The sequence below is a fragment of the Mangifera indica genome, chromosome 12, assembly GCF_011075055.1.
Source record: "Mangifera indica cultivar Alphonso chromosome 12, CATAS_Mindica_2.1, whole genome shotgun sequence".
NCBI lineage: Eukaryota > Viridiplantae > Streptophyta > Magnoliopsida > Sapindales > Anacardiaceae > Mangifera > Mangifera indica.
In genome coordinates, this window is record NC_058148.1 from 6,838,218 (window position 1) to 6,910,306 (window position 72,089).

Here is a 72,089-nt window from a genome sequence, read left to right on the forward strand (position 1 = left end):
TATAATTATTCTAAAATATTTTTTATATTATTTGTTATATTAATTAAAAATAAAAGTATTTTTTCTCAAAAAATTAAAAAGTAAAGATATAATTGTAATAAAATAAAGATTACTTTAATTTTTTAATAGCTCAGCTAGAAATGATAATAAAATTACCTCTTATCCTCTTATATTATCTATTATATTATTATTATTAATAAAACGAAATTTAAGTAATAAAATATAAATTATCGAAATTATGTTTTTCAATTGTTAACCAAACACAATCTTAATGTTTAATCACAATAAATATTTGGGTACCAATTTTTAAATACTTAATTAGATATTTAAATAAGCCCAAAGGATTATTTCCCACCTAAGTTTAGTTATGTTCTTAAAGTCACACTTACAGTATTTGAAAAACCTAAAGTTTCACTCATTGACAAATTAAGGTTAAAATTTTCTGTTAGAAATGGGAGTAAAATCGTTATTTTACTAATAATATTAAAAAAATATAAAACTTATTATATTTTCTGTTATAAGTTTTAAAAACTAACAACTTTACCCCTATCTAAAGTTTTCTAATTTTGAAAAATCATATTTTTCTCCCAAACTTCAGGTTTTTTTCTTCTCTCCTCTGACCACCATCTCCAATGCTGACGAACTCTTCTCTCTACCTTAAAACATAGGTTGATGCTTCCCATCTCTAGATCTCTTCGTCTCTGACAAAAAGATCTAGAGATCTTTTCATCTCTAACAAAGAGATCAGTATTTTCATCTCTTTGTTTAGACAAAAAGATCTCCTCCAAGAGGTCGTTATGTTGCATCGTGTGTCGACCGATGTTTTAGGGTAGAAAAAGGAGGTTATTGGCGTCAGAGATGGTACCCCGAGGGGTGAAAAAAAAAACTTTAAGTTTGGGGTGGGAAGGGTGGGAAGGGGGGGAGAGAATCTTACTTTTCAAAGTTAGAAAACTTTTGATAAGGATGAAATTAGTTTTTAAAACCTGGGGAGAAAAATATAATCAGTTTTATATTTTTTTAAATATTATTAATAAAATAATAATTTTACCTTTATCATTTCTAACGGTAGTTAGTATATAGGTGAGATTTTAAGTTTTTCAAACTTCATAGGTGTGACTTTAAAAATGCAATTAAACTTGGGGGAAAGGGGGTAATAGTCCTTTGGCCTTTAGATAATATATTATTGTATGATTAGACCATTTTTAATTAATAAATTAATATTCAATTATATAATAACATATCATTTGAATATTTGATTAAATATTTAAAACTGGATACATGTAACATTATTTATTTAAAGATGATATTTTTTCTAATTTTGGTTAAAAGTCAAACATTTATTTTAAAAATCAAAGAGTATTTTTAATTATTTTATAAAATATATAAATATTATAAAATTAATTTCACTTACACTTAAATACAAATAAATTAATCTTCCCTTACCAATTTTAAAATTTATCACTTAGACCCCTATATTCAAGTGAAAAAGATCAATCCTAACCCTAATCAGTCCCAAATTAGTAATCACAACAATTACAATTAAAATTAGAGTTAGAACATGGAAATCATATCAAAATGATATAATTCTATCAAAAATACATTATATTAATGAGATTTTCAACTAAATTCGCATAATTTTAATGTAATTCTAATCATTGTTGGTGATTGTTTAAAAGTTTGAGTAGCACTATACACACAAATTTGTGCACAAATGATGATATATTATCATATGATTAAATATTATTTTATCTCTAATTTAAAATCACTCAATTACATAATAACACTAATCATTCGTGCATATATTTAAATATATTATTTGTACATATAATTTTATTGTTTAAGTTTTATAATTTATTTATTTTTAAATAATAAAAGTGAATCAGTATTTTTTTAATGTATATTAAAAAGTTATGAAATGATATTTTTACCATTTTAATATGTGTATTATACAAATTAATTAATTTCACTAAAACAAAACAAAATGTTCTCCTAATTATCCCTAACTCTACCCACTTCAAAATTAAAAAAAAAAAAATCAAAATTTATCATTTTAGTATAATTGGGGATAAAAAATAGTTAGTCTCCCATAATAAATTTGTTGAAATTCTAGTAATTAACATCCATACCAATTAGAATTGAAAACTGGGATTCATACAATATTGAGCACTAGCAAGAATTTGTACAGAGGCAGCAGTGGGTCGAGTCAGGATAGCATTGGCATAGGCCATTGAAATGCTATATACATAGAGCCAAACCAAGTCTTACAGTAATGGACCAGGCCCACCAACCAACCCATTAATTTTTTTAATTTAATTTTTTTCACATCATCTATAATAACTTCCCTGATACCTAGGCGACTTGACTCATCTGCTACAGTAACAGATCGGGCCTTTCATGCCGGGCCGCAATGCCACTACTTGTGTCGCATAAGAATAGTCCAAAATCACTACCAAGTCCAAAAACTATATCAATTTCACAACATAATTACTAAAAACTCCACCATTTCTCATTCCAGCTGATTGTTCTTTCAAAACAACCAACAGTTCCAACCTTTAATCTAAAATGAAAATGCATGCACATTTAATTTCACAAAGCAAATAGCTGAAGCACTGTTTTACGCATGATTCAGTGGATATGGTGATACAATATGAACCCTCTTTTCTGGAGAGAAAAAAGTTGAAAGATAACAAGTCTTTTTCAAGTTCAAAGATGAGGAAGAAAACAACAAATACATAAACAGGCTCACAAGGCATAAAAAACAAATTTAAAAGCAGTGAGGGAATTTAAAAAAATGAGTCACAAAACTGTACTCATGCAGACATGATTCCCCCATAACAGCTAATGAGCCTAAAACACAACATCTTCCCCATTAGGAAAAATTAATTTGACAAATGATTTAGTAAGAGACATAGCATGTGTGTGCCTTCTCAATTTTAGGCGTTTCTTCGCACGAAAATTATGTCAACACTAGGAAGAAGCTGGTAAACACAACTGTTCATAATTGGTTTTGGGTTCTTCTCCGACCCTGGCTGCAGCCTTATCTGTTACACATTGATTTAAACAGAGAATAATTACATTTCAAAATAAGACTACACCAAACAAGTATATAATCCCAAAAATTTTCAAAGCTGAAATCACATCGCAGAAGTTTAGAACTTCCCAGTCTATGCAACACATGCCAACCATGTCTTATTTGAATAAACTTCTTAAAATATCACTTCAGACTCATACATCTTTTTTTTTTTTTTTCTTTTGGCTTGTTAAACCTTTATGTCACAAAATCACTGCAATGCTCTAATAAAGGCATGGCCCAATTGATTTAACTTTGCTAATGACCATTGCAGTGGTGCTCTCCAATTGGCATAAGTCCACTGAACATTATCTCAATAAGCAAAAATGTTTAATAAATCACTACTCTTATGTATTTACAAAGGAAGTGATTGCAGCGTTCCATACCAAGAATGGCGCCCTAAAAATTACGGAGTAAAGAGAAACTGAACCTTTAAGAAAGCCGACGGTCAAACACCAGTACCCAAACAGCTACTAAGTTTCAAATGGGAGCAATAAATTTCATTGGAGCCATATTATCAAACACTAACATTTGTACGATAACCTGTGAGGCTAAGCACTGAGAGTGTAGTGTAATGAAGCAGCTAAGATTTGAAAATATACACATGTATGTAAGAATATATTTTGTCAAAGAAACTAACAAAGAATTAGCACAAACCTCATAGCTTTCGAGCAGTGATGCAAATAAAGTAGCAACTCCATGAATAACAAATTTCTGGCCAACACAGGCACGACTGCCAGAACCAAAGGGAAGAAATGCTGCATTGTCATTCGGATCCTTCAAAATGAATGAGGTATTTCTTAGATCCATGTCCTCCTTTGCAGCACCTGTGAACAAGATAAATACTACAAATGTTCAACCCATCATCATATGGACTAAATGGTTGGAGTAACTGAAATGCAAACCTGGAATGATCTCTGCAATCGGAAACATCTGTTCGTATATGATACAGAATAATTTACATGTGACAAACTATATTACCACAATATAACACTCATGATTTTTAAAACAAAGCACATTTACATCATACAAGTGCGATTATGTCATGCTACCACATAACAGGCCATTTCCTGGCAGACACAGAACCATAGCCATCTAAAATAGTCAAGACCATGTGATTGGCATATATTAAGTAGAAAGAAACTTTTACAATAGAAATGGGTAAGAGTAAAACCTGTCAATGATGTATTGCACAATTTATCAGGTTGCTTTCCAATCTCCGACAAAAAACGATATGGATTAAATTGGCTAGAATCACTTCCCCAACTACGCTTGTCTGTTTGTACCAACTGTACAGGTACAACCAGCATGGCTCCAGTTGGAATAGTCACACCATTTTTAAGAGTCAAATCTTTGAGTCAAGAGAAGGGAGTGGAAAAAGAAACAGTCAGCTACACATTTTATAAATGTAAAGACATTAGCATTACCAACAATGAAGCAAAACAGTAATACAGTCACATATCTAGAGTAGGACAAAAATTCAAAGCAGGTGATTCAGACAGATGCCAAGAGATTTAGGCAAAATAAAGAAAAAATGAGAAAACAATGAATCAGATCTTGGCTGTAAGAATGTATAAAATTGTTCGAGATGCTAGCTAAAAATGATTAAAAATAGATCAGATAACCTGCAAAGTGATAAAAATATAATTTTTATCATACTAAGCTTATGCGGTGAGAAGCTAATCTCTTATGTTACTGTCAGATAGAGAGACAAGCTCTTTGCCACTTGAAGATACAAAACATGGAGGGCAAAGTTCTAGCAGATGACTCGAATCCACAAAAAAGAGTTCTTGATGAGAATATAGCTTTTACAAATTATAAAAATATATAACCTAAAACATATACCTAAATATGTGCGATAACAAACCCATTTATAGCAAACTAACTAGAAAATCAAATTATACAATGATAATGAATATCTTTAAGTAAAAAAAAATCCTGGAAACTCCACAAAGGAAAAACAAGTTAGCGAAATAACATTTCTAAATCTTCTATTCTACATTGCAATTAAAGACTATCATTAACCTCTTTTTCTCATAAAGTTCAACATGTGCAACCTTCAGAGATTTCAATCAACACAACATTTAACACCCCTTGCAAAATGGATAGTGAAAAAAGCAAAGGTCTTGTCACAGTTTGGTCCAAAAAAAGCTCATAGAAAATCAGGCAGATAAGCTGCAACAGTGGATAAAAAATTAATCCTTTTTCTCTTCACGGTCATTGAGCACTGAAGTTTTGATATCATCTTCTTAAGACAGATTGAAATAGAATTTTGTATTTCCCTGTTCCTAGAGGTTTCGTGTGCATTTGATGGAACATGAAGACTCGAATACTACTGAGATATTGAGTGATGGCACTCTTTTGCATAATTGGACAATTGGGACACCAATTTACATATAGAAAATTACTGCAGAGACACTTTGCCTACACCCAATGAATAATTTGGGTCACTAGCCAAATAGGATGAAAAGCAACAAGCTTGCAGGAAGTAACAGCTCATTCTACTTACTTTCAGCCTAAATTGTAAACTTTTTTTTGTAGGAGTCAAGTTTTTCTATCCTATATTGAAAAAGCAAATTGATGAATTTATGTCTTGTGTGGTGAAACAGATGGTAATCATTTGCAAATTAAATATCCATGTTGACATCTATGCATTCCACTGCAGAAAAAGTGACTCAAAATATGAGAAGGTCTTCAGCATAAAGTTTCAAATAAAGCAATCACCAAAGAAGAATGCAATGGCTCACCATGTTTCAGAGAGCATCTCTGTAACAAAGCTCCTGCAGGCAGAAGCCGAGCAGATTCATAAACGGTTGCTAATAATAGGAGCATCTTACCAACACATTGTTGTTCTTGCTTCACAGACCCCTTTCGTGCCATAATTATCTCCTCAAATATCTGCAAAAGTATCATTTAAACAATAAATATAAGAAACAATCCAAGAACCCAATATGTAGGATTCCAATATAGCAATCAAATACTGATTTAGACCAACATGTAAATACAATATGTTACATGGCAAAAACCTCTGCAAACATACACAAGAATAAGACAACTAGCCACAAATTTATATATACTTCAGGCAGAGAATTTGTCATGCTTATTTTGAAGATTCAGAAGCATTTATATGCATGTGAGATTCTTAATAAGCAATTCAGTCCAAATACTTCAAGCACCAAGCTTAGCAGGTACCTCATCAGCTGGGTTCCAATCATTAAAAAATGTGTGGTCTACACTTTACTATTGCTTTCTTATGTTTCATATGTGATCTTTTTTCTTGTTTTGTATAAGAAACAGAAAAGGCTATACTCACAGAATAAAGATTTACAAAAGGGAGAATACCACCTCCCAGTCCTCTAGATTAGTGTCTGACCTTTAAGAAGATCAACACATAACCAAAAGCTGAGATTTCAGTGCTGCACAATAAAAAATAATAGCTGCTTTTCTCTCTCACCAAAAGCACTAAACCCACAATACACAACAAAGCACAAAATTTCCAATCACTCAATAAATTAGTAGCTGAAAAGTGTAAAATTCAATCCTTCTACGAAATAAAGTTTTTGTATCATATTTTTTTAAAGTCGTAGGACAGAAAAGAACATGTGGTCCATATTCTACTCACACTTCTACAATTCACACACCAACAAGAACAAATATATGTTTGGTCTTTGCCACTGAATAAATTAAAAGGTGTTAGTTTAGTATGAGCTATTGTCAAAGCTAGAATTTGCTGTTCCCTAGGTAACTTTACCTTCCAAATGTATGTATAAATGCACTCTAGCCGAAACATGACTTTGAGGACTACACAGAGAAAGTATGATCAAAGCAAAAGAGCAATATGTCATGTCCAAAGAACTACTCCTTACATATAAATAACATAAACACAGGGAGTCCAAAATGAAACCGAATAGAGGGAGGAAAGCTAGAATAACAATGAAAGGGAAAAGAAAGGAAACTCTATTATTGTTTACCTAAATGCATAATCACTAGACAACCACCTCCATACAAGAGATTGAATATGGAAAATTAGAGGCAAACAGCAGGAGCCATGCAACGATGTAAATCAAAAAAAGTGGACCAAGTTTGAAAAGAAAAGAATACAGCATCTAGATAGATGCTATTAGCCTATGAAAAGTTCATGAAGGATCAGTGGCACCACTAAACACATCAAGTTTTGCAAAAGGTAAGGTTCAAGAACTTAAATGTTTGAAGCTACACTCAATTGAGCCCATTATAATTTTAGATAAGACTAATTTAGTTCTGACACTATGAACACGGAGAAACATTGTATTTTAATGGAGAAATTTGATGATTACCTTATCTTGTATCTCCTGATGTATAGCAAGCCTTGCCAGGATATTAACTATCAAACCAGTCGTGGTTAAGTATCCATGAAACATCACACCCATAAGATTACCACATGGTTCTTCTCCGACATTAAGATTCCCATTAAGCTCTTGTGAGAATAAGTTATCAAGTAAAGGAATATCAGAACAAGACATTCCACCTAATGCAGTTTCCATTCTGGTATTTGAGGTTTCATTATGGGAGCTTTGATCCAAATGACAAAACAGCTTGCAGTTTTTCTGGCATTGTTGAACAATATCTTGTGTTAAGCATTTCAATCTTGAGCACAGATGCTGGTACCTCCAAAATCCACGTTTCCAGAAGGGAGTAACACTATAAGAGGCCCAAAAGCAAGCATCCTTAGCTATTGTCATAAGAAGCTCCTCATAAACAGTTGCCTTAGGCCAAGCCAAAAAGGCATCACCAAAAATTGTGGCTCCCAACATAGTAAAAGCCATGTGTTGAGAAACCATTTTACAATCAGAACTTGCTTTGCCCAAGATCCCATGTATTCTATCCATGACAGAGTCCACGACCCTAGTAGGAATTACATTTTCTCTTTCAAGAAACCTTTCATTCAACTCCAATGCTAACGATTCTCGTCTATTTTGCACCTACAGTAGTCAAACTACTCATTACTAGGGAAAAAATAAAATAATTTTAATATTAAAATGGTCAAACAAACGAGAACTTAAGAGTTCTCCTGTTAAGTAATCATTGAATACCCATCACTACATGCTCAATAAATTATATAGATCTAAAAATTTATAATAAAAGATCTGAAATTGGAAAATCGGAAACATATAGCAAAAACTATTTCATTAACCCCAGTTTTTTCAATCAGGCACTTTAGATTCACTATAAAAAAACCAAGACATCATATTTTCTATTAGGTTATTCATCAAATGATGGAAAGAATTTTTTATGATAAGTCATGTCTTGAGTATGAGAAACTATAATTTCAACAATAAAACCAACAGCTTAGCCTGCAAGCGAACAAACCAACCCCTTAACTACATCAAGAAACACATATATTCATACACTATCTACCTTATCAAACGATGAGGCGAAGAGGCTGGACTGTCCAAAGGCCAAACTGAAAGCCCTTCCAGTCAAAGGCAATTTATCCTCAGCCTTCAAAAGCATCTCTTTAATAAGCACCGGCTCTTTAACAGACACCAACAATTTAGTTGGACCCAACCAAACCTTGACAACCGATCCATACTTTTCATGCAATCGTGACAAAACCTCTGCAATAGAACAGAAACCATTAAAACCCCACTTCAAAAAATCCCAAATCACCCAAAAACACTCCCAAATCAAGAATGGGATTGTGACAAAACATCTATAACACAACAAAAACGATCCGAAAACCACTTCAAAAACACCTCAAATCATCCAAAAACATTCAAAAATCACACTCACCAGTGAAACTCCTTCCAGAAAGGAGGTGGGTATGTCCATAAAAGGAAGAACAAGGCGGACCAGGAATGGACTTAGCCTGGAACCACAGAGTGAACAATTTGAAAACTTTTTTCAACAAAAGCACAGTGATCGTGATGAGAGATATCCAAAGAAAGGCGTTGAGTTCCCACTTAGCATAATCCCTCAAGAAAATGGAAGAAGAAATCATTGTTGTTTTGAGTTGTGCATTGACTTCTTGTTTGGTTTTGATTTTGTGTAAAGAAGAGGGGTGATAGATGTACGGTGAAACGTGTGCCACGTAGGCCTGTGGGACGAGGTTTCAACGTTAAGTCGGTTCGTCGTCTTTTAATGTAGCACCAAGTCTCCGGTCACCCGTGTTATGGGGCAGCTAATAAATAGGGAGTTGGCAACTGGGGATAACATCACTCCATTTTATTAAGGCTGTGGCTGTCAATGCGGTGAAGCAAAGTCGGTAGCAGCTTGTTAGTAAATATCGAAACGAAAAAAGAAACTCCATTTTAAATGATAAAAAAAACTTTTATAAAAAAAATTGTCAAAAATTTAGATTAAAAAACAAAAAAAATGTGTAAATATAAATTTAATATAATATATTATTAATAATAAGTTTCAAAAAATATAATAATATCAAGGAAAATTATATTAAATACCTATTTTACCTTTTTATTAAGCGAAAATATTCATTTCTCCTATTCTTAGGTAAAAATGTCTTAATTTTTTTTTTGAATATCAAAATTACCTTTCATTCTCACTCTCGTTACATACACTTCTTATATTACTTAAACACTCACTTTCACTTTTATTTTTACTTAATATCAATTACTACGGGTTTATTCGGAAGGAAGAAATTTATATTTCTAAATTCAAATTAAAAAAATCAATTCGTAAAAACTACATTGAAAATAACATGTTAAGAATAAATAAATATATTGAAATACCTTATAATGTCAATAATAAAAAAATCACTTGAAAATCTGAAAAAACATATTTGAATTTCAAAAACTATGCGTTCAAATAACTTAGGAATGAGAAAACCAAAAAATTAATCTGAAATTTCGTAATTACATCGTAAAATGTGTCCAAAAAAACACAAAACTAAAGAGACAAATTTCAAATTTGAAAATTACATATCAAAAAAGTCAAACCTGGTTACAAACAAGCCCAAAATCATAAAAATCGAAAATCTGAAATTTGGTAAAACAAAAAACTGCATAATACACAATGAAATAGTTTTATTTTGGCCTCCAAATTTGGTGCAACCGGTGAAGCTAGTTGTTATAGAGCTCAAAACGAGCTTCACGTTGATATATTACAGGTCTCGTAACTTTTCTTGGATCAAAAGTTATGATCATTCAAAATCTGTCTTTTATAAGTCCTATATTTTAAAAAATTAAATTTTCACTCAACTCACAGTTTTCACGGACTGCCCCACGGTCCTATAGTTTTAATATTTATATATATATATATATATATATATATATATATATATATATATATATATATATGTAAAGAGATATTAAATGAGATGAGATAAAATGTTGACAAATTTTGGTATTTTAGTTTCTAAAATAAAAAAGAAATGAATTAAAATATAATTAAAAGATGGATGCCATTAAAAAAAGAAAATTATGTAATCCTTTGTACATACCCCATTCCATTCCAATTTTGACCTAAAATTAAAATACTCCGTTTTATCTGCAAATTAAATTCAAATTCTTAATAGAAGGATAATGATATATGAAGTTATTAAATTTTTTTTAAATTAAAAAGACTAAATTTTTTATTAAAAAAAGGCCAAACTTTCAAAATTTCATATTAAAGAAACAAAATTTTCACAATTTTTTATTGAAAATACTAAATAAATACAATTAGAATTATTATTTTGTTTTAAAAATAAGATAATTAATTTGATACCATTAATAGGAAATAATAAAAATTTGGTTTATTTAATAGAAAAATTTTAAAATTTGGTTATTTAAAAAAAATGATTAAATACTTTCAAGTTTTTGGTGCTAAATGATTGAAAAAGAAATCATGTATAAATATTTACTTTAAAATTATAGTTATTTTTTTATCAATGTTATGCATTAACGTTTGAGTAAATAACCTAGTATATAATTAATTAATGGCCAAACGACTATTTCCCACCCAAGGTTTAGCGTTTTCTCAAATGTCCCCCCTTTAACTATGGAAATACCAAACACTCACTCATGACCGGTTAGATTTAACAGAACTCTAACGCCTAAAATTTAATCTCATTTTCCCCCCTAAAAGTTTAAAAACTAATATTTTTTCCCTAAGCTAAGTTTGAAAAGATTGCATTTTCCCGGGTTTATTTCCAAACCCTTCCAATTTCCAAACCCTTTTCCGTCACTTTCTCCGGCACCATCACCGACCGTCTTCCCCTCCCAACGGTTTCTCTTCCACCGACGACCCCTCTCAACTCGATCTCAACGCATCCGATGCAAAGAGAAGCCGTCTGGGAAGAGAAATCGTCTTCCCAGATGACGAAGACGAGATCAATCGATCTCCTCTTCGTCTTCCCAGACGACGAAGACGAGATCGATCGATCTCGTCTTCGTCGTCTGGGAAGACGATTGTCTTCCTAGATGAAAACGACTCGTCTTCCCAGAGGACGACGAGTCGTCTCGTCGTCTTGTCTTCGTCTGGGAAGACATCGTCTTCCCAGATGACGACGAAGAACTTCGTCTTCCCCGACGAAGTTCTTCGTCTTCCACAGCTTCTCCGACTCCGATTGGAAGTCCAAATGGGAGGAAAGAGATCTCCAGAAGGTGAGGATGCTTCGGGAGGGAGAGACCGTCGGCAATGCTTCGGGAGGGTGAAACTACGATTTTTTAAAACTTAGGCTGGGGGGGAATTTTAGTTTTTAAAGTTTAGGCGGGTAAAATATATTATATTTTAGTTTATTTTTAATATTCTATAGAAAATGACGATTTTACCCTTATCACCGTTAGAGTTTTGTTAAATCTAACCGGTCATGGGTGGGTGTTTGGTGTTTCCATAGTTAAAGGGGGGACATTTGAGAAAACGCTAAACCTTGGATGGGAAATAGTCGTTTGGCCTTAATTAATTGAATATTATTTTGTTTTTAATTTAAAATTATCTAATCACATGATAATATATCATATATATATACACATTTAAAAATATATGTACATAATTTTATCATTATTTACTAAGTAATTTTAAGGATGACAGTGTAATTTTAACCACATAAAGTCTATTTTACCATTAAAATTAAAAAAGGGAAATTAAATAAATTAGCCTAAGCAATAGAGGCTTAAGCGAAATTTTCCCAAAAATTAAAAATTAAGCAAAAATATCATATTTAGCTACAACAATTAAAATGTCCTTATATATAAACAAAATAATTTTCATATCCCTATCCAATTTTTTCTTGAATTCGTTGTTGAAATTCAGAGCAAATCCCAAGAATTGGTTCAATGATTGTTCAACTTCTTCGGAATTTTTTTACTGCAAAAATGATAAAGAAGATTAATATATCATTTTTACTCTTGTTTGAATCATTTTATTATTAAAATTATTCTGATTTGATGAAAATTTTGAGGATTAAATAGTTAGGATTTTGGTTTTAAATAATGTATAAAATATATTGATTTTTGCTTCTTTTAGTTGAATTTTCACCCTTAAAATTACAAAAAAGGGAAATTAACAAAATGAAATATCAAATAACTAGTAAATAAATATCCAACCCAAAAAAAAAAAAAAAAAAACTTGAAAACTCAACTCCATCGCCCGCTTTCCAGACGTCGCGATATCACTCTGTCAAATCCCTTTCTGCCTTCTCCATCTCATACCCACCGCATCGTCACCGTCATAGCACAGGCTGAGCAAATAGCAACCCACATAATTGGGTACATATGAAACTATTATTTTTTCAATATTTTCTTATTTTCTTTAATTGTTTCTTAATGGTGATGGAGTTGCAATGGGGTTTGTCAGATATAGTTGTTTATTTTTTTGTTTTGATGATGAAACTCTTTGCGGCGCCACTTTTGTGGAGTTTGAATTCTGTTCAATTGAAGTGTTCCATTTTCCAGTTTATTATTTTTTTTTTTATGGCAATGAATTCCATTAGATGTTGAATTTCAGTTCTGTGGAGTTAAGGTCTTTCAATTGAAGCATTATAATATTTAAGAAAATTCAGTTCAAAGGTAAAGCCACTAATTCAGTTTCTTTTAATTTTAACAACTTGTTATTTTTTTCAGGTCTGCAGTTATAGAGAGATGCAGAAATTGGGTGATTTCAAGCTTCCAGCGTTCTTCAATTACCCACCATACTTTACGTATGCTCTTTCTCGATTGACGTTTCATAAATTTACTGGCATTTTACTATTTACTTGCTGGTTATTCAGATATTGGTAAATACAAATAGGAATTGTAATCTTTTACATTTTTTTTATTAATGTGAATTAAATTATTTATAATCTCTCTTTGAACTGCTCGCTGAACCTCTTTCTATGAGTGATCTGATTTTAGCATCTAATTTGTAAGATGCCTAACATATTAATTTGGCAAATCATTTTGAATCAATTGGTTTAACTTTAAGATGCAAGGTCTCATAATGGAATTTAAAATTTCTATCAATAAGTTTCATCCTCATCATTGATATCATGATTGATTGTGTCATAGACAAGCTTTAGCATTTGATATTTGATCAGATGTTCTCAAAACTTATCTCTTTATGAGAATTTGGTTGAACTGTTGGACCATATATAAATCCCAGTTCTGGATATAGCCATGAAGAAATAGTGCTAAGTACCTTTGCACTTTCAATTTGTAGGAAAAACAGTACTCAATTTGATAGCCAAACCAAAATTTTTTTATTTGCTTACTAAAATTAACTTTTTGTTTTAAACTATTTTTAGTTTTTCGTTATTCCTGATTCCTTTTTCCTGTCTAGGTTACCTTCTTGATTCTTATTTTGCCTTGGGATGATTCATGTTTATATTAACATGTATTTTTTTTGTTTGTTTTCAGCTTGCAACCAGTGAGAGACACTCGAGAGAAGCAGGTACAGCTTTGGAAGGAACTTATTCTTGATTACTGTAGAACTCAAAAAATATTTGTGATTGGACTGGAGGAAGAGTTTCCTCTATTCTCGAATCCTGTTATTGAAAGTAAGATTTATATTCTCACTAGGTTTAATTAGGTTGCTTAATCTTGTGATTGACTTTTTAAACACTTTGTTACACTTGTTTCAATGTCATATGGAAGATTGTAATAAGCTTTAGGAATGTTTACAAGATTAAAGTGTTTGTGTGTTTTTTCACTCTGTAAATGGAAGGTATGCTTACTTGACAGAAGGCATGCTGTTGTTAACGACTATTGAGTGAGGAGAGAAAAAAAACTGCTTATTATATAGTATTGCATTAATATTATTTAGGTATTCCAATACATCTTAAACAGAAAATATATCATGATCATTGTTACTATGAATTTGAAGTAAGCTCATCACTCATGAGCTAGTGGCCAACTGGCCGTTTTACTGTTTCATCTGCCCTGTTTTGACTTTCACCTGATGAAATGTGTATATGAATGAGACTTTTTTGGCTATTCATTTATACTTTGGAGTAGTTATGGTATGTAGAAGTTGGTGGTATATGATCTAGATATGAGGTTGTAATGTGCAAGATGGCAATCTTTTTATTTTAGACTTGAAGAGAAGAATTCTGAATGGGATTGGGTAGATCTTAAGTCACTAGAAAGAGTATGTATGGCTTACTTGTGCATCTGGAATTGCAAAGTTGCATAGGACATAAGAATTAGAAACTTCTATTGTTTGAAGAAAGTAATTCTCCTATCATAATTGTTGTGGGCTACTTTCTCTACCCTTTTCAAGGTGCCTTGTAATATCCTGATTACATTTTGCTCATAGACTTAAGTTTGGATATATTTGTCTGTTAGTGTATTTAATCTGTGCACTTGTGTTTAACATTTGTCTTCACATCATTTGTATTTCATATTTGAAGCCCTGGGATCATACAAAGAATTATCTCCAGGTGATTGTGTTTGTGATCATTTACTTAGATTGTCAACTTAATTCCCCATCTTTTTTTAAGCCAATGAGGCAATTAACATTGGTTCTAACATGACAACACTTTTCATACATCAGTTTGTTATTATGTACAACTTGATTTCTGTAATGTCAGATGGATTACCTTAGTGATTGTGTTAACTTATTAGTAGTTTGTAAAAATATTGAAAGGGTTGTTACTTTTCTTTTTCCACACTGCCATCTATGTTGTATATACGGTTGTTCAGAATTTGTTCCTTTCTTCAATAGGTTTCCTGTCTCACTTTATCTCTGCTGATCAGTTATTATACAATTTAATTGTATCCTGCAGGATCTCTTAGTAATGAGGCTAGAGAAGCATTTCTGTCAGCTTTAGTTTCAGAAGGTTTGTTCCGGTGCTGCCTGGTTTGATTTTCTTTAGTTTTTTTTTTCCTTTGCTATATTTAATGGAGACTTAAAAACAATGTTGTAACTTTTATACATTCAACACATAATTTATTAATTGCCATTCTGTTTAACAGGGCGAGCAGAATGGTTGGATAAAGGACATAGGAAATGCCTTATCCTCTGGCACCGGATTCAGGACTGGGCTGATATTATTTTACGCTTTGTGAGTTATATGTGATTTTGATAAAAACTTTGCTCTTTTATAACCAATTTCTTTGTTAGTTTTTTTCATATAGTCTTCTGTAAATTGATTAGGCAAAAGACAATGGATTAGAGGATACTGTAACGACAGTGGAAGAAATCCGAACTGGAATTGAATCTCGAGGGACAGGTAAACTAGATGCCTTTAGTATTTCATTGCTTCCTCTTTCTTTCTCTATTGCAAACATGACTCAATTGGCTTCATAATTTAACAGAAATCAGGAATTTATTTGTTTTGCATTTGTAAAGTTTCTGTCCATATTGGTTAATCAATCTCTCTGTTGCTCTTGCATCATGTACCTCAGAGCTTCAGGGGATGGATCGCACAGTTCTCATGCGAGCTCTAAAACTACTGGAACATAAGGGGAAGCTTACAATCTTCAAGGGCACTTCAGCTGATGATGAAGGCGTGAAGTTCTCTGTGTAATTGATCAACCATATCGATTCATAAAGTTTATTAACAGCATGTCACAGGCTGTCTTGCTGTCACTGTTTGATCTAAAAGTTAATGTACATAATTTTCCTTGGCATGTAATGAACTGGACCAATAATTCTAGTGGTTTTGTTTCTTTCTTCTGGCTTTTGGAAGATATAAGCTTAAAAGTAAGGTGGGCAGAAGAATTAATGAAGCCACTGTGTTTTGAGATGGCACAAATCATTCTTAAATTTTGTCCTCTCACTGATGTCCAAATAAACTGGGTATATTTTACAAACAAACAAACTGCCTTCATATTCATATTTTGATTATTAATTAAATACTTAGTCTTATTTATGTTATGAATCTAAAATGATATATCATTCAAAATTAAAAGAAAGTCACTTTTAGTAATTGGAGCCATTCGATGAAAGAAAATAAAAAGAATAATGCTATGTATATATATTTTTGATATATAATTTGGATACATAAATGATGTATGTGATTGAGTATTATTTTATCTTTAATTCAGGATCATTTAATCACATAATAATATATTATTTGTGTACTTAAATTGTGTATAAAAAATATATATACGAAATTTTATGGAAAATGAAAACGTGTTTAGTATAGTTGTGTAGTCTAAATGTTAAATTACATTTCCTCAATGAAACCATTTTTCTATGATATTAATACTACTCACTTATTGAAAATCAATTTTAAATTATTATATAGCCTAAAAGCCTTTTTACTTCTCTATCTTTTCACTTACACCCTCTCTTCTTTTGAGTCAATCAAACCGTAGTCATCGCTCTAACCTCTGGCAATTATCTTTAGTGCTAATTCGACTTGTAAACCCATTTTTGGTGTCAATATCTCTATTTTTGACTTTTTTTTAATGATTTTATTGATTTCTCTCGATAAAACCTCCAATTACTCAAAATAAATAACAAACAATGATCTCCCTTTATAGCACTATTCAATCTTTCTCTGGTTTTTGTTACATGAACTTCGCTTTTCTTGGTAGTCTTCACATTGTGGCTTAATTGCCAACAACAGTGATGATGAGATTTAGTGGTAATTAGGGTATTAGAATTGTAAATACAAGCTTTTAAACTTATTAAAGGACTAAATTGTCATATTTAAAACTTTTTAGTTATATGTGTAAAAGATTTATTTTTTAATTTATTTCAAATTTTATAGATGGCGTAATTATTTTTCCCCTTTACACCATCAGTTTTTTCAAAAAGAGTATGATTTTGACTAAATAATGCTTCTTATGCCATCAAGGTGGGTAAAGTGTTCATGGGCCAAACCTTGGGTGGTAACCTGTGACTTACTCTTGTCTAAAATCATATCACGCAACACAAGTTTGAAAACAGCCAAAGGACTTATTCACCCCCCACCCCCTCTTTTAAAAGTTTGTTGTTTTCTCAAGTTTTTTTTATTAATTTTAAAAATTTTATTTATCCATCTATAAATGATTAAAATTAATTGAGTTTATTAGTGATATTATTTTCCCCCTCTAAACCCTAAAAATTAACAATTTCTTCCATAACTCAAATTTTTAAAAACAACATTTTCCCGTTAGGGTTTTCAAATTCAATTTTTTGGCAATGAAGAGTCTTCTCCTGTGATCTCTAAACAATGTCTCTTTCTCTCTGGTGCATCCTCCTTTTGACATTATACGACATCGTCATCAATGAAGACTAATCATCTTTGTCCAGAGACGAAGACGTCGTCTTGTCAAATTGTCTTCGTTGACGATGACGTTGTACAACATCAGAGAGAAGACAACTAGAAGGAGAACTTGCCAGAAAGGAAGAGACATTGTCTGGAGATTATCAGAGAAGCCTCTTAATCACTAAAAAATTAAATCTGAAAACCTTAGGGGGAAAATATTATTTTTGAAAACTTGAGTTAGAAGAAAATTATTAGTTTTTAGAGTTTAAGGAGGGAAATGAAATCAAATTTAAATTTATTTTTAATATTAAATAATACTCTTAACTGTCTATGAGTAGATAAATATGATTCTTAAAATTAATAAAAAAAACTTAAAAAAACAACATACTTTGAATGAAAATAAGTCTTTTCACCTTTGAAAACACATAAAAGGAATGACAAATAAGAAATTAATCATCTTCCTAATGTGACGGGCGATTGATTTTTGTATGCAATTTTATAATTAAAATATGTATTTAAAATAATAATTTTTTCTTTAAGACAGAAAAAATAAAAAATATTATAAGAATAGATAACTTTTTATGTAAAATATTAATTTTTAGTATCAAACGAAAGGGTCTCTGGCTTTTTTTTTTTTTAACTTTTTATTCCCCGTTTGATTAATTTTTTTTAACTGGAAATGAACGTAAATATGACAAAAAATTTTAATAAAATGATTTAAGTTTTAACATATTGAGCAATGAAATAAAAACGGCCAAAGTACTATTTCACATCTTAAGTTTTAATATGAAAGTAAATATACGAGATTTGAAAAATCTAAATATTTATTTATGATTTAATTTTTATAAAAAATTTAATTAAGGTGAAAAGATAAAATTGTCATTTTCAATAATAATAATAATAATAAATATATAATTTATTATATTTTCTCTTAGTTTTAAAAATTAACGATTTTATTTTTATCAGAAGTTTAATAACTTTAAAAAATTACATTCCCCTCACTAAACCTAGGGTTTTTATCTTTTTTTCATTTCGACTGTCTCTAAACTTTTGAAAACTTTATTTAACCCTCTATTCAGTTTCATATTATTCAAAAATCTAGTGACCACTCTCTTTGTTGACCAAGTTGATATCGATCATTGTTTCTCTCTAGCGTTTGAGCTACTTTTTGAAGATGATGCGACCCTGTTTCTCCTTCATTGTGTGATGCCCCAAAGATCTTTTCCTCGCATCGTACCCAGTGTGTAGGTGTGTATGGGTAAATGTTTGAGTTTTTCCTTTTACTATAATTGGAAATTTTAATGAAAATTGACTTTGGGTGGTTGTTTGGAGTTTTTAAACCTCATGGATATGTATTGTCTTTGTATTAAAAATTGGGTGGGAAATAGTCATATGGCCAATAAAAAATAAGTAATTGCATTTTTTTTGAATAAATTTGAAATTCATTGATTTGGGCGCCAAAAGATCCCAAAGTTTGTAACGCTCCCATTTCAAGAGGGATTCTGTTCTGTGAATGTCCGGTCTCCCTCATTCAATCATTTATTCATATCTTCGGGATCTCCATTTTCCAAATTTAATCACTAATCTATTTCCTTCTTTCATCTTCTTCTTCCAACAAATTTTAGGATTTCGATTGGCAAGTTTCAGCTGTTTATTCTTTCTCCAGCCTTAAAATTACAACTATGCCCCCCTCGCACACGCAGTCAACCACCACTTGCGGTTCTCTCCTCCAAGAATTACAGGTTCTTTCTTCTCTCATTCTTACCTCTGTAGATGCAGGGTTTTCTTTTGTCAACTATGGAAGAAGCGCTTTTAAAGGACGCAGTGGAAGTGCTTTTTTGATATTAAATAGCACTTTATTTAACATAGCTTTTCAACTATGTCAAAAGCGCCCTCAAGTAACTATGAACTGCTTCTGAATGTTGATTGCCATTTCAATTTCAAGTTCTTTATGTAATTAGTTATTATCACTTGCCTCTTCTGAGAGTTTTTTTTTTTTTTTGTTCAATTACGAGAAGAATTCTTTTAATTTCATTTAAAATTTTTGTAGAAGGAGAAATGAATAAATGAATTTTTTTTTTAATTTTTAGTTTTTAGCTTAACTTAACCTGGGGTATCTGAATATTGTTCTATGATGGAAAATTTAGTGATTTTTTAATACTGAAATTAAATTTTGGAGTGTGTTTTTTGCCTCTTATTGCATTTGGTTTGAAATTTCAGTTTGGTAGAGTTACATTCCCTTTTTACTTGTTTATGCGTGTGTATTATTTAATTTCGTGTTCTATCTGTAGACTGTAGTTTTGTGTGCTAATGTTTTAATCTTTGATATTAGATTATATGGGATGAAATTGGGGAGAGTGATAGTGATAGGGACAAGACGCTTTTAGAACTTGAGCAAGAATGCCTTGATATATATCGTAGAAAGGTTGAGCGAACCAGAAACTACAAGGCTGATTTGCATCAAAAACTGGCCGAGGCTGAAGCTGAAATTGCAAACCTTATTGTTCCCTTGGGTGAACACACTTCCTTTTCACGGGTTTGGTCCATCTTGCCTTATCATTTTTCTTGTTTATAAATGTGACCCGTATTTGCTGTTGTGAGTGAACTTATGAAATTGTTCAGAAACTTTTTCGTTTTATTTGGCAGAGGAAAATTGTAATTATTGTATACTGAAAGTTATGCATCAATTGATTAATTTTTGGCCATATGTATAGGGAAATGGCCCTCTTAGGCAGCAAATGTCTGCCATAAGACCTGTATTGGAAGACTTGAGGTCAAAGAAGGAAAAGAGAATTAAAGAATTTTCAGAGACCCAGTCTCAGGTTGTCTGGATTTGTTCTGAAATAGCAGGAAATGGGCAGTCTGTTCATGTTTCTGATCCACAAATTGATGAATCCAACTTGACTTTGGAGAAATTAGGGGACCTTAAGGCATATTTGCATGAACTACAAAACGAGAAGGTTCCTTCTATGATCATCACTTGGAATTTTGTGTGCTAATATAAATGCAACAAATTTTCATTAAACTTATGTTGGCTTCTTTGTTTGGCTTAATTTGCAGAATCTTCGGTTGCATAAAGTTAGGAACAATATCAATACCATTCATGAGCTGTCACTTGTGATGTCAATTGATTTCCTTGAGATTGTAAATGAAATTCATCCGAGCTTGACTGATCCAACAAATAGTCAGTCAAAGTGCATCAGCAATGACAGTCTTGCTAGATTGACTGGTGCAATCCATTCCCTAAAGCAAGAAAAACTACAAAGGCTTCAGAAGGTGATTTTTCTGGTTGATCTCCGAGTTGTGTGTGCACATGTATGTGTGTGAGTGTTTATATGTATGTTTGTATAAACAAACACTCAACTACTAAACAATGTAAATCCAAGTAACATAAACATAAATGAACAAAACAATAGATGCTTATATTGATTGATTGTAATATTTACAGAAACAGTGGCTTCTGATTACACCATTTACACCCTAAAGGCAACCAAAAATAACACCACAATCCCACTGACTGTTGAGAGGCTAACACTCTCCTTTCCCATGTGTTTTCTCTCAATTTTTACTTCTCTCCGAGTTGTATGTGATTGTTTAACACTATAGTGGACATTTTCCATGTTGTAATGGGTATTTATTTTGGTTTGTTGTAGAAAATATGAATAATTTTTGTTCAATTGATGACACATAAATTTTTCACTGCCTTTTCTGTCCAGCTAGTGTATTTCTGTGCCTTCAAGCCCGCGTTCAAGGGTGAATTTGAATAATCTGTTGCAATAACAAATTATCAGATGACACTATAAACCTTTCCCTTATTTGGATGTTTTTGTTTTGTATAGCTTCAAGGTCTGGCTAGTGCATTGATAAAGCTGTGGAACCTCTTGGAGACACCTGTCATTGAGCAAAGAAAATTTGACGATGTTACTAGTTTGGCTTCTTCCTCGAGTGATGAAGTTGTGCGACAAGGATGCCTTGCTCTAGATGTTATTGAGCAGGTGATTATTATTGTCTTTTACTAGTGTTTGAAATTTGTTGTTTGTAGGGAATGTTGTTTGTTTGTTTGTTTCATTGTAGTATTTTTTACCACTGCTTTCCGTATTGTTGCTAGGCAGAAGTTGAGGTAGAAAGATTAAATAATCTGAAAGCCAGCAAGATGAAAGAGTTGGTATTCAAGAGGCAAAATGAGCTTGAAGAAATCTACAGAGGGGTTCATATGGATGTAGATAGTGATGCAGCACGACAGATTCTCATGAGCTTGATAGATTCAGGTCTTAATCCTATATTGGAGTTGATTAGATCCAACCTGAATTAATTGAAGTATCTAGTTTTTGTTTACACCCTTAATATAGAGCTTTCACTCTTTTCTGTTTTGGATGAAATCAAATTGCATTTGACTACTATTTAGACTATCTATGGTTGTTACACTGTTTCCCTTTGGTGATACATAATGGATGTTTCAAAAATTTATGCAGTTTGCACAACCCTGGTACATTGCACTTTGTTCATTTGATTTTAAATAATTTAAAAAAAAAATTCTGAACTAGACTTTAATTTTGTATATTTGAAAATGGCTATTACTACACTGTTCAATCAGAACTAGCCTGGAATTGCTTTATGATTATTTTTCTAAAACCTGTCTCCACAGGTAATGTTGATTTGTCCGATCTTCTTTCAAGCATGGATGATCAGATAGCAAAAGCCAAAGAAGAAGCTTTAAGCAGGAAGGATATCTTGGACAAGGTAGAGAAGTGGAAGCATGCATCTGAGGAAGAAAAGTGGCTTGATGAATATGAAAAGGTATATAGCATTAGTAAACTATTTATATTATGTGCCAGCGCAATGTGGTTGGTCTATTAGTTCACGGATTTGATCTTTAAACTACTAATGCCGAATTTATATTGACATGCAGGTTTATTTGAATGTTTTAGTATCCTAGAAAATTAATTATAAGTTAAATGATATCTGGTGATGCATCAAATTGGAACATTTAGTATTATTCTAGAATTAGTGCAGTTTAGAGGATGAACTTGATAAATTACTCCTCAGACAGAGTTGAACCATTTGTACTCTTCTCTTTTTGAAAACATTCGAACTCTTATTTTACAGAAATATTTGTTGTAGTACTTACATCTTTGAAGTACTAAACTGCTACTCTGTTCATTTCATTCTTTTCTTTCTCCTTTCTACTATCCATAGGATGAAAATCGATATAGTGCTGGCAGAGGAGCACACAAGAATCTGAAACGGGCAGAGAAAGCTCGAATTCTTGTCAGCAAAATAACATGTGAGCATACAATTATCTTTTATAGAAGTACTTGTTGGACACTTAACATCATTTGTTTGATTCTGATTGGGAAACTTCATGGACTCCAGCCTATTGTTTCATACACTAAGATCGAGCCCTGTGATTTCAAAACTCTCTCCTTAAGTTTCCATCATCTTTGTGGCCAGTTAACCAATTTATGTTGCTATGGTATTTAGGCAATCTAAGGGATGCTTGGTCGGTAAAGACAAACAGTTTTAGCATATGCTACGAGTTTGTCAGACAGAAGCTATTAAAATTGATGTAGATCTTGACTGTAATCTGGAAACGCCTCCAAGAATTTTGGTTTTGAAATTTTTCCTTAGCTGAAAATGTGGTCTACATTTATGAGTACTGAAAAAAAATTTACTAGGAATCTTTACTCGAGTCTTAAACAAATGGCACAGGATTTTAAATAAGTTATATCTATGAATTTAGAATTTGGAGCTTCTTCTACCCTAGAATAAACGAGACTTTGCAAATTTCATTTGCAGTATCAATCTGTACAAACAGGAGTAATCAAGATAGTTCTGATCTGTGATAATAGTTTTTAAATGAATAGCATTGCATAGATTGAAATGTGTATAAAATTTTGGATTTAAAGATGAATTTCTTGCAGGAAAGAAGATTTTGTTCCGAGACTTTTGTCTCTAGTGAAAGATCAAATTTCTTCATTGTGTGGTTTCTTTAATTTTTAATTTAAATTATTTTTTATCTTTAGAGAAATTAACAACCGTAATATAATTCTTAATTCTCTTCTTGATCAGCTTTAGTCGAAAATTTGACTGCAAAAACAAAAGCTTGGGAAATGGAGAAAGGGATTCCCTTTTTGTATGACAAGGTGATTGACAAATCTTGGGTGCTTTATGGTTCATTGTTTACCTAATTTCTTAGTTTTCAGTCTCTAAAATGTTTTCAACTTCCAGGCACCCCTCTTACATATAGTGGAAGAATATACAATGCAACGCCAACTAAGAGAGGACGAAAAGCGTAGATCTCGAGTATGTTTTTTGATGCAACTCCCAGCTATCCGTTTTCTTTGCCTCATACATGGCAATTTAAGTATATTATATACATATTCTTTTAATTGACATTCTTGCAGTCTTGGCTCATTCAATGATTAAACCAGCTTAAACATTGACCCTCTGGATGATTACAGGAACAGAAACGGCTGCAAGAGCAACTAGCTGCAGAACAAGAGGCTATATATGGTTCAAAGCCCGCAATAAGAAAGCCTTTGGGTCAGTCCAACAGCGTGGTTGGAACCCCAATGAGCCGTCGTGCAATGACACCATCGAGCCGCCATGGAATGTCAGGAGGGAAGGATAATAGAGAGAGTGGCAGGGTCACACATGCAATTCCTTTGAACTACGTAGCCCTTCCAAAAGATGACTCAGTCTCTCGAGGTGTTTAGACCGCTGGCTGGTGTAGGTTGTAACTACAAATGATGCACCAAGGTAAGAATGATTTTTACTCATACATGCTATTTTTGATGAAAGACGTTAAAATTTTCATTTTATGAGAAAAGCAACCTTGGATTAAATACCTTAATCAATGTCTCCAATCATAAAGAAACAATAAATGTGGCGAAATGCCTTGTGATGTACGTAAAATAAAATCATGCAAATTAATAAATTGAAAATTCCCCAAAAAAAAAAAAATGAGATCACTAAATTTTTTTCAGATAATTAAAATTATTTCCAGCAACGATCCATTTATTTTGACTAGTGGGTTAGGTCAGATGCCACTTTTCTTTTCTTTTCCTTTTTTTTTTTTTTAATTAAAGGCAAATCAATTCTCTATAAAACAAAATTAAATGCTTTGTTTCTTACGTATCATGTATTGCTTTGGAATCCTTGACACAATTGATGACGTGTGCTAGTATAATTTGTTGTATGACATCATATGATAATTGTAGTGGCATAATATCTTCATCCCATGGAGCATCTAGTTGTAGTATAGTTTTAATTAGATTGCCATTTTGTAATTGAATGTTTAAATTTGTAAAGGGAGATTCCATTCTACGTATTCCACAAAATGGAGTGGAAGAATTAAGAATAACTCAAAGGTTGAAGGTGCAAATGGAGTCATGCACCAACACTAATATTTTATTCAATCATGGTGTGGACATGAGATTGAATGAGTAATTGTCCATCTCATTAATATATGAAAATCACAATTATAGACGAAGAATCATAATTAGAATTGAAGTGATAGTTGCGTTGAAGAATCTTGTACCCATTAGTGTAACAATGGAATCCTACTTCATCTTAATTAATTGTTTACAAGGCTGAAAGGCTTGTTCTTACCCAAGGTTAAGTGTAATTTCAAACTCTTGTTATACAATTTTTAAAAACTTAAAGTCTCATTCATAAATAAAATTTTATTAAAATTCTTAGTTAAAGTTAAAAATAAAATGTTTATTTAATAAAATAATTTTTAAAACTAAAGTTTTATTAGTTTTCTCTTTCTTATTTTGAAAAATAACAATTTTATCTATAGGATTTTGAAACTATCACCGAAGATTATGAAGTTCGTCCTCTTTGGTCGTGTTCGTCCTCACATCACAACTATCTCTTTTTGTTGATTTGTTCTTATCCACTGATTAAAGTGATTAACTTAGACAAAGACGATTTTGCTTTTATTGAAAGATATCACTATTGTCGCGGGGGGGGCGTGGTTTTGACGGGGACAAGTCAATAGGAGGAGATAAGTTAGAAGGGAAAGTCATGCGGCCTGAGATGGTAAATTTTGTCATTTTCAGCAATGGTTTCAAAACCCTAAGGGTGAAATTGCTACTTTTTAAACTTTGGGTGAGGGAAAATCGTTGGATTTCAAACTGAGGAGGGAAAATGCAATAAAACTTTAGTTTTGTTTTTATTTTTTTCGTTAAATGAGATTTTGCCTTTAAAATTAATTGATTTTTTTAATAGAATTTTGTTCATAAGTAAGAGTTTGAGTTTTTAAAAGTTGAAAGGTATGAGTTTGAGATTACACTTAACTTTGGGTGGAAACAAGTCTTTTGGCCTTGTTTACAATCAAACTATATGTACAATTTTATGTACAAACAATGATATATCATTATATAATTGAGTGTTATTTTATCTCTAATTTAAAACTATTTAATCATATAATGACATATCATTGTTTATATATAAAGTTGTACATATTCTTTGTATATGTAGCATTACCCAAGTGTTTAACTGGTCTTATACTTTCTTCATAGAGCATTTATGCTCATGATTATCAGTTTTTGAAAATTAAATGTCATTAAAGACAGTGGAACTTTAATTCAAACATTAATAAATTATAATAAAATTATGCCCACAAAAAATAATATATCATCATGTAATTAGATGTTATTTTATTTTTAATTATTTAATCACATCATAACATATTATTATTTATATATAAAATTATGTGCATAATATTATTCAATAAATTATATATAAAATAGGATTAAGAAACAAAGGAAGCTCTATTGTTCCCTTTGAATCAATTCTATTAACACGTTGGTCACGTTTTCATACTCTTATTCATTAAATCAATGTAACCATGCAGTATATATTTTTTTGTATATAATTTAGGTATATAAATGATGTATTTTTATTTGATTGAATAATTTTTAATTAAAAATAAAATAAAATCCAATTACATAAAATAACAATAATTTATATATTCAAATTATGTACTAAAAATATATATACATAATATTATTTTTCTTTTTGTTAATAATATGCAAAATTTGTAAGCAAATATGAATTTTTCTTAAATAAAAGCAAAGAAGAGAACATTAAACATGATGTTCAATGAAGTTAGAAATTAATGTATTCTTTTTGCTTTCAAGAATGCCTTGTTATAATACTTATATTATATGAAAGGAATATTTTTGGGCGGTCGAGTAAAGGAATGTGATTCTTCAATATTGTTTAGACTTAAGATTTTATTTAAGGTGATTTGTGCTTCTAGATTAAGCTTTAACTGTATTAGATTTTGTGGGGGGGGGGGGGGGGGGGGGGTTTTGACGGGGACAAGTCAATAGGAGGAGATAAGTTAGAAGGGAAAGTCATGCGGCCTGAGATGGTAAATTTTGTCATTTTCAGCAATGGTTTCAAAACCCTAAAGGTGAAATTGCTACTTTTTAAACTTTGGGTGAGGGAAAATCGTTGGATTTCAAACTGAGGAGGGAAAATGCAATAAAACTTTAGTTTTGTTTTTATTTTTTTCGTTAAATGAGATTTTGCCTTTAAAATTAATTGATTTTTTTAATAGAATTTTGTTCATAAGTAAGAGTTTGAGTTTTTAAAAGTTGAAAGGTATGAGTTTGAGATTACACTTAACTTTGGGTGGAAACAAGTCTTTTGGCCTTGTTTACAATCAAACTATATGTACAATTTTATGTACAAACAATGATATATCATTATATAATTGAGTGTTATTTTATCTCTAATTTAAAACTATTTAATCATATAATGACATATCATTGTTTATATATAAAGTTGTACATATTCTTTGTATATGTAGCATTACCCAAGTGTTTAACTGGTCTTATACTTTCTTCATAGAGCATTTATGCTCATGATTATCAGTTTTTGAAAATTAAATGTCATTAAAGACAGTGGAACTTTAATTCAAACATTAATAAATTATAATAAAATTATGCCCACAAAAAATAATATATCATCATGTAATTAGATGTTATTTTATTTTTAATTATTTAATCACATCATAACATATTATTATTTATATATAAAATTATGTGCATAATATTATTCAATAAATTATATATAAAATAGGATTAAGAAACAAAGGAAGCTCTATTGTTCCCTTTGAATCAATTCTATTAACACGTTGGTCACGTTTTCATACTCTTATTCATTAAATCAATGTAACCATGCAGTATATATTTTTTTGTATATAATTTAGGTATATAAATGATGTATTTTTATTTGATTGAATAATTTTTAATTAAAAATAAAATAAAATCCAATTACATAAAATAACAATAATTTATATATTCAAATTATGTACTAAAAATATATATACATAATATTATTTTTCTTTTTGTTAATAATATGCAAAATTTGTAAGCAAATATGAATTTTTCTTAAATAAAAGCAAAGAAGAGAACATTAAACATGATGTTCAATGAAGTTAGAAATTAATGTATTCTTTTTGCTTTCAAGAATGCCTTGTTATAATATTTATATTATATGAAAGGAATATTTTTGGGCGGTCGAGTAGAGGAATGTGATTCTTCAATATTGTTTAGACTTAAGATTTTATTTAAGGTGACTTGTGCTTCTAGATTAAGCTTTAACTGTATTAGATTTTGTGGGAAAATTGGTATGATCCTTGCTCAGGGATTCAATTTCATATTCTTTGCACACAACTTGGCCACTGAAAATGTGCTGCATGAATATAACCCACCTACATGAATCAGAAAAATTAATTTGCTGATGTATAGATAAGTACACAGACCTTTTACAGTGCTTATGGAATATCAAATATGAATATGAATATTACTTTATTAAAAGATCAAATGAATATTTCTTACCAAAAGTTTGGTGTAAACTTAACTTTTCATTCATTAATTATCAAAAATTTAATTACTTATCATTATGTTAAATTTTACTAGTATTATCAGGAATAAAATTATTATTTAATAAAAATAATCAAAAAAATTATAAATTCATCACATTTTTTTCCCTAAGTTTAAAAACTAACAATTCCCTCTCCCCCCAACCTTTCCCTCACTTTAAGTTTGGAAAATCAATATTTTCCTCTTTAGGGTTTGCATTTTCCACTTGCTACTACTCTAGTGACTAGAGCTAGCCGATCTTTATTCTCCCATCTCCCAAACGAGGATGAATGGTCGGTTGATAGGAGGTTGATTGATAATTCATTAGCGAGACACACTATTTGTGCATCACATGGATCCGTGCCTCACCAATGAATCATCGACCGACAATTTGTCCTTGTTCGAGAGATGGGAGGGTGGAGGTTGGCTGACTCTAGTCGCTGGAGAAGTGAGAAGGGAAAAATGCAAACCCTACGGGAAAATAGTGATTTTCTAAACTTGGGGGGGGGGGGGGGGGGGGGAGATTGGGGGAAATAGTGATTTTTATTAAATAACGTTTTTATCTCAAATAGTAACAGTAAAATTTAATAGAAGAGTGAGTATTTAAATTTTTAATAATTAAGAGGTGAGAAGTTGAGTTTACACCAAACGTTAGATGGGAAATAGTCGTTTGGCGTTATTAAAATTATTATATTAAGTATATACACATTACTAATGGTAATAATCAATATTATGAAGATGAAGAAGTAATGCTTCTTATATATAAAATTAAAGTTAGGCCTTAGGGATTAATTTTCAATGGGAAAATTAAAAATTACAGTAGTAACATATGTTTTGATTACAGGGGTAGTTTATTAAAACTAAGTAAATAAATAAAAGAAAAGGAAAAAGAGACCTTCAAGTTGAGGAGGCATGTGAAATGAGAAGATGAGGCTGAAGATAAAAGCAACAATGATTTTGGAAAAGTCAGCTGAGTTTGTGGAGATGCTCATGCTCATATGTTACATCAAAAGATGTTTACAGACAAAATCTTACAACTTTTTATGTGAAAAATATTGTTCCTTTCAAATATACCAGTGATAACACAAGGACAAAGTCAGCTCTCTTTAGTTTAGAGGTGGCAATTTCAATCTTGAATTTAAAATCTTTGATTTTTTCTTTCCCAAATAGAAAGGAGGTTCTCTGATAAAAATAAAAAGAACAAAACAAAAACGGGTATAAAAATTATCCTTGTAATCGGGGATGGGGAGGAGGCAACTTCGTCTTGAATTTGTATCAACAACACTGATAATAATGGACATGGTTTTCCTTTTAATGTATATTTACACAATTATTACTTTTTAATTTCTGATTTCATTTCTGGATAAAATAAATTATTAATTAGCATAGTAAAGAATTGAAATCCAGACATCCCCATTAAAGGAGCAAGAATATTATATGTAAGTTATAATATTATTTGTTAGGGGTTAAGAATGAAGCTGCAGCAGCATGTGGGGAGTCAATTAGTGCAAATGCTTGCCATGCTAATTGCAACAAGCATAAAAAAGTACATATAAAGAATGCCTCTATGTCATATGATAGTTTGAGTGATAAAAGAAAAGATTTCATATATAAGAGAGTATAAGTTTAAATCTGTTCTGACGATATATCAAAATCAAACTCTTGATTTATCTAATTTAATAGTTATAGGATCGGTTACTGGATCCAAAATTTATCTTATTTGATATGATTGATTAAATTCTGAAAGTGATAATCTGATTTGAATGAGGTTATTGTTACCAAAAAAAAAAAAAAAAGATACCTCTATAATCTAAGTTCAGTTCTAAAGGTGACAATCCTTATCTCTGTGTCCCAAGATTATATACATCCAAATTTTTTGATATTTATATAATATATTATTAAATAATTTAATATTTTTAAATTGATAATAAAGTAATACTGAATAATATATTATTTAAGTATTGAATTTAGTGTCCAAAACCGGATGAACATAACATTGCTCTAATGGAATGATTGGACAGTGATTTTACCTGATAGACCAACCATATATAAACACACATACCCAAGTACTTGGAAACCACCAAACAATCAATGTGAAGGAAAATTAAAAAGATAAAGGTTGCTGACAAATAACTTATCCTCCAATAGTGTACCAATTGGATCTCACTAAGGATTTATGGTTCATATTGAGATCAATTGATGCGCGCAGCATCAGATTCATTTTGAAATGGATTCCAACAACACACTCAACTCCTAGTGGAATCTGCATCACTTGTCATTCCTGATGAAGACATCATTAATTTACCATAACAAATTCCAGTGGAAAATTTTACATCTTTACTGCAAAATCCTTGGAATGTTTTTACCTTACATGAACAAAAACACAAGAAAAACAAAAAACCATTCTCTTCCATTGTGATTAATTCTACTATTTAATTATTTCTCTTGCTGGGTTTTGGCGGCTGGCATGCTAATGGCAACTGCTGAAGTGAGCTTTTGATTATCATTAGCTTCTTCCTTTTGTAAACCCACTTCACTAGCTTCAATATCTTCAATTACTGAAGCGGAATGCCCATTCCCATTCCCATTCCCAGTAAGTTGTCCACCCTTTACAGGATCCAGAATCTCCACATCCACTAGTTCTTCTTTCCTTTCTTTATGCTTTCCCCACAGCACTGAGTAGAGCCCTATTACTATCAGCACTGCACCAATCACACTGCACCCAAAACAAATATATTTACCTTTTATTAAGAGATATGTAATTAATGGTTAAGCAAAAAAAATTTACATTTAATCAAAATTAGTTAATTACCTTCCGAGGTAAATGTTCTCCGAGAGGATGAAAGAGCCCATGATGGCGACGATGATCATCATCAACGGGCTGAATGCAGTGGCGAAAACCGGCCCTCTTTTCTTTATCACAAGCCCTTGAACATAATATGAAATGCTTGATGTCACAATGCCCTGTTGAATTAATTCATCGTTATAAATTGTGCTTCGACGATGAGATATATAATTAGATAGCGAAAGAATGAATGAAGGATTACAGCGTAGGCTGCGGCGAGGAGGTTCATGTCCCAGCCGATCTGCCACACTGACGTCTTGTGCTCCATCACAAACGTCACTGCGATCGCTTGTAGAGTGCCCACGAAGCACACCAGTGTTGTGAGTGAAAGCTGATGGTTCTTGTACGTCTCCAATGCTTTCGTCTGTAGAACGAACAGAGAGGCCCAGGCGAGCGTGGCGATGATCAGAAGAATTGAGCCGATGAACCACTCTCTGTCGGAGCTTCCCGTCGAAGAATTGTTTGCGTAAGATTTATGGGGGTGAATATTTTTGGTCCAAAATAGTTCAACAATTGGCCCTTTGTATAAGGTCATCAACATTGCTCCGGCTACCGTCACCAAAGTCCCCACAATCTTCGCCTGAGTTCTTATTTTCTTCATATCCAGCTTCTCCATTCTACAGTAAATTCATCAAAAACAAAATTATGATAAGAAAAACCAAATTGTTTGATGAAGATGGTTTCAGTTAATTTCATATACATTATGTAATCTTACCGGAATATGACTGCCATCACAAAAGTCATAGCAGGAAGCATGTTGCTCATGGCACATGAAAAAGTCGGAGAAGTAAACTTCAAACCCGCATAGTAGAAATTCTGGTCGATCACCGGCCTGTACTTTCCGGTGAACTTTGAGTCAAAATTTATACCAAGTAATACAATTTTTTATAAGTTCAAATCTAAGAGCATACTCTAAAAAAATACTGATATTAGCAAAAAAGATAACATGTAGATAAATATCTAATTGTTAATAAGAAAAAGTTATCATAACAAGTGAAAATATAATTTTTTTTTTATTGTTAAAACTTTTTAACCATAAAAGTAAATTTTTAACAACTATTTTTTTACGTTAACCGAATTAATAGCAATTATAACGAACTTGATAATGTCAATTTTTTTTTTTTTAATAAACATACCCAAGAAGGGCAAGGGCAAAAATCTGCATAAAAACTGGAAATGTTATCTTCGGCTGCGCCTTTCTGCAATTAAAAAACAACCAGAAATGAATCAAACTTTTGCTAGAATTACATCGAGGAGGTTAAAAGTGTACAAATTAAAAATTGGTTAAAGTGGAACCTCTCGAGAAATATGGCGAAAGGAGCAATGACTGCAGTGGCAAAGGCATGCCGGTAAACTACAAGAACGTAGTGAGACATGCCGCGGTTTAATGAAACTTTAGTGATGATGTTCATGCCGGCGTAGCCGAATTGCAAAGAGATCATGGCGAAGTAGGGTTTGGAGTTCTCCAGAAAACTGCTGCAACATCTTAACTTTTCCATTTTTGTGAAGAAGAAGAAGAAGAAGAGGAATTTGCAGTGATGTGAAGAGAAGAAATTGAAGGAAGAGGAAGAAACAGCTGAAGATTGCCGTGGTTGCTTCCTAAGCAAAATGGTATTACTTGACACCTATTTATATTAATTTTCAGAGGCATGCCCAATCTTACGTATTCATAAAAAATTACTGAGTCAGATTGAGTTTTAATTATTAAAGTAATTATGAAAAATAGTTGGTAAATTGATGGGATTAATTGGATTTTTGGTAATTTTGCTCCGGTTGGGTGAGAATATTTGCGAGTAAATTTTGAGAGGGAAATTTATTTAGGGAAATTGAATTTTTTACTTTTATTGTAATCTGTGTATATATAAATGTCACTCACTCTAAAACTTAAATAAATATACCACAACAGTAATATATTTTTCTAAAATACCCCTCATTCTATTTTTATGCAAAAGTTTTCTCTTCTTCTCTGTAATTTTTTCTCTTTTTTTCTATAATTTTTTTCTCTTTTTCTTCATCTTTCAAGTTATAAAAGAATCATGTAAAAAAATAGAATAAGTACTTTAAAAACAAAAGAAAAAAACAAAAAACTGAAAAAAGAAATGAATTTCAGATTAAAAATTCTTAACTGAAAAAAAAAAAAGTTTAAAAGTTGGCGGGTTAATGTTATATTATATTTTAATTATAATATAATATAATTAAAATATAATATTATATAAAATATATTATATTATATTATATAATATAATATAATTATATTATAATATAATATAATTATATTATATAAAAAAGGGTCGGCGCGTCACGCCAACCCTCAGGCTGTTTTGGAACAAAATTATTGAAGAGGGTTATTATAAATATAATATAATATAATATTATATTAGTATATATATAATATTATATAATTAATTAAAATAAAAAACTGAAAAAAAAAAAAGTAAAAAAGGGTTGGCTTCAATTAAAAATAGGGTTGGCGTACGGTAAATCTGTACAAAATAATCTGCCAACCCTTTTTACGCCAACTGACGCCAACCTTTTTTTATTTTCCCCGACCATTTTTTTTTTCCGTTAATCCATTTTTTTTATGGCAAACCCCTTTCCAAATCTTTTCGGTCAAAATCAGTTTTTTATCAATTTTTTTATTTTTAATATATTACACTAACAATTTTCTATAATTCAATTTATTCCTTATAAAATTCTTCTACAATAAAAATTATTCTTTCATATTTCTGTAAATTTTTTCCTGTAAGATTTTACAATTTATTTTTGTTTTGATTCTTCAGATATATATATATATATATAGATGTATTCTTTACATATTATACAAAGTACACATAAATATAAATTTTATTTCAAATATTTATATATTTTCTCTCTCTACAGTACATTAAAAGTAAGTAATGTTGAAAACTTAGTTTTAGTTTTTCAAGGTTAAAGATAAGGGTAGTTTAGGTATCTTCTCCTATAAAGTGGTAAAAATGTTTAAAGTGTAAAAAATATGGTATAAATATATACGTAGGCCAAATGAGAGTAAAAATTTTAATTTTCTATTTATTTATGGGGAACACGTGGCAGATAGTGGTGGGGTAACATTCTGAGTCAGAGCCACTGAAGGGCGTGAGATGATTAGGACATGATTGAGTCATTTCAGCATAAATTTCCATGACGTGGTCACTTTGATTTGGTGCATCAGGGCCGTTGGATTTTCCACTTACGTATCTTGTAATAACTTTGATCATCATAGTTGCTTATTGGAGAGAGACAAGATCAATATCACCACTACACGGAGAAAAGTGATTGAAGGAGTGAATTGTATGATTAAATCGGAACGTTAGTATCATAAAAGAGATATTAAATTTTTTGTTTTAAAATGGGTATATTTATATATTTATATTATATTTTTTTATAGTTTAAATATTTTTATTATTTTATATATTAAAATATTAAAATTGTTTTTATTTTTAATTTTATAAAGATTCATATTTATAATTTTATATGAAATATAATTTATTATTATTTAATATTGTGATTTTATATTATATATTGATGGTTAAAATTAGAAATTACTTGATAAAGATTCAGATATGGATAAAAAATACATGAATTTTCGTGTTCTTCGAGTGTTTTTAATCTAGATTTGACTCTTCGTCAACTTATTTCTAGTTTCAACTATCAGTACTTCAACTACATTATAACAATATTAAACAATATAATAATATAAAATTATAATATTAAATAATAGTAAATTATATTTTACATGAAATCTTTATAAGGTTAAAGATAAAGACAATTTAGGTATTCGAATATATAAAGTAGTAAAAATATTCAGGTTATAAAAAATGTGGTATAAATATATAGGTGAACTTATTTTGGGACAAAAAATTCAATATCCCATTAAAAAAAAATTAAATATTTTAAATGTTATTTTTGTTTTATTCATTTATTTAGAATATATCATAAAAAAAAACACATTGATACATATGACTATTAAATATTGTGACTTAAGTTCCAAAAACTGTTTAACTTGACAATTTTAAATTGATGAAACGAGTGTTCCATCATATAAGAGTAAACATTCAAAACGATAAAATTTCATAACAAGGTCGTTGCAAACTAAGAATGAGCATTCGAGGCATTAAAACGATCATTCCATCAAATTTGATGTTGCCCATATATAAAGCATCATAACCCTTTCAAGGAAGAACAAGTTGTTCCAATGACCATTTCAAGCATATCTATAGCATCCAAATTGCGGATGGTAGAATGGGAAAGGGATTGAGGTCGTTAATCACTTTAAATTTCTTCAAGTGAAATTATATTGATGAAGGTGCACACAAAAAAAAGAAGAAGCAATAAATATGTTGATAAAGATGCTACCATCGGAAAAATTCAAACATTGTTTGGACTTACTCCAAGTTACTACTTGTTGAGTAGTAAGGTGTAGGTGTATGTTTTTTAAGGTTGAACAAGTATTCCGAGGGTGCAAATATTTGCCAAGGGAGATTGCTAAATATTTTGGCTCATATTCAATTAATCATTTCGCCTAAAGTTCTTAGATTGATGGTACATATGTTCACATAAGAATGCACATTTCAAATGACAAAGATTCAAATCAAGGTCGTTTTGAGTTAGGAACGAGCATTCCACCAAATCTGTAACTCGTACTAATTTGATAATATTCAAAATGTGTATTTAAAATAGATATATATATAGTTTGATTCAAGAAAAAAATTAAAAAAGTATGAACTAAATTAAAAAATAAAAAAAAAAGTAGTGGAGCACCAAGAAAAAAATGTGGTTCTAATCACCCCCAATCATCTCATATCATTCCTCATCTTCCCCAAAGAAACGACACCCAAATCCCACAATAAATGGAATTCAACATTTTTATTTATATTCTTCTGGCCAACGCATGCATCCATGATATATTTATTCTTATTCTCATTCTTATTCCTATAACTATGCCCTAATTTACATAAATTATTATAGGTTAATTAAAATATTAATTAGTGAAGAGGTATTCCTTCTATACCTGCCTACCTTCCTTTCACACAGTTTAACAAAAGGAAAAAGAAGCATATTCATTAATTTTATGTAGATTTTAAATGAAACATGTGAGTAAGTAAGTTTGGCAGAAAGAGAGATTTTTTTGGCAGTAAGTTTGGCAATAAGTAAGCTTGTGGGAGGAATTTTGATGAAATATCGTAATGTAAAACATATATTATTGAGAAAGACTTTGCTCTCTTAATGACAATACTGAAGTAATCATAATACAAATATGAATATAGAAATGTATTCATATTCAAGTCTAATAAAAATAGGGTAATTACTTCGATTATTGACTCTGATTTGATATAAAAGAATAGTTTTCCTACAAATACTAGATAAAATAGATAGTCTTGTATATATTGACGAGTCAAACTATAAAACAGAGTTCTTTTTACTGTCTTTGAATTATTTATACTGACATCTTGAATTGATCGACAAATAAATAAAATATCTAATCGTTGAATGAATAACTTGTTGTTAGATACTTACCTCTTGGATGTTTATTTTCGTAAACTTGGTCAAGGAAGAGATTTACCCTATAACAAATAGATTCATGATATTTTCTCTTTAGTTTTAGTTTAATTTGCAAGTACATCTTGATTGAGTGGGAAGCATATATAGTTGGTTTCTGCAATGAACGGGCCTTAAAAAGAGGATTAGAGGTAGTGGAGAAAAAAGAGAAAGCAAAAGTAAGTGGTTTGCTTAATTTGAAACAGATTTAGATTTGGAAAAAATATGTGATGGATGGTTTAATTATTTTTAGAAGAAGCTAAGTAGGTTTGCACGATAATGTAAATATACACAGGCATATATATATTTGAAAGGACTGAAATAATTTGTGAGAAATGACAAATTAAGTGGTGCAGAAACAAGTGGAAGGTTTTCTTTGTGATGTGTCGCATTCTTTGGTTTTTATGTGTTGGAAATTCCGAAGCACTCGCTCTTGTCTTGGTACCTTCCCATCATCCATTACTTCATTCATTTATGCCCAAGAGACTTGTTCTCACTCAAGATATAATAAAATTTTAAAGTTTTATTTTTTAATTTTTAAAATTTTAAATACTAATTTATAAATTAATTTTGATTAAAATCTCATTTAGAGTTAGGGATAAAATCGTTATTTAATAAAAAATTTATTACATTTTTTCTTAGGTATTAAAAATTAACAATTTTTCCCATCCAAAGTTTGAAAAGTAACTTTTTCACCCCTAAAGTTTTTTTCTCCTCTAATGACATCTTCACTGCGACCATCGGCTAGCTTCCCATCATCTTTAAGGCTGGTCGATCTTCTCTCTTTGATGGCTATTTTCGTTGGATGAAGGTGAATCGTCTATTCGTCCCATGAAGAGACAAAAAGTTGGTTTTTTAGCAATTTTTATATACACATACACAATCATCCACTCAATTGTTCATATATTCCATATTCAAATACCATTCGAGCTCGTTCAAACTAAGCTCGAGCTCGAATAGGTTCAATTTGAATCCAATCCCATATATATATATATATATATATATATATATATATATATATACACACACACACACACACACACACGCGTGTGTGCGCGCACACACACAGACAGAGACACAGACATTCACCCCATCATCCACTAAACTGACCATATATTCCATATTCAGATACTAGATAAAACCTATTCGATTTCCTTCCTTTTTATAAGTCAATTTTTAGTGCAAAGAATAAACAAATACCATATTTCACATTTAGGCATTCACACATGCATAGTATCAGAGGAAAGATGCTACTACCACTCTAGTTTGTTTCTTCGGGCCAGTTTTATATTCGTGTGCAATATTCTTCATTTTATGTCACCTGTGTTCATCAAAAATTTCCCACCATATACTTAAACTAAGTCACTAACTCCTTCAAGCTAATTTTGAGTAATTAAACCTAGCATATAGTAAAAAATAGTTTCTCTTATTTGAACTTTCACTATCACTTGTACGTATGATTTCTCCGTCAACTCAAACCTACATATATACTGTCGGCCAAAAGACTTATTCCCACCCAAGGGTTAGTGTACTCTCAATCTCCCACTCGCAAGATTTTAAAAACTCAAAAACTATTCATTCTATTAAAATTATCTATTAAAGTTATAGATAAAATTATCATTTAAACAAAGTTAAAAAAACTAAAATTTTATCTCATTTTTTTTCTTTTAGTTTAAAAAATTAATAATTTTCTTTTACCCAAAAATTTAAAAAGTTTACTTACGCCTTTAGGGTTTTTTCTTCTTTCTCCGATGGCTGAATCTATACTTACCGTCGGTTGGCCTTTCCACCATCTTATTTTTAGACAATGTCCAATGAAACGGCTTCGTTTGCTTTTGAAATCTACACCAATAAAACGCATTGTATTGTCTTTTGTTACTAATGGCTTCTGTTAGCGTTTTTCTATTCCATCATTTATAATCATAAGGAATTACACCTATCACACCAAACCATGTGTGTGTGTGTATAAAACCAAAAACAGTTTTATCCCATATTTCTATAAAATTTGATCCATCCGAACACCCATCAAATTCCCTAAAGTTTCCTTTTTATTTCCCACCAAATCAAATTGCTCTTTCTTTAAGGAAAAAGGAGGATCACAGATGTTAATAATCTCAATGTGTACTTAAAAGTTTTAGAGCTTCTTGACCAAAAGGCCTTCAATTATTGAATCTACACAAAATCATCACGACGAAAAATATTCAAAAGTTTGGTCAAAGACTCACTTCTCTTTTTCAATTTTTATTATGAACCCTTTTCGTGGATCCAATGGGGCACATAAAGTTCTTTGCTTTACAGGCTTTTTCTCTTTAAATTTTTGGCTTATATAGATTTACAATTTGCAAGAAAGTTTGAATGATTAAAATTGAAAACGCACGAACGATTTATAAAGAAAACGCATTTGCCTTTCAAATGTCAAATGAATTATTTGCTACAAACCATTAAAAAAGAAAGAAAGAAAGAAAGAACATTCAATTAATCATGAATTTGTATAAATAATTAAATATTCTATTCTTGATTTAATCACGTAAACAATGTCATAAGGTTGATGTATTGGTCATAATGCTGGTGAGAGAACCAATTATAAAAGACCAAAGTGATTAAATATCAAAAAGGAAATGAACTAATAAAAGCATTGGCTTTTAATCAATTGGGTTATTGCATGATGGTGAATTCATGATGGATATATTTATCCATCCGTATTGATTGGATAAATAAATTTAAAATATATAATCAAATATATAATCATTACACCAAATAAGTTATATTATATTAAGTAAATTAAAGTTTTATAAGTGTGATAAAAATTTAATTCTAAATATTTTTTATTAAAATTTTAATACTCTACAAATTTTATTAACAATAAGAATGAACAAATTAATTATGGGTTCATGCAAATGTGAGATAGCCAGCATTGACGTGTTTCGACAAGCATGGTTCCTCCTTCGCCTGTCCTCCCTACAGAAATTGCATACGCCAAGCAATTTAAATTGATGATTTGACTAGCTTTGGGGACAACTAACTAAAGTTGTTTAACCCAATTGCCAAAAACAACGTAATATTTAAAAATTTTATGTTGGCACGTATCTCTGTTGATTGGGATACTACTATCAAAGTTACGTAGAAAGAGGAATGGATAGAATTGGGAGGTCCTTCATAATTTTCATGTGAAAATTAACATGACAATACCCAAACCCTTTCAATTAATTTTTTTTTTTAATTCTTTGTCAAATTAATATGTATGTTATTTGTCCCTTTATTTCGATCTTATTTTAGAAATGTAATAAAAGAGAGAACAAATTTCTATTATGTCAATCAAACTTTACAATGGAAAGCTTATCACTAACAAATTAAAGTAATGGATAACATCTTTATATGACAACAAAAATATAACAAGAACTCAAAGAAAGAAATCTTAATCAGCCTTTTCTCTTAATCTTTATCACTTGCATTAAGACCATTCTATGCTTTTGATTGAAAACGACAACGTTTTTCTTAAAACAACTAATCGGCGTGGATTGGCTTTCAAATGACACTTGAGATAGGGTAAAGTAATTAGAAAAAAAATCAGATGGTGGTGAGGCTTTTTGTTTTCTTCAAAATATTGTCATTTTCTCTTCCTCAAACTGTAGAGAAGATATTTTTGTGTAATAGTGGTTGATCAAAGGATTGTTTTTGTGTTATAGTTCTGTGTCTAAATTAACTAGTTTAATCTATTATCAAATTATTATATATTTTTTAAATAGTATTAAATATTTATCATATTTTTAAAATATAAAACATATAAAAGATATAAAATATAATTTCAAATATGTTAATTAAATAATTGATACTTCATTATATAGATAGAAAAATTAATTATAAATTTTATCATTAATTCAATTAAGATCTTATAAATTGTAATTCTTTTAAGTTTTAATAAGATAAAAATTGTGTAGTAATATATAAATCCAGTTTTGTTGGTTTTAAATAATTTTTGGTTTAATAGATTTACCGACTTTAACAAAATTTCAAATAAGTCAATATTTATATATGGATCAAACTGGATTATGAAACTGAACGAGATTATAGATTGATTCAGAGTTTAACTTGTTGAACTAATTGATCCGATTTGGTTTATAAAAACATTGAGAGATATACTACAGGAATATGCGACACTCACCCGAAAATAGGTACAGGTTTATATGCAAGAAGGAGAAGATTATATTTGGTTGATTCAATCAAAACCTCCCTTTACCTTTGACAACTATTGCCCCATTTTTTATTTCACTTAAAAACCCTAACCGCTTTTCCTTTTTTCCCTCGAGTTTGATTTGTGCGTCTCAGCCTTTTTATATATAATTTTCTTCATCGTGGTGCGCTTCATCACTTTTCTTATCACCACTATCTGCTATCTTATTGGCCTCTTGTTCTTCCAGGAGATAAAACTTATGTGGAAACGCTTTCATTCAAAGATGCCAATTTTTCTCTTCCTTAATTTCACATGGATCTCATCACTTGGGCGGGATCACCCAACACCATTAAATTTACCTTTTCAGATGGAATGACAAGAAGGTGAGGTTCAATTTTTTTCTATATGGATCAATTGGGTGTAAAAAGTCGAATTCCAGATACATGAATATGATATTATTATGTTAAGTCGTGATTTTATCCAAAATTTTAAGTTAATTGGAGAGCATTCAATATAATATTAATCAAATAGTCATCATTATTTTAAAAAATTAAAAAGAAGAATAAATGAAAATAGGTGATAGAGATTGATAAAATCCCAAAACTTTTAAGATTTATAATTCCCATTAGTTCTGAGTAAAAGGGTTTTTACCTAGAGTTTCTATCAAAGAACATTTTAAGTTAACATGTGTGTTTAATATCTCGTATGCAAAAATCATCCGATGCCAAGTGTGTATATGTATGTAAAATCGTTAAATAAGATTATATTTTTATCCTAAAAAATTTATAAATAAAAATATAAATAAGCGTTTAGTTAAAAGGGATTAAAGATTATTTTAATATTTTATCTTCTATTATTTTTATTATTTTGTTTAGTTTATTAGTAATGAAATATTTCATTTCAGTAATATCAATGATGATGTGATGGGTAATATAAAGAGTAATCTTGATTATCACCTCTATCTTAGTTATTAAAAAATTTTCAAGCTAATTTTGATTTTATTATAATTATATCCTTATTTATTAATTTTTTAAGGCAAAAATAATCTCATTTTCAATTAATATAACAAATAAAATAAAAATGTTTTAAAATAATTATATCCAATGACATTTAAGTAAAATAATATACTAATATTTTTTTATTATATCTAACCAAATACAATAATTATTTATATCTACTATTTTCATATAATTTTATCAAATTTAGTAAAAATTTATACCATAAAATCCTCAAAGGTATCTATCTTCAATATAATTTTCTAATTTTGATAATAAAATATTTCCTAAATCAAACACCCCCTAATTAAGATAAAATTAACATTTTTTTGGTTATTTTTTAATATTTAAGGTAAAAGTAATAATAAGATTATTTTATATTACCTAAAAGATTACTAAAATTTTTTACATTTATAAATAATAAAATATAAATTACTAGAGTAATATTTAATTATGTATATCTATTATAAATTTATCCTTTTCTTAATAAAATCTTCACAAATAATTTTTTTTTCCCACCATTTGTGACATATTTCTAAGGAAAAATATGTCACATTCATCCTTCAATGATCTCGACGCAATTAGTAATCTATACATAATGCTCAAACTATGCAATCATAAACCTAACACATGAAAAAGATACAGAAAATTTTCATATAAACTACATTACAAAATACTCCTAAGTGGACTGCCCAAATATATTCATTTCCTTATCATAATTAAAATAAACAAGGGTTTTCTTGTAGTGGGTTAAATGATTCACAGCATTAGACGATTTTCACCAATGAAATTGCTTACATTAAAGTGTTGTAATTTTGAACTCTTATCATATACATGCGGCAACTGACCCAATTATATTTTGTCACAATAATAAAAACAATTAATTCTCCATTGGCTATTCCAAATCAAATGAGATATTTGCAAAGAGGTCCCCTAGACGTAATTTCATTAATAAAGTTATATGTTAAAAATTAATATATAATTGAAAGATTAACAAGCCTGCCATTAATTGCTTGTTCTTCTCACCAACCATGGCCTCCTACCTTTTCATAAAATGATGAATTCCTTTTGAAGATGATAACTCTGACAGGGGCATGTTATAACGAATGTCTCTTCGTTACTAGTAAGTATATATTTATCTAAACTTTTTTGGTCATCTACTTCCAATATAAAAAGTGGATCACGATAGTGGAATTGTGTATTGTATTATGTATTGAAAATCTAATTTTTTGTATCATGTATAAAGTATTGTATTGTATCATATTATATAACTTAAAAAAATAAAACAATAAAATATTAATAAAATAATAAAAATTATAATTAATACATCATCATTTTTAAAAATATCACAAACACTTTTAAAAATTTCAAATTCTTATATACATTTTTATTACATTATCATTTTCTCTAAAAAAGTGTATTGACCCGTATCAGTAAAAATATATCGTATCGTATGATACATTTATTGTATCGCATTAATTCGATATATCTCATACTATATATCGTTTTCCTCTTATGTAATTTGTGATGGGCATTTGAAAAAATACAACACATTTGGTTGCAATATGATCCAACCGACCTTCCTCATGCTCAAGTAACCTTGACACCTACATCCTCAGCATCAACATAACACTTTCAATCTTTTAAGAATACTATCAAATATTATTTGATAAAAATATAATAAAAATAAGCATGAAATAATAAAGTGAAAATTTATTATAAGTTTTTTTTCTTTTATTATTTTTCTTTTATGATTACATTTGCATAATTACACCAGCAAGTACAGGAATCTACTTGATCTGAACCCAAATGGCGGCGCTTGGAACTCCCTTATAAACAACAGAAAGAAGGTAGTACCCCGGAGGAGCAACTGCACCAGACATAGGTGCTTTAGCTATAACATTATGAACATTTGGCGTCAAGCCATCGCTAACCACATCCAACAAGCCCAAAATAAGCAGCCTTTGATTCATAGAGATACCGTGCGTTGTGAAAGCTGGTGCATACATTGTAACTTTAACTTCATCTTTGATTAGCACAGGCTCATTCGACCTAATCTTGATGGTGAATTGTTTGTCGTAGCTTAAGACCTTCTCTGATTGCTCTTCCAATATTTCTGGCCTTAGTCCGGCTAATGCTGAAGCCAAGTATGGTGGGGAGAATTTCTCAACCCTAAGCTCCGTTGGGTACTTGGCAGTAAAATCATAACCATCGTGAGTGTTGCTGCCGGCTACAAGAACTTTTCCATCAGGCAACATCACTGCTGATGAATGGTACATTCTTGGAATGGTTGAAGGGGCTAGCTCTTTAAATCTTAGGCCTCTTAATCCTTTAGGCATGTATAAAACTGGATTCAAATTGGGGTCCTCTGCATCATTCCAAGCTGAAGTACCAGTTTTTGCACCATTAAGAATTATCACATCTGCGTTTGGAAGAATCATCATGTCGCCCATCACACGTGGTGATGGCATTTTTTCCACCTTCCAAATTGAATTGGGCTTTGTGATTTGTATTCTTCCGCAATCATCTAATGCAGGCAAGAATTTCTTCTGAGTCTCTGCATAATAAAATGAATCCCAAGCTGCACCGCCACAAACTAAGACTTCAGCATTGATTTGCTTCGATTTGCCAAGTTTAAGTCTTAATGGAAGAAGAACAGACATTCCTGATGCTGGGTAATTTCGGGAGCCACCGGGGAGAACTGGGAACTCTCGAACAACTTTGTTCGTTTTAGGGTCTAGCAATATTGAACGATTGTTGGAGAAAATGAAGAGATTTCCATCGGGGGAAAGGTGGACAAAAGGGTATAAATTATTCTCCAGGATAAACGGCGGTTGAACATTTAATTGATCGTTAGTTTGTTGAAGCAATGGGAGGAAGGTGGCCATCTTATTGGTTTGTCCTTCTGGTGGAATATATTCATAAGTAAATGCGCCACGCCCTCCAAACACCATGAACCCACCATCAGGCAAGGTTACTTGAGTTGAATACCTACGTTGTTCAAAGAAAATTTATTTCCAATCAAATCAAAGAGTTTAAATAATGAAAAAATCATTTCAGTAAAATTATGTGTATCAGTTTTGAGAATACAAATAAATATACACTTATGCATATCATTAGATGATTAAGTGATTTTGAATTACCGATAAAATGATACTTAATCACGTGATAACATATATAAATATATATATATTTGTATACTTAATACAAATACATATAATATTACTCAAATCAATTATGAAGTATAGATATTTACCATCTAGGATCCGCAAGTGAAACTGGGTATTCTCTCCAATCACAATTTTCACAGGTGGAGAGATACCTGACAGTGTTGGCTCCTTTTCCATTGCCTCCAGTGCTAACCAAGTTTCCGTCCACTGTGAGGCCTCCTGAGGAGCACCATGTGTCGTGCTCAATCTGTCACCCATGAATTTACATTATTAACAAAAATAATGAAACAATAAAAAAAAGATAACAATTATGATTATTCATTGAAGTACCTTGAGTGCTGTCAAGTTTGATGTTTGATAATCGAACAAGACTGAATGGCACCAGCAGTCTAGTTCGCCGGTGGCCTCATTTGCAATACGACAAGGCATTTTCTCAGGAGGCAATGGAATCTTTGATATTCTCCAAACAGTAGCATCATACATCAAAACCTTGTTGAGTTTCGGAAGCAAGATAGCATGCATGGCTGAGACGCCGGAGTTTTCAGATACCAGCTCCCATTTTCCATTAAAATCAGTTAACCCAAGAGGGTCATTATAAGGTTTTTCTGCATACCCTAAAACGAGCAATAGTTGAAGGAAACAAATGATTCTGCAAAGCGAGGCCATTGTATAGTGGCCCTGCTTTTGCCTTGAATGCACGATATAATTTCACAAAAGATTATCTCTATTTATAAGGTTCTCTTTCCCTCCTTTCAAACTCCGTTCTCTAAGAATTTGTGGTTACAATGTGTTTGTTAAACAATTTGCTTAATTAAGGTTCATTAGTTCTAAATTTTGACATAATTTTCATGGTTGTTAGTTGACTTGACATAATTTTCACGGCTATTTGTTGGGTATTGGAAGACAGCGGGAACGAAAACTGCTAAATTAGGAAGGCAATTTATATGATAAAAAGAGAAAAAAAACTACTAAACAGAATTCAGATTTCGGATGGGTCTGACTTAAAAATTTTGCCCATTAAGTTATCTGTCGTTATTGAAGCCCAATGCCCACTAAGAGTCAAAAACTGTAGTTTTATTAATTTATATTAGTGTTATATTTAGGTAGTGTTTATTAATTTGTTTCTCGTTTGAAACAGAATAAATTTAATATAAGTGTAACTGTTTCATACGTATAATTAAAACTATATTTTTTTAAATTTTCTAAGTTATATATATAACTAAAACAGAGATTGTATACACCCAAGTGAGCTTAAAGGGGCATTATGGTCTTTATGCTCAATGATTATGGGAATTGAAATTGTAATCCCATGATTTGAGCGTTTGGATAAGCATGGGTTGGCCTTGCACGATCTCAACGCTTGATTTAAGAGGTTAGTCGTGCTCTAAAGAAAAAAACCTAAGACTTTTTCATAATATACAACACACATAGAGCAAACCATGGAGAGAGTAGAGAGTTTCAAGCGCCGTGAAGGGAAGGAGATCATTGGAAATCTATAGCCATGTGAAGACTTGTGCTTATTCAAAGGAGAGGTAGACATTCTCCACCCTCTCTTTGATTTTATATTATATTTTGGGAATTATATGTATAAATCATGATTTGGGTTGTCGTTTGTTGCTTAGGTGTTTTTGATTTAATCTTATGCCATGAAAGTTTGTTAAATTGATTTTGGATTGGGATAATTGTTTTCTAGGATTATGTCGTATGCGTAAAACCTTATAAATTGTAATTGGGTTTGGTCCAAACCAAAAGTCAACAAGAGCATGATGTGGCAAACACTAGGCACACCCGTGCATGGGACGTGTGTGACTGTGCCTTCGCTGGGCTGCCACCGGCATTGTGAAGGGCCAGGCCTAAGGCACACAAATGCCAGGCATGCACACGAGTGCCAGACATGCAGTGCGCACATCGAGCATGCATTTAGCTACCGGTATGCAGTGCCTACGTTAGGCAAGTGCATAGTTGTTGGACATGCACTCAACTGTCAGGCATGCAACGTGCACACCTACACAGTGTATGGTGCACTCGAGTCGCTTGTGGCACCTGTGTGCTCAGGGTGCTCGACAGTGCAAGTCAAGTGCACACTTGTGCATTGCGAATCTTTGGCACACCCATGCCTGAACGTGTCATGCTCATGTCAAAACCTTAGAAAGTAATTTTCACCTTATTTACAAGCATGGGAACAGGTTAAGTGACCGTAAGGGTCTATAAAGGATCGGATTTGAAAACGTAGTCATAGTTATGTACATAGATAGTTACAAGTCATGTTACAGGTCAATTGATAAGATGCCCTGATTTTAAGAATACATGGGCAAATTGATGAGGTATTTCGATCCCTAGTAGTGGAAGTGAAATTAACTCAATAGGCAATGATGTTGTAAGCGACTTCTGATATGAGCATCCCTTCAAACCATTCCATAAAGGAGGTAAGCAACACCTGAGATAAGTATCTATCCCCGATTATGGATGTAGGAGACACTTGAGATGGATGTCCAATCTGATATGCATGGATGTAAGAGGTATCTAAAATGGATGTAAGAGGTATCTAAGATGGATGTCTATTCCGACATAAGGGTATAAAAGACACCTAGGAAGGGTGTCCGACCAGATACGTTTGGGATGCGTACGACAGTGAGATTCTGCTAAAGATATTTATAAAGAATGCCAAATTTCTTGTGAATTTCTACTAAGGGTTACGACTCACGTATTTTTTGTTTTTTTTGTAATAAATGTATAAATAAAAGAAAAGAAAAAACAACAAAATAGTCTAAGCTCATCTTGTCTTACTATCTCTCCCAGAGCAAGATAAGAGACAAGATAGCAACAATAACACTATACAAAGCAACACAAGACACCCTCGACCTAACCCAAGACCAAGAAAAGCACAGCAAGCCAGCTGAAGCAATGCAGGAAACTAAGAGACAAGCCAACCCAACAACCGCCCAAAGGAAGCAGCAGCAGAAAAGAAAACTCAGCGATCATACATCCAATAAGCTATCACCCCACAGAAACAGAACAACACATCCTTCCACAACCAAAGCAGTAACTTGCATCTGCCAGTAACAGGTTGGCGGAACAGCATCAACCAGGCAAATACAATCTGTTCCAGCAGGGAATACAGAGATATCTAGCAGCAGAGAGCATGATTCCCCAGCCAAGACATGAAGCAGGAGACCACCTGAGCATATCAGCAGTAACCTCGGAACGGGGAAGCAGAGCATCTAATTGATCCAGCAATCAATCTTACGGCAATAAGCAGCCTCAGCTGCTGTACATAACTTAATATGGAAATAAAATTATAATTTACAAATTTTGAACAAAAGTACATTAAAATTCTTAGAACTTTTTGTTACAAAATTCTACTATAGAAAAGAGCTCAGGTTCACTCAACATCCCAACACAACTCAAAACAATTCAAATCTTACGACACTATAAAATTCTCTCACAACTTTGATATTTTAAGATTTGATTATTATCCTTGCATGGTCGAGCTCACCAAGAAAGTGTCTATGAACTTTTAGGTTGTTTCTTAAAGTCATCGTTGAAAGGTTTGCGAACTAATATAAATATAATTATTATGAAAGATTTACAGACTTATTATAAATATACATACAATAAAAAATCAGCGAACATATACGAATATGAATATAAATGATTAAGAGCCTATAGACTTACGATAAATACGAATATGAATACAATCAAGTCACTGAGGATATTGATGACACAATAGACTTACGATAAATATTAATATGAATATGATTGGGTAGTTAAGGATATAAATGATACCATGTGACAAAAACTAAGTGTGAATTTTATGTTTTTTATTTATAAGTAAAATTAAGAAAATTAATTCATGAAAAAAGATAGTTATTGTTTTTCCTTATAATAAACTAATATGAAAGTGTTTTATACAGAAAAATCTTTATTTTTAGTTTTTTTTTTATAATTAATTATAAAAGAAAATAAACTTTTATAATACATCGTTTTTGGTTACTTATTATGTTTGTTATTATTTATTGAGTTACTGTCTCACTTCTCTTCGTTATTTTGTAAAATAATTTTTTAAAAATAATTAGAAAGTAAATAATGAAATAGGGATGGCAATGGGGAGGGGCGGGGAGGGGATATCAATCCCCATCCCCGCCCCGTCCCCGTTGCGGGGATAAAAAATAATCCCCGTCCCCTCCCCGCGAAGGAAAATCCTCTCCCCATCCCCTCCCCGTCCCCGCGGGGAAAAATCCCCTCTCCATCCCTGCCCCATCCCCGTGAGGAAAAATCCCCTCCCCATCCCCGCGGGGAAAAATCCCCTCTCCATACCCATAAATATAAATTTTAATTCTTTTATATATTTCAATAAATAAAATAAATCATATTTTCCCAAAATATCACTTGCTACAAGAGCTATAAAATATTATTTGTTATTTTAGTTCAAATATAAAGTTTTCATAAAATCTAACAATATGCAATAATCAATCTCTTCATTAGTAGCTCTTCATGTATGTGATTTAGGGTAATTTTATAATAACATTAAATTTAACATTTTTCATTCACTTAAATTGATTTTATCAAGTTTATAATTTATTATTTTTTGTGTGTAAAACCTGGTGAACTGACTAACTAAGTTTTGAAGTTGAAATAAAATTAATTTGGTGCATTTGTATTTTATGATAATGAAATTCTGGGGTTTTTTTAAACTATTAGATTAATAGTTTAGAAATTAGTAAAAACTAATAATTGATAATTCAAAAATTAGTAAAATTAAAGTTATAGTTTTAATAAATCATAATGTAAAAATTTCTAAAACTTAATAGTTTAGAAATTATTATATTAATTTATTAGGTTTAGGGGGTGGGGCGGGGCGGGTAGGGGAGGGGCGGGGCGGGGACACATGTATCCCTGTCCCTAATTACAGGGATTTTTTTCATCCCCATCCCCGCCCCTTTCTCCGTTTTTATCGGGGAATTTCCTCCCCGTTAGGGTCAGGAAGGGTCGGAACCCCTAAAGTCGGATCCAAATTATCATCCCTATAATGAAACAAAATCAAGGAATGAGACATCAAGAAGTTCTTGATGTGTAGAATTCATGATTCATAAATGATGTGATTACGGATAATCATATATAAGAAATTCAATATGATAAATTTATTGGATTATTATTTATTAAGGAATTTAATTTGAATGATGTCATAGAAATAATTAGCATTTTGATAAGAACAAACTCTGAATTTGGGGCAAAGCAATAATGGTGTCTGTGGTCCAAGTTTTGAATGACAGAAATGGCAAATTGTGGCCAACTTTCTATATTAAGGCCGAAGGACTATTTTCCACAAAACTTTTAGTTAAATCTAAAAAATATAGATTTGGTAATTAAAAACTTAAATACTTATTTATGAGTTAATTATTATTAAATTTTTTTATTAAAGATAAAAGTAAAATCGTTATTTTATCACTAACCCTAAAATTCAAAAAATTTATAACATTTATTTTTTAGTTTAGAAAACTAATAATTTCTCTCGTAATTAAACTTTAAAAAACTATATTTCTACCTTAGGATTTCTCTTTTCTTCTTCTCTGGCAATGAAGCTCCTCTTCGACTGACTTCCTCTTCCCACAAATCTTCCTCAGTGATGAAATTCCTTCTCCGATCGAAGAGCAACCACACTCGTTCAATGAATCAATTCATACCCATTCATCTTTGCTTTCTCTCATTCCTTCATCATCAATCGAATCAAACTTATTTGTCTTCGTCGTCGACCAAATCATCTTCTTTGTCTCTCATTTGAAATTGTCGACCTTTGCTCTCACAATACTTCGTTGTTGATCGAATCAAAAATGAATGGGTGTAGATTGATTCATCAAACAAGTCAACAGGAGAGAGAGCTTCATCTCCAGAGAAGGAGCAATGTTGCCGAAGAATATTGGTGGGAAGTGGAAGTCAGCCAGAGGAGCTTCATCACAGGAGAAGAAGAAAGGAGGGGGAAATGCAATTTTTTGAGGTTTAATTATGAGGCAAAAATTGTTAGTTTTATAAACTGAAAAAGATAATTCATATAAATTTTTAAAATTTTAGGATTTACTAATAAAATAATGATTTTATTCTTACTTCTAATAAAAAATTTCAGTAATAGTTTGTTTATTAATGGGTGTTTAAGTTTTTTAATTATTATAGATATGCTTTATGATTGAACTAAAACTTTGGTGGGGAATAATCCTTTGGCCTTTCAATTTAATACAAACCCAGGTTTCATTTTATTTCATCAAAATTTTGGGTAAGTAGCTTCCACCAAATTTCGTTGAAGTGGAAAGTGGTTCCCACGGCTGCTTCAATAAACGTGCTTCAGTGTTCAATTCTTGAAAGAGACAACTTGGCTCTACTTGTAACACGTTTCCTATTTTCCTTTTTTTTTTTCAGTTTACTAATTTTTTTTCGGCTTTTTATTTATCTTGCTATTCATATTATAATTTTTACAAAGTCCAAAACCATTTAAAAATAGCTAGTTTCTTAATATAAATTCTTGAAGCTGAAAATATAAACTTGTTAAAAGATCTGATGGATTACTAAAAATGAGCAAATACAGAAAACATAAATTTTTTTATAGTTCTATTTTTTTTTCCACATTATGTCATTTGCCCTATAAAAATAATGGATTTGTTCGAATTACTTTCGTTATAGTGTGCAAAATTGATTTGTATTTATCAATTAGTTATATAAATTATAAAATTATCTTTGGTTTTTACCGATTTGTATTTTTAACTTATTTAATGACCAAGTTACTCCAAAAATAAGTTTATATAGATTTAAGAAAAATATCTAAAGTTTAAAACAAAATACCATAACATAAAAAATCAATAAAATTACTTAAAGGATACAAATTTTTAGAATAGTTAAAACCTAAAAAAAGAATACAAATTCTAACAAATATCTTAAACTACGGCAGGTGTTAATGTGATTTTTCACCAACAATTAATGTTTACAATTTAGAGTTTTACGTAAGATAGACTATGATAGTAACAATTAAAGTCTGAAAAAGTTCATGTAAATCTGCTATGGTTGTTTGAAAATTAATGTAGAGGTGAATTGAATGAATAAATAGTAGAGGAAGAAGTATGACACAAGGTTATTTATATGGTTAGGTATAACAATGGAATGTGTCTATCCATGATATTTTCAATAGTTTGTAATGTAGCACAAGAATAATGCAATTGTCCTCCCCCTTGTTGTCTCTCTTTCCTCCTTTTTTTATATACAAATTTTGTCAGGAAAGATGCTTCTCTTGAATTCTCTCTCCCTTTTGGAGCTTAACCCATGAATTTTTAATTTAAATGGATGAATTTAATCCTATATTAATGGTATTACATTTATAAGGAAGTTAACGTCTTTGCAAAGTGACTTTTATGAAGGTTTTGTAGTGTGAGATTCGATTGAGACTATTATTTAATAATTGTTAAAATATCTAATTCAAATTTGAAATTACTCGATCATTGGTCACTAGTGTCCAAATCTTTGTTGTTTGATGAATCTAGCTTTGTTTAAAGGGTTGATTTCATATTGCTCCTTTGTTTTTTTTTTTTAATACCTGCATAATAGTAAGTCGTCTATTATCTTTTCTAATTGTGTCAAGATTTTTGCTTCGCTTAATTTATTTTTTTATGAATTCAATATAATTTTCAGATTATTTTCTTCTTTAAAATTAAAAAAACCTATTTCTTAAGACAATAATGTTTTTTACTTAAAAAACAATCAAAAGTCAACTAAACTAAGGCAAAAGAGTTGTCACGCTTGTGAAATTATCTAATTAATTATTTAAAAAATAATAATAAGGCAAAAGAGAAGGTTTAATAATTCCATAATCAAAGAACTAACTTGTCAATTTCGCAAACAAAAAAATATGTAATTATAATGAACCCTAGAAGTGATATTAATCACGTTTTCATTATTTTTATTTAGGTAATTAATTAAAATTAGTGAAAATTTTAAGGACTAAACTAATATAACCAACAATATTTAGATTGATGAAAATGACAAACCCTATAAGGTTTGTTTCTTGTCCATCTCCTTCATCTTCAAGGTCATTTTCCTCCACCATCAATCTTCATTACCATCAATTTTCTTTACCTTGGTTGTTAAGCTTGTTTTTGAAATTTTGAATCACATTTTAGCGTAAGAAAAAAGGTTGGTTGTGACTCTTTATTTGATTTATAATACATATTTATGATAAAATATTATGTTAATATCGATTGTTTTGGGTTTATGGTCAAAAGTTAGTGTTCTCAGTTTAAGAATGAAAGTTACGAATTTTATTATTATTTAGGTGATTAGGGTTATGAATTTTTTTGGGACTCATTCAGTTTAGAGTGTATTTCTATTAGATTAAGTAAATTTGCTTGGATATCAGGAAAGGTTGGCCGATTTTGGCCTAAAAATTAAAGTTCAACATATACATTGAATTTTGAGAGGCATTCGACGTATACGTTGAATTTCAAGTTCGGGGGTTTAGTACAACTCTTTTATTGCCTTTGTACTTTTACATTAGATGTGTATATTAGCCTTGCAATTAGGTAAAAAAAATACATGGTCTATATGAAAAAGTATTTGTCACCACAAATAGTGTTGAGATATCTATCTAAAATCAACACCAAATCAAACACATTGACAATGCATTCCTTACTTTATTGAGAAACCACATCTAGAATTTAGTTCCCCCTTTATCTCTCGTGTGAAAAATTAACAGTAATTTTTTATTATTTTATTTTTGATTATAGTGGTAAATTAAAGGAATCTTCATCAGAAAGGCTTTGAAAATTACATGGGTTAGATTTTCAAAAAATAACATAAAATAATCAAAATAATTGAGGGAGCCCCACCCCATATAATTGAATCTTTTTTTATTTCCTTTCCGTCCTCGAAGGTCGATTGATCGAAGGTCGATTGAACTTGAATGTTAAATTCCTTGAAATTTCCCTTTTTAAGCCCAAATAATAACAAAGGGAGAAATAGTAAACCATAATTTTTAAAGCCTCACATAATATTATAATTAAAAAAAATTAATGAAAAATTAAAAAATTTTAAAATACAACGAAGAGGGATAAAAACACATTATTAGATATTTATTTATACAGAAAATAGATTAAACTAATATTTTAAAAAATAAATTACTGACTGGCCTTGTACTTGTTTTATTATTCTCTTATATCGGTATTTTAAAATTTTAATTTCATTCCAATTATAAATAATTCTTTAAAAACTATTAAATTACATTTTTTACCTTACTAAATGTTAATTAATTTTTTTTATCCTCATTTGCATTTTAAATTTACAACCATTTCATAAAAAATTATATAAAATAGATGATTTATTTAATAACAAGAAAAATTATTAATTTTTTAATAAAATTATGTATAGATATATAATTTAAATATATAAAATATATATAAAAAAATAATATTTAATTATATAATAATATAATATTTATATATTTAAATTAGACATAAAAAATAAAAATTCTTAATAATAATAATAATACTAATAATCGATTTTTCCGTTCGAGCTCCTCTATAAATACCGTCTAAGTCTCCTCACTCAATGCTCAAATCCACTCAATTTAACACATTTCTCTTCTTCCACCATGGTTCGCGAGCTCAAAATCGTTGAAGAAGTCTCCGGCTGGCTGAGAGTCTTCGAAGACGGTTCCGTTGACCGCACCTGGTCCGGCCCTCCAGAGATCAAGTTCATGACGGAACCGGTGCCCACCAACTCCCAGTTCGAGGACGGCGTCGCCACCGGCGATGTGACCATCAACCCCACTTCCGGCCACCGCGTCAGAATATATAAACCCGAAGAAGCACTAGAAAACCAAACCAAGCTCCCAATTGTGCTTCATTTTCATGGCGGTGGATTTTGCATAAGTGAAGCCAGTTGGTCTATGTACTATAATTTTTATACTAAACTTGCGAAATCCGTCCCGGCGATCATAGTGTCCGTCTATCTCCGCCTGGCTCCGGAGCACCGCCTCCCGGCCGCCTGCGACGACGGCTTCGAAGCCCTCCTCTGGCTTCAGTCCCTGGCTGAGGGCCGCAAACACGAGCCCTGGCTCAACGAAAGCGGAGACTTCAGCCGAGTGTTTCTCATTGGAGACAGCGCGGGAGCAAACATAGTGCATGACGTGGCAGCACGTGCGGGGAAATTGCTGCCCGACACGGGTCCGTTAAAATTAGCAGGTGCGATCCCGATCCACCCGGGTTTTCTCCGGGCTAAACGGAGCAGGTCGGAGTTGGAGCAGCCCCAGTCACCTATGTTAACGCTTGAGATGGTGGACAAGTTTATAAAACTGGCGTTGCCGTTAAACAGCACTAAGGATCATCCCTTGACATGTCCAATGGGGGCAGATGCGCCGCCGTTGGAGGGGCTGAAACTGCCGCCGTATCTACTGTGGGTGGCGAAGAATGACTTGTTGAAAGACACGGAAATGGAGTTTTATGAGGCCATGAAAAAGGCAGGAAAAGACATCGAGTTGAAGATGAATGATGGGATGGGCCACAGCTTTTATTTAAATAAAATGGCGGTGGATACGGACCCCCAAACGGGTGCCCAAACTTCTCGTCTTCTTCAAGAAATTTCAGAGTACATAAGAAGACATTAATAAGTGTTATTGTTAAACTCTATTTTTATGATGATGTATTTGTGGCTTGTTGTATTGCCGTATCAGTCTAAATAACAATAAAAAAAAAATTATGTTGTTTTAACGGGTAAATTCATTAACTATGAAATTAGATGTATAATATTATTTTATCAGAAAAATATTTAAATACAAATAAATATTTTTTAATTGAAATATCTAGGATGGTTTGTGGAAATGACTCACATTAATACTTCGTATCGTATTCAAAAGGATTCATCACAAACTTGAAGTTAGGTACATGAATTTATATTTACAAAATTTATAGAATTAATTTTTGACATATTTAAATGTTTTCAACCGTTCAGATAATGTTTTATTACTAAAAATAAAATATTGTCATAAAGATAGATTTGTTAAAATATTATTGGTTATAAATTATTACTTTGTTTAATTAGAGAGGCCAAAGGATTATTTCCCACCCAAGTTTAGGTGTATTCCCAAAGTCATACCCATGGGGTTTGAAAAACTCAAAGTCCCACCAATGATGTAATTGCCTTTAAAATTCTTAATTAGAAACAGAGATAAAATCGTTATTTTATCAGTAATATTAAAAAAATATAAAATTCATTATATTTTCTTCCCTAAATTTTAAAAACTAACAACTTCATCCTTACCTAAAGTTTTATAACTTTCAAAAATCATATTTTCTTTCTAAATTTTTTCTTCACCTCTCCGACCACCATCTCTGGTGTTGACGACCTTCACTCTTTACCCTAAACTATTTGTTAACGCACGTAGATAAATCTAGAACGGATCTCTTCGTCTTTGATGAAAAGATCAAATCTCTTCATCGACAAAAAGGTTTTGTTGTCATCCTTTCCAAATCGTCGGAGAAAGTGGCCGGAGGAAAAGAAAAAAATTCTAAGTTTTTGGAGGGGGGAATGTGATTTTTTAAAGTTAAAAAATTTTGGGAACGCTGAAATGTTAGTTTTTAAAACTTAGGAGAGAAAAATGTAATAAATTTATATTTTTTTAATATTATTAGTAAAATATTAAAAAACAAAATTTGGAAGGCCAAAGGACTATTTTCCACCCAAGTTTTAATACAAAAACAAATACACATTTATAGGGTTTCAAAAAGTCAAATACTCACTTATGAGCTAACTACCGTTAAATTTTTTTGTTAGAGATAAGGGTAAAATCATCATTTTACCACTAAACCCTAAAATTTTATATTATTTTCCCCATTTAATTTGGAAAATTAATAATTTTTTCCAAGATTAAGTTTTGAAAATTTCACTTTTCCCCCTTAGGGTTTCAAAATCCCCCTTCCATTTTTTTGGCGATTGACTCTGGTTCTTCCTCCATCGTCGATGATGACAACACCTTTACTTTGCCAATGATGAACCCTTCGTCATCTAAAAGATAAATCGTTTGATTTGTCTCGCTGACGATGAAGACGAGGTCTTCGTCATCATCTAGATCCAAACAATCTAGACATTGTTTAGATATAGATGACAACAAAGACCTCATCTTCATCGTCGTCGAGATGAATCAAATGATTCATCTTTTGGATGATAAAGGCTTGGTCATCTCAGCTGCCTTCATTGCCAATGGATGTAGGGTGCTGAAGTGTCGTCGTCAATAGCTGAAGAGGGAAAAAAATAAACCCTAAGTTTTTTTCTGTGGTTTGGGGGGGGTGGGGGGGGGGGGGGGGGGGGGGGGGGGGAATGTGATTTCTAAAAGTCAGAAAAGTTTAGGTATGAGTGAAGTTGTTAGTTTGTAAAACTTAAGGGGAAAAACTTAATGAATTTTATATTTTTTTAATATTATTGATAAAGTGACATTTTTATTTTTACCTTTAATAAAAAATTTTAACGATAATTAGGTCATTGATGAGTATTTAGGTTTTTCAAATCTTATAAATATGTATTTGTATTCACATTAAAACTTGGGTGGGAAACAATCCTTTAGCCTTTATGGAAACTATTTTTCGCATGCAAAATTAATTACGGAAAATCCCTCATTACTGTTTGTTGAAAACAATGTCAATGGTAAATCTACTAAATAATTGAAATAGCCCTCGTTATTTACATAAAAATAATATTATGTATACATATTTTTTATATATAATTTATATATATATAATGTATTATAATGTGATTAGATATTAATTTATCTTTAATTCAAAATCATCTAATCACATAATGATATATCTTTTATATGTTCAAAATTTGTATAACTTGTGTCCAAGGTTTCAACTATTTATGTGAAGACAAGAAATTATTAAAGAGAGATGGTGCATATTTATTATAAGATCTATGATATGTGTACATATTTTTTATATATAATTTAGATATATAAATAATATATTATCATATGATTGAGTGTTAGTTTATCTTTAATTCAAAATTATTCAATCATATAATAATATATCATTTATATATTCAAATTGTATGTAAAAAATATACGATAGTTTTATTGTTATTATAATGCGTAGTCCATAGCCATTCATACGGACAAAATTAAGAACTAGAATTGATATTTTAAGTTCTAAGTCTACCATTATGATCATGGTTGTCAAATTGCATATTACATCGTATATCAAAAACCTAATTTTTCGTATGACATATAAAGTATGGCATTGTATTGTATAATACAATTTATAAAAAATAAAATAATAAAAAAATTATAATTGACATATCATTATTTTGAAATAATCACAAACACCCTTAAAAATTTTAAAATTTTTTATATATATCTTTATTATATCATTATTTTCTTTAAAAAATTGTATAGATTCGTATCAGAAAAATATATTGTATCATATAATACATTTATTATATCATATTAATTCGATATATCTTATAATACGTATTATTTTTTTATATTATATTATATTACTAATGGTGCCAAGAATTTCTCCCTAACACTCAATTATATATAAAAAATATGTACACTATTATAGTATATTATATTATAATATACCGTATTTTATAGATTATTGATAACTATAATGGTGAATATAATTTAAATATATAAATTATATTTTTATATATAATTGATAACTATATTATTTCGTATTTTATAATATATTATATTATAATATATCGTATTTTATAGAATATTGATAACTATAAACGGTGAATATTTTAAAGGAGAATTTTCCCTCTGCCCCACGAAATCAGTATTATTTATATATAGCATTGGAACTATTGACTACTGTATGTAAATTTTTTTCCATTATCTTTGTGATCGCCTGAGGGAGAAATTCTTGGCACCATTACTAAGATGGTCTTCTGGTTCATAATGTAATCTTAATCTATTGTGAAGTCTATTCTATGCCAATGTTTTTAGCTGCCCCATTGGATCAATTGCATGGCTCTCTGATTCAGGAATTCAATAAATACTCTGATAATTTATTTTTTATTAATAATAATATTTTATTTAATTTATTAGATAATTAATGATTTTGATAAATTTTTAATATAATTATCATTTTTACTTTAGATATTATAATATTATTAATGTAATCTTAATTTTATTACAATTATATATTCTTATTAAATATTTTTATTTTTAATTAATGTAATAAGTAATATGAAAAATATTAGACATTTTCTGATATGACCTAACATTAATTATGTTTGGTTTAATAAAATCGGATAATTAAATAGTTCAATATCAGTTTCTAGATGAACATAAGTTATCAATAAAGATAAATCTAATATACTTAAAGATTATGATCTGAGTGAATAATATAAATATAGGTCTTGAGATTTATTGGAGCTTAACGAGGGGTCAATTAATCTACTATATATTTGTTAGATATTTATTTCAAAACCTAATACAATATATGTGCAGTATAGTTTACTAATTCAAAGTATCATTGAGGGAGATTTTTGGAGTAGAAAATCAAGTCACATTGAAAGGTGACCTCGACAGGTAATTTAAGTAGGTGTATGAATTCAGTTTCCATAACGATTCAGATATTCCTAACCCCTAATATTTAATTATATATTTTATAATCTATACTTAAAGATTGTAAGGTTGAATATTTTATGTTTGTTTATGCAAAATAATTTACATAAAATAGTTAGCATACTTATAACCAAGTCATTTAATTAAAATATTATATTATATATTTATCAATTTTTACCAAATATAATAATTAATAATCTTTTACATAATTCATTATTACGATAATATTTTATTTACAATAATAAAAAATTATTCAAACTAAATATATCCTCAAAGTTAATTTTCTTGTTGTAAGGATTATAATAAATGATAAAATTATACACACAAACATAATTCATATATAAATTTATGTTTATTAACATTATATTGAAACTTCAAATGCCACTTATATTATTATATTATTTATTCAAAATAATAAAGAAATAAATAAAAATTTGTTATTAATCAGCACCTAAGTTTCTGGGAAAGTTGAAAAATTAGAAGATAAGAGCGTGGAAACCGTTAGGTAAATAGTAAAGGGTCTCCCATTAGCATTAAATGAAGGTCAATTTTCTAACAGGAAGATGCAGACAGACAGAGCAGCCGCCCACGACAAATTTATACTGTTGGGGATCATTGTGCGTGGACAATATTTTCAACAATTTTTTCGAAAACACTGTTAAAAGGAATTGGAAGCTGTCGTGGGCTGCTTAAATTATTCATCAGTCAAACTCAAAAAACGTAAGGCAATAGATCAAATGTGGAACCCTCCATGTTTATTTCATTTTCTTCTTTGATTTTCTAGATGATTTTTGATTGATGCACTTTGTGACTTCTTATATTTCATTCCTACAACAAATATCAATAATCCAACAAATATCATATACTACAAAATATGTACATATAATTTATCTATATAGAATTTTGTATTATTTTTAATATCAGACTAGATTGACTAATTTGACAATTAAACTGTGAACTAACTTATAATCTGGTTTAATTTCATAATCTGGTCTTATCTATATATAAATATTGATTTATTTAAAATTCAGTAAAACTTGATAAATCCATTGAACTAAAAAAAAACTACATAAAATTAATAACTAAAAAAAAACTTTACCTTATTTATGTAACGAAGTGTTAATTATTTAATTAATATATTTAAAATTATATTTTATATATTTTATGTTTCAAAAATAAGGTAAACTTGGATATTATTTAAGAAACGTATAATAATTTGACAATAAATTAAACTGATTGAATCACAAACCAATGAGATCACCGGTTTAATTTTAAAAATAATTTATTTTCTTCTTTTTCTTTTCTGGATAGTTTGAACCATGTTACTTGATTCCAAGTTCGAACAAAAGGTTTCAGGACATTGAATTAAAAAGAAATAAGGTCTTAGATTATTATATGACATTTCTTGTGTTAATAATTTATTTAAATATTAAAGTTCGTGTGATCATAATTATCAGTATTTTATAATACGATACGATATATGTATAAAATAATACAAATCATAAATTATATCGAATTAATACGGTATATATTTTGTGACACAATATATATTATCAATATAAATTGATATATTTTTTAAAAAAATGATGATATAATATAAATGTATATAAAAATTTTAAAATTTTTAAAGATATTTATGATATTTTTTAAATTGATATGTCAACTAGATTTTTTTATTATTTAATTTTTTAAAAATCATATTATACGATACGATATTTGATATATTATATAAAAAATTAAAATTTTAATATACGATTTGAATATTATACATATAATCTTTGAATAGATGTCAAATCTAGACAAAGGACACATGATACACTGAGTGATGGAGGGTGTCTCTAAAGACAAAAGTGGTTTCAAAACATGTGAATGTTCTATTATTGCATGCATGTTTCACGAAATTAAAAAATGAGAGAAAAAAGAAAAAAGAATCTCATCGATATTCATTCTAAGATATCAAAATTTTGTTTAAAGACCAGAAATAATTATTTATATTTTAGAAATACTGTGTTTGATTTAAAAAATATTTTATTATCAAAATTAAAATATTATTTAAAAAATATATTATTAAGAAGATTACTAAGTATAAATGATTATTATATTTAATAAAATTTGATAAATATAAATAATTATTGTATTTAATTAAAATTAATAAAAGAATATAATTATTTTAAAATATTTTTTATGTTACTTGCTATATTAATTGAAATCGGAGTTATTTTTGTTTTAAAAAATTAATAAATAAAAATATAATTATAATAAAATCAAGATTCTTAAAGACATTTGGTTTGGATAATGTTTTATTACTAAAATTGAAAGATTATACTGGGTATAAATAATTATTATGTTTGATAAAATTTGATAGGTATAAATAATTATTGTGTTTGATTAGAGGTAATAAAAGATTACTAGTAAATTATTTTACTTAAATGTGTTTGATATAATTATTTTAAAATATATTTTTATATTACTTATTATATTAATTGAAAATAAAATTATTTTTGTCATAAAAAATTAATAAATAAGAATATAATTATAATAAAATCAAAATTATCTTAGTAATATTTTAATACTTAAGGTAAAAATGATAATTAAATTACCACTTATATCACTTGTCACATCACTATTAATAATAGAATATTACTATAATATTTTATTACTGATAAACTAAACACGGTAATATAACTAATAAAAGATGAATTATCAAGTTAATCTTTATTAACTTAGAACCAAACAACCCTTTTTAGTAATCTTTTAATATTTAAGATAGAGGTGATAATCAAATTATTTTTTATATTATATATTACATTAGTATGATAATAAAAAATTATTGAAATTTTTTATTATCTTATAACTAAATAAAATAATAATAATAAAATATAGAATATATGAATAATTTTTTTATATATTAAAACAAACCCCGCCCCCCCCCTTTTAATTTAAGAATTTTCATGGAAACAATTTAAAAAGTTAAATCATTGATTTAAAATAAAATAAAATATTTTAATTTTGTCACCGATTGTTTCTTAATGGTAGAAACAATTTAAAATTTAATAAAACAACATTAAAACTTTTATCAAAAATTGATTATTAGTAAAACTAGACCAAAGAAAAACTAAATCCTACGGATCCGTTTAGTTTGGATAATTTTTTATTATTAAAAATAAAATATTATTATAAAGTTAGATTTCTTGAAAGATTACTAGATATAAATTAAAACTATATTTGATAAAATTTAGTAAGTATAAATAATTATTGTCTTTAATTAAAAATATTAAAACAATATTAAAATATCATTTTACTTAAATATATTTGAATTTAATTATTTCAAAATATTATGCAATTTGTTATATGAATTGAAAATAAAGATATTTTTATTTACAAAAATTAATAAATAAAGGTAAAATAGTAACAAATTCAACATTTCTTTAGTAATTTTAATATTCAAAGTAAAGATGACAAAATTATTTTTTATACTACATATCATATTACTATTAATAATAAAAAATTATTGAAAATTTCTATTATTTATCAATAAAATAAAATAACGTAAATGATAAACGTTAAATTACTAAGACAATCTTTTCATGCCTCCAACCAAACCCACCCTAAGCAATGAACGTATCTAGTTTATTGGCTTCAAAATGATATGATAGTTGTGAAATGGATCTATTATTAAATTGTTAGTAGATACATTTGGTCAAGTATTAAAATCATGGTAGGCGAATCGCGTATCGTATTATATATTAAAATTTTAATTTTTAATATTATATATCGAGCATTATATCATATCATATGACATGATTTTTAAAAAATAAAATAATATAAATAAATAATTGATATGTTATCAATTTTTAAAAAATCACAAACATTCTTGAAAATTTAAAATTTTTTATTTATACTTCCGTTATACCATCATTTTCTATAAAAAATATATCAATTCGTATTAGTAATATATATATCATATCATACGATATATCCATTATATCGTATTAATTTGATATATTTCATAATACGTATTATTTTATATATGTACCATATTATATTATATATTATAAAATACTAATAACTATAATTAAAACCAATTAAGTGTTCCTTTCACATCTACTAAAACAAAAAATAATAACTTAGCCTCCTCAAATAATCTAAATCAATTGATTAGTCTTTTATGAGGTATATTAATAAAGTCTTCAATGAATTTGGCAATTGCTAAGAAGTAGAAGGCCGGACTAGAAGACAAAGCAGAGAGAAAAAACAGTGTAGAATTCCGACTCAATCGTAAAGCCTGGAGTGGTCGTTTGTGGAAGATTGCGCTTCTGGAATTGGAAAAGTCACGTCCCCATTGCCGATAGGATATTATTATATTTTTTATTATTAATAAATAAAATAATATAATATAACTAATAAAATATGAATTACTAAGTTAATCTTTATTAATTAAAAATTAAATGACTTATTTTAATATTTTTTTAATATATAATATAAAGGTGATAATCAAGTTATTTTTTATATTATCTATTACATCATTATAGTAATAAAAAATTATTAAAATTTTGTATTATCTCACAACTAAATAAAATAATATTAGTAATAAAAGATAAATTATTAGAGTAAATTTTGTGCCCCCCTCCCCCCTTAAATTTAAGAATTTTCATGAAAACAATTTAAAAAATTAAATGATTGATATATCTCATGATATATATTATTCTATATATGTATCATATTGTATCGTGTATCGTAAAATACTGATAATTATAATTAAAACCGACTAAGTGGCCGTTCACATCTAATTAAAAAAAAAAAAACTTACTTAGCCTCTTCACATCATCTAAATCAATTGATTAATCTTTGATGAGGTATATATTAATAAAGTCTTCAGTAAATTTGGCAAGTGCTAAGAAGTTGAAGGCCGGACTACAAGAAAAAGCAGAGAGAAAGAGCAGTGTAGAATTCCAACTCAATGGTAAAGTCTGGCGGTTGTGGAAGATTGCGCTTCTGGAATTGGAAAAGTAACAAACAAACCACGAACAAACAAATAAACTGGGTTTCTGGGTTGCGTCGTGGAAGAATTTTGGGTCAAAATGGAAATAAAAATGAATGTGAAATCAAAGTGGAATGGTTCAAAAGTAGGGTTTTCATTTTCTTCTAGTCGTGATTCCATTTCCACTCCATTACTACTAAGCTTCTCTGAAATTGTGTCGATGTTAATCATTCATAAGCTTTTCTTTCAACTTTCAAATTCAAAGCTTGACAGTAAGTACTGTATTGAGACCAACTTTAAACTAAGCTGGGTCTATTATTTCCTTTTAGACTTCTTTATTGTCTTCTTCACATAACAAAAAGAGAAATACTTTATTTTAAATTTATTGAAAATACTCAAATAATTTTTAAGATTTTAATATAAAGAAAATATAGTTTACACTATTTTTAAAATAACGTTCGATATTTTTTACATTCAAAGCTTTAAAAAAAAAAATTGGTAAGACACTAGATAGGTTCTTTTGATGCATAAATTACAATTTATTTTATTTATAATTTCACAATCCGAGCTTGTGTCAACAATTCCTATCTCGAATTTGAGCCTTGTATAAGCGTAAACGAGTTAAATTTGAGTCTATCGATACTTCACTCGATTGCAACTCTAATTGAAACTTACTAATTTGTATTATTTTTATAATTGTATATTTTTTATTACAAATTATAAAATATATATTTTATATAATTAGATATAAATATATATGTATATATATAATAACACATATAAAAAAATTGAAACTTTGTTTGTTTATCAACACTGCCGAGCGAGAGACTTGGGCCAAATTTGGCCCAATAACTTAGCATGTTCCAATAAGCTTGAATTGGGTGACTAGACCAACTCAAAATTTAAAATAAGCAATGTTATGCATACCAATTTAGATATATAAATACATATATATTTATATATGTTATTATATAATTAAATATTATTTTTTATTTAATTTAAAATTAACTAATCATATGACGACATATATGAAATATGCACTCATTTGTATATTAAATATAGATATATATAATTTTATTAATTTAAAATAAGCGTAATTATATTTCCCACTCAAAGTTTGATGAAACGACTTTCTTATTTTTACGGTACTTTTGGTTTGATTAATGTTTTATTACAAAAAAATAAAAGATTACCTTAAATATAGATTTTCTAAAAGATTGTTTGGTATAAATTATTACTATGTTTGATAAATTTTGGTATATATAAATAATTATTGTGTTTGATTAGAGATAATAAAAAAATATTAAGATATTATTTTATTTAAATGTTCTTAGGTATAATTACTCTAAAATATTGTTTTGGCTACATATTATATTAATTAAAAATAATGTTATTTTTGTCCTAAAAAATTAATAAGTAAATAAATAATTATAATAAAATTAAAATTATCTTGATAATCAGATTATTTTTATATCGTCTATCACAATACTAATTATAATAAAATATTACTAAAATATTTTATTATTGGACAAATATTAGATAGATTATTAAAATAATTTTTAAATATTTTAATTTTAATAATAATTATTATATCACTATTGGTAAATAAATACTTTTAATATCCCACATCACCATATGTTTGATGGTAAAATATAGTTTTTAAAAATTGTAGGCTGCTAGAAATTTTTATGGGGTTTTGAAAAAAATTTTAAGGGTTTTTTTTTTTAATTTTAGTATTTTCATTATGCTCATTAATTCTTTAAAAAATGATATCTACAAGTTAAAAAACCAAAAACAAATTAGAAATTTAAATGTTATATTATAAACTATTAGGTTACAAATATATTTTCAAAATACATGGAAGGTGAATATAATATTTTTTTTTAAAACAAGAGAGGGGAATATATTTATTTAACCTTAGTAAATTTTAAAAAGTAACATTTATGTTCTATAATATTATTCACAGTTCAATTTAATAAAGGTGTTATTATAATATTTTAGACCTCAGGATAAAATCAAGATACTTAATTATACCCTTATTATAATATTTGAATAAAATAATATAAATACCTTTTAACTGTTAAAATTAATATCTTAAGTCACGTATCAAACCTTGGCTGGAAAAGTGATTGGGCGTTTTATTAATAAAAATTAATCCCAAACTAATATGCATAATTAAATTTAGATCTTCACTCAAGATTAGATTAAAGGAATTAGTGAAAAAAAAAAAAAAGTTTTGTTGGGATCACCAATATGACATTACGGGAGTTTGATTTGAAAATGTTTTATTTTCAAAATTAAAAGATTATCTTAAAGATTATCGGATATCAGTTATTACTATGTTTAATAAAATTTGGTAAAAATAAATATGTATAAATAATTATTGTATTTGATTAAAAATAATAAAAGAATATTAGTATATTATTTTAATTAAATACTTTTAGGTATAATTATTTAAAAATATTTTTTATGTTATTTGTTATATTAATTGAAAATAAAATTATTTTTACCTTAAAAATTAATAAATAAAAGATATGTTATAACAAAATCAAGATTATTTTGATAATCTTTTCATACCTAAGGTGGAGATGGTTATTATATTACCTCTTATATTATCTATCACATTATCATGAGTAATAAAAAATTATCGAAAATTTTTATTACTTATAAACTAAACAAAATAATATAAGTAATAAAATATTGATTATTAGAGTAATTTTTAATCCCTTCAACTAGACACCCCTGCCATTTTATAAGTTTTAGAACCCGCAGTTAACTATAAACATTTTGGGTGAAAGATATTTGCCTAAAGACTAAAAGCAAAATTAATTTAATACGATAAAGTTAGTAAGGAGATGACTGAGAGAGAGAGAGAAAATGCCAACGATCGGAGAAGATAATATCATCAAAGAGTTGCCATGGAGACCTTAGGGAGAAAATGGTGATTTTTTAAATCTTTAAGAAGAGGAATTATTAGTTTTTAAACTTAAGAAAAATTTTGATTAAATTTTTAGTTTTTAAAAATATTTTTATTAAATAACGATTCTATTTTTGATATTAATCCTAAAAATTAATAAGTGGAGGGTGTTTGGAAAAATACTAATCTTTAGAGGAAAATAAGTCCTTCGGCCTAAGCTAAATTATAACTCAATGGACCCTAGATTAGGATTCAATAACTATGTTAGTGCACTAATGCTACAATCAAGTCAAACTGAATATAATGAAAATTGTAGGTAAAGTATGATGAATATTGTTGGGATGGAAATAAAATTTTCGTAGAAATTAATTGAAATTTTAAGAAAAAAATACGAGTGTTAGGAGAAAAAAGGTGCATTTTTGTGAAATAAAATTGTAAAAGGCTAATTTTGTTATTTTGATATTATTAAGTCAATTTTGAATCAAACGACGATAATAATTATTTAATCCAAATTTTTTGTTAAGTGATTTTAAAATAAATTTCAAAAAGTCACAATTAATTGATTTTAAAAAATAAACAAACCAAAAAATTAGTTTTGTTATATTTTTTTATCAATATCCAAATCGATTCAAATAACTCTTTTTTGTTTAGTTTTTTTGATTTAAGATATCAATTTAATTAAGTTACCGGATAATTTTAAACATCCACACCCGACGTATCGTTCACTTTCATTGAAAGTGTATTCTCAACGGCAACGCAATTGAATTAATTTATTTATAAAATTTTTCAAAATAAACGAAATAATTATATTAGGGAATTCTCAAACCCGTAACCCTACCCTTCTAACTTGTATTTAAAAATTGTTAACACCAAATATAGCGATAAGATCATTGTCCATTAGATCATGATCCAACGGCTACAACTGATTTGATAATTTTGTTAAAAAAATGTAATAACATATCTTTTTCGTATGTTTGAATAAATTTAAAAAAAGAAAAAAAAACCTAAAAAATTCACCTGGCATGGAAGGCCAGAGGCACCAACTCAGACAAAGGAGTGGTAAGAGACGTGGGACCCCGAGAAGAGGCAGGAGAACTTCTACATAGAGGACATGTGGCATTCATCTTGAGCCATTCATCAACACAATCAGCATGGAAACAGTGATGACAATCTGGAATACATCGCACCAGATCTTTAGGTAGATACTCAGACAAACAGATAGAACATGGGCCGTTATTGGGCTTCGGCAGTCTCAAACTCTCTCCCAAAACAATCTTCGGATACGACTCCACGACGGATCCATTGAGGCCCAAAACTAGAACGGCCGGCTCAACAGAGCTAGATCCACTTATGGCATCATCGTCAGTGACGCTGGCACGGCTACTAGCATTAGCTTTAACACGAATACATATGTAAGAAGTAAGCATAATGCTAGAGATTAGGACGAGAGTACTCACGGCGATGGCGATTCCGTAGCCGAGGCCAACGCCGGTGGGCGGAGGCTCCGGTGAGAATGCTGTGGGCATGAGGGAGATCGAGAGAGAGAGAGAGAAGGATGTGAAAACAGAAGAGAGGAATGTGAGAAGAATTTAGTGTAATTCAAATTTTGAAGGAGGCAAGATGACTAAGGCCCGCCGGGGTTGAAGGGATTACCATTAAATAGCTTTGGAGTTTGGAGCTGAAATTGAAATAGTTTGCAATTGCATGGGAGTTTGCAATTTGACTGTTCGACGAAATTAAAATTTACTTTAATGTTTTGTCACACAATAAGTTAATCTGTAAAGGAGGATAATGTTGGGCTGGCTAGTGTTGCAAAAGTAGCTTTTGACCATGATAATTCAAAGGAGTCTTATTTTACATTATAGTTTCGTTAGTGTATTATTATTGCACCCATAAGTTAGAGATGGCTGACCATGCCGTGCTGCCCTGGGCAAGGCTCAGCCCGATGTGTTTGTGGACTTTGTCGGGTTAAGATATGTTCAATATGGACCTTGTGGTTCAAGGCAAGCTATTGTAAAGAGAAGGCTCACAACACGATCTACATTTTAGCGACCCATATCATGTTTGACTCTTAACAAGTTGGTATACTAATTAAATAAAAAAACCGTGGGTACATGATAAGAAAAAATCTAAGATAATACAAATTAATTCATTTATATAATATATTTGAGTAATATTATGTGTATATATTTTTTATACACAATTTAGGTATACAGATAATTTATTATCATGTGATTGAATGTTATTTTATCTTTAATTTAAAATATTCAGTCATATAGTAACATATTATCTGTGTATCCAAATTATATATTAAAAATGTGTACGTATAGTTTTATTGAGTATACAAGTGTAAGTTTGAATTATATAATTATTAATCATCTTCAACATCCAAAATTTTGAATTATTCAAATATATCCTCCGCTACCCGATTTTGTAATTTGAATTCAATCATCACCAAATTTTTGATACACATGATTGTCTAGACTATGTTATGGTATAAATTAGATTGTCTGTCATCCAACAAGTATCTACTTATATTAAAAATGAATTTCGATGTTATAGTAAACACCGAAGATGTGAATAGATAGTGTGTCACGACAGAAAGCACATGATAATTGACTTGATGTGTTTTTCACCATGCTAAATAACAACTATATCACTTGTCAATTCATAATTTTTGAAAAATGATCAATATTAATATAAATATAAAATTCATTATAATTTGAACTTTGACTTACCTATTGCTTATCTTTGTGTAAGATAGACCATATATGCGATTTATGTTTAGATAAACCACTTGAATTTACCTCTAGTTTGGGAGTATGTGACATCCTTTCATATTTATTTTTATAAATATTATATATTTTAGATAAAAATTCTTGATTATCTTCTATTCTATAAGTGTCACGTTCAAACAGATTTTTACTTATAACATCTAAATAATTTTGTACATCTAATAATTTGGTCCTAAGATCTAAAACTGTAATTGCAACAAAAAGTAAAAGTGTTTCTTTCCAATATTTTTTAAATTTTTTCTCAATTTTTCTTGACATATCTTGAAAAATACTATGATACCTGTATTCTTTAAAAATATCATTAATTTCTATCATAGAATACAAATTAAACATATGATGGGTTAATACACAGTTGAGCATTGATCGATGATTCCTTTTTAAGTACTCTAACATGTTCATCAAAGCATTGGCAATGCCCCAATTATATTTAGTCAAAAACATTGTGTTCTTAGACTCTTTTGGTTGTGTATTAAAAAATTGTGTTATAGTTAATTCATACCTTTCACGTGCTTTCAACATAAAATATGTTGAATTCCATCTAGTTCTAGTAGTATCTTTTAATTTTTTTCATTTTAACCCCATTTGTTTACACATCTAATGATATACTTATATGCGTAATAAGATGACCAAATGTAACCGATGACATGTATAATTCTTTTTATTTGATTTTTTGCTAAGCGCGAACCATGTTTGGTTATTAAATTTATGATATAACATGTATATGTAATATGAAATAATATTCTCGTAAATGATAAACTTAAATGATACAACATTAGTTTAACTACTTTATTATTATTTTTAGTGTTATTTAATGTAATTGTAAAAATAGAGTTATTAAATTTATATTCATAAAAAATATTCGATAATATATCCTCTGCTACCCGATTTTGTAATTTGAATTCAATCATCGCCAAATTTTTCATACACGTGATTGTTTAGACCATGTTATGGTGTAAATTGGATTGTTTGTGGTCCAACAAGTATCCACTTATATTAAAAATGAATTTCAATGTTACAGTAGGCATCGAAGATGTGAGTAGATAGTATGTCATGACAGAAAACACATGATAACTGACTTGATGTGTTTTCCACTACGCTAAATAACAATTATGTCACCTTTTCAATTCATAATTTCTAAAAGATGATTAATATTAATATAAATATAAAATTTATTATAATTTGAACTTTAACCTACTTATTGTTTATCTTTGTGTAAGATAGACCATATATACAACTTGTATTTAGATGAATCATCTGAACTTACCTCTAATTCGGGAGTATGTGACATCATTTCGTATTTATTTTTATAAATATTATATTTTTCAGCTAAAAATTCTTGATTATCTTCTATTATGTAAGTGTCATATTCTAACAAATTTTTACTTATAATATCCAAAAAATTTTGTACACCTAATAATTTGGCCCTAAGATCTAAAGAACAAAAAAAGTAAAAGTGTTTCTTTCCAATATTTAAAAAAATTTTCCTCTATTTTTCTTAACATATCTTGAAAAAT

At 29.5% G+C, this 72,089-nt stretch overlaps 7 protein-coding genes across 9 annotated transcripts; 3 read left to right on the forward strand and 4 right to left on the reverse strand.

Moving 5' to 3' along the window:
- Positions 1-2,635: 2,635 nt before the first annotated feature.
- Positions 2,636-9,242, reverse strand: LOC123192965 (cytochrome P450 72A397-like). Of its 3 annotated transcripts, none has more exons than XR_006496982.1 (8): positions 8,843-9,242; positions 8,468-8,667; positions 7,387-8,031; positions 5,818-5,968; positions 4,245-4,421; positions 3,728-3,897; positions 3,501-3,613; positions 2,636-3,041 (listed from the first exon to the last, which is right to left on the reverse strand). XR_006496982.1 is itself a non-coding variant. In XM_044605690.1 (7 exons), the coding sequence occupies exons 1-7, from the start codon at positions 9,048-9,050 to the stop codon at positions 2,934-2,936; spliced, it is 1,659 nt and encodes a 552-aa protein (XP_044461625.1). In that variant the 5' UTR covers positions 9,051-9,242; the 3' UTR covers positions 2,636-2,933. The 3 variants fall into 3 exon arrangements, 1 of the variants encoding a protein (XP_044461625.1); XR_006496981.1 differs by having other exon boundaries at positions 3,501-3,628; XM_044605690.1 differs by lacking the exon at positions 3,501-3,613.
- A 3,354-nt stretch (positions 9,243-12,596) lies between these two features.
- LOC123192320 (vacuolar protein sorting-associated protein 25) lies at positions 12,597-16,194 on the forward strand. Its single transcript, XM_044604823.1, has 7 exons — positions 12,597-12,756; positions 13,111-13,187; positions 13,882-14,021; positions 15,249-15,302; positions 15,439-15,527; positions 15,620-15,695; positions 15,871-16,194. The coding sequence occupies exons 2-7, from the start codon at positions 13,129-13,131 to the stop codon at positions 15,990-15,992; spliced, it is 540 nt and encodes a 179-aa protein (XP_044460758.1). The 5' UTR covers positions 12,597-12,756; positions 13,111-13,128; the 3' UTR covers positions 15,993-16,194.
- A 2,956-nt stretch (positions 16,195-19,150) lies between these two features.
- On the forward strand, positions 19,151-24,508 carry LOC123192319 (65-kDa microtubule-associated protein 5). The gene is made up of 11 exons (XM_044604822.1): positions 19,151-19,405; positions 19,996-20,199; positions 20,378-20,623; positions 20,724-20,939; positions 21,503-21,658; positions 21,772-21,931; positions 22,309-22,460; positions 22,860-22,947; positions 23,733-23,806; positions 23,892-23,966; positions 24,125-24,508. Exons 1-11 carry the CDS (start codon positions 19,346-19,348, stop codon positions 24,377-24,379), a joined length of 1,686 nt encoding a protein of 561 aa, XP_044460757.1. The 5' UTR covers positions 19,151-19,345; the 3' UTR covers positions 24,380-24,508.
- A 6,224-nt stretch (positions 24,509-30,732) lies between these two features.
- Positions 30,733-32,986, reverse strand: LOC123192413 (WAT1-related protein At5g07050-like). Its single transcript, XM_044604951.1, has 6 exons — positions 32,688-32,986; positions 32,528-32,590; positions 32,107-32,223; positions 31,594-32,008; positions 31,359-31,510; positions 30,733-31,262 (listed from the first exon to the last, which is right to left on the reverse strand). Exons 1-6 carry the CDS (start codon positions 32,888-32,890, stop codon positions 30,983-30,985), a joined length of 1,230 nt encoding a protein of 409 aa, XP_044460886.1. The 5' UTR covers positions 32,891-32,986; the 3' UTR covers positions 30,733-30,982.
- A 10,839-nt stretch (positions 32,987-43,825) lies between these two features.
- On the reverse strand, positions 43,826-45,970 carry LOC123192768 (aldehyde oxidase GLOX1-like). Its single transcript, XM_044605417.1, has 3 exons — positions 45,614-45,970; positions 45,370-45,530; positions 43,826-45,104 (listed from the first exon to the last, which is right to left on the reverse strand). The coding sequence occupies exons 1-3, from the start codon at positions 45,947-45,949 to the stop codon at positions 43,904-43,906; spliced, it is 1,698 nt and encodes a 565-aa protein (XP_044461352.1). The 5' UTR covers positions 45,950-45,970; the 3' UTR covers positions 43,826-43,903.
- Positions 45,971-54,851: 8,881 nt separating this feature from the next.
- On the forward strand, positions 54,852-56,025 carry LOC123230315 (probable carboxylesterase 17). The gene has a single exon (XM_044656487.1). The coding sequence runs from the start codon at positions 54,909-54,911 to the stop codon at positions 55,920-55,922; it is 1,014 nt and encodes a 337-aa protein (XP_044512422.1). The 5' UTR covers positions 54,852-54,908; the 3' UTR covers positions 55,923-56,025.
- A 12,631-nt stretch (positions 56,026-68,656) lies between these two features.
- On the reverse strand, positions 68,657-69,403 carry LOC123193766 (putative RING-H2 finger protein ATL69). Its single transcript, XM_044606854.1, has one exon. The coding sequence runs from the start codon at positions 69,304-69,306 to the stop codon at positions 68,794-68,796; it is 513 nt and encodes a 170-aa protein (XP_044462789.1). The 5' UTR covers positions 69,307-69,403; the 3' UTR covers positions 68,657-68,793.
- Between the last annotated feature and the right edge of the window lie 2,686 nt (positions 69,404-72,089).

What these genes read in the sequence shown, in the direction of transcription:
- LOC123192320 (XM_044604823.1), top strand. Translation starts at nt 13,129, where the DNA reads ATGCAGAAATTGGGTGATTTCAAGCTTCCAGCGTTCTTCAATTACCCA. An exon ending in AATTACCCACCATACTTTAC is followed by an intron (nt 13,188 to 13,881) that starts GTATGCTCTTTC and finishes GTTTGTTTTCAG; the next exon opens with CTTGCAACCAGTGAGAGACA. An exon ending in CTCGAATCCTGTTATTGAAA is followed by an intron (nt 14,022 to 15,248) that starts GTAAGATTTATA and finishes TGTATCCTGCAG; the next exon opens with GATCTCTTAGTAATGAGGCT.
- LOC123192768 (XM_044605417.1), bottom strand. Translation starts at nt 45,949, where the DNA reads ATGGCCTCGCTTTGCAGAATCATTTGTTTCCTTCAACTATTGCTCGTT. An exon ending in CAAACTTGACAGCACTCAAG is followed by an intron (nt 45,531 to 45,613) that starts GTACTTCAATGA and finishes CATGGGTGACAG; the next exon opens with ATTGAGCACGACACATGGTG. An exon ending in TCACTTGCGGATCCTAGATG is followed by an intron (nt 45,105 to 45,369) that starts GTAAATATCTAT and finishes TGAACAACGTAG; the next exon opens with GTATTCAACTCAAGTAACCT.
- LOC123192413 (XM_044604951.1), bottom strand. Translation starts at nt 32,890, where the DNA reads ATGGAAAAGTTAAGATGTTGCAGCAGTTTTCTGGAGAACTCCAAACCC. An exon ending in TCCTCGCCGCAGCCTACGCT is followed by an intron (nt 31,511 to 31,593) that starts GTAATCCTTCAT and finishes TTAATTCAACAG; the next exon opens with GGCATTGTGACATCAAGCAT. An exon ending in GAGAACATTTACCTCGGAAG is followed by an intron (nt 31,263 to 31,358) that starts GTAATTAACTAA and finishes TTTTGGGTGCAG; the next exon opens with TGTGATTGGTGCAGTGCTGA.
- LOC123192319 (XM_044604822.1), top strand. Translation starts at nt 19,346, where the DNA reads ATGCCCCCCTCGCACACGCAGTCAACCACCACTTGCGGTTCTCTCCTC. An exon ending in CTCTCCTCCAAGAATTACAG is followed by an intron (nt 19,406 to 19,995) that starts GTTCTTTCTTCT and finishes CTTTGATATTAG; the next exon opens with ATTATATGGGATGAAATTGG. An exon ending in TCTTGTCAGCAAAATAACAT is followed by an intron (nt 22,948 to 23,732) that starts GTGAGCATACAA and finishes CTTCTTGATCAG; the next exon opens with CTTTAGTCGAAAATTTGACT.
- LOC123230315 (XM_044656487.1), top strand. Translation starts at nt 54,909, where the DNA reads ATGGTTCGCGAGCTCAAAATCGTTGAAGAAGTCTCCGGCTGGCTGAGA.
- LOC123193766 (XM_044606854.1), bottom strand. Translation starts at nt 69,306, where the DNA reads ATGCCCACAGCATTCTCACCGGAGCCTCCGCCCACCGGCGTTGGCCTC.
- LOC123192965 (XM_044605690.1), bottom strand. Translation starts at nt 9,050, where the DNA reads ATGATTTCTTCTTCCATTTTCTTGAGGGATTATGCTAAGTGGGAACTC. An exon ending in GAGATGCTCTCTGAAACATG is followed by an intron (nt 4,422 to 5,817) that starts GTGAGCCATTGC and finishes CTTGACTCAAAG; the next exon opens with ATTTGACTCTTAAAAATGGT. An exon ending in CACTGCTCGAAAGCTATGAG is followed by an intron (nt 3,042 to 3,727) that starts GTTTGTGCTAAT and finishes AATGTGTAACAG; the next exon opens with ATAAGGCTGCAGCCAGGGTC.